Raw genomic sequence first — 60,948 nt, 5'->3', positions numbered from 1 at the left:
TTCACAATTATTCATTTTAAAGTCAACATCTCCTGAGGATGCTCCGGAGCGAAACTTGCGTAGAGGGTACATTGCTGAAGATCTGTTTGGTGTGGAGTATAAGGATTGAAGAAATTATAAATTACTCCATACAAATTCTCCTGCTTTTCGCGGACTATAGCAAATTAAGCTTAATTTTCATAATATACCTATCATGGATTTCCGCAAAGTAACGTGTGACTCCTGTAACTTTATTAGGTACGCGTCGCGTAGCGTAGGTACTATGCGCGTGTCGGTTTTTTCAAGTTTCAAGAGTATTTTTTATTTTTTTTTAAATATACTACGACAATACACAAATCGCCATTTAGCCCCAAAGTAAGCGTAGCTCGTGTTATGGGTACTAAGATAGCTGTTGAATTACATTACCTATTAAAAATATAAACGAATAAAGTTAATAAAAATTTAGCTTAAAAAAATAAGAGGGAAAAATAAGAAATCCTCAATATTGTATTCACTTATAGTTTTTATTAATCTTAAAATAAGGAAGTAGATATATTTTTTAACAATGGAATGCTAATAATATAAAAAAAGCAAAATCATTCGTAATTCGGAAAACAATTTTAATTCTAATGTTATATAATAACAAAAACATGAAAATCACGTTGAATTCCTTAATATCCTGCAAAATAACGCGAACTAGGACATTAAAAAATAACCTAAAAGTATTGTAATTTATTTTAATTTTATCATAGCGCTTATTATTTATGTTCATTAAGTTCATTAATATTTAATTTCTTATTTAATTTTATTATTTCTAATTTACAATAATATCGTGTAGCCGGGTTCACATTACAGTTTCGTGCGTAGCAGTGTTGCACGGTCAGTGTCGTAGAGTCATTTTCGTATAATTAATGACAAAAAGAAATGAACGTTACTTGTTTCAAAGTCATATACTTTTTTGTCTCATTCTTTTCGAAACGTACCGCTAGGAGCGCTGAATAAGTAGTAGATATTTAACGATGGCGTTTCAGTAATTTATGATAGTGATAGTATGCAAAACTCATGAATGTCACTGAAAAATCTGTCGTCAGTACTCGTCACCGAGCATGCATGCTTTCATATAAAATAATGGACCGTAAGTCGCATTACAACGTAAGAGGAAGTAATACGACATTATTCAATTAATTTGTATCCGGCTTTATTATTTTAACGAAGGACACTTTAGAAAAAAGTTGTGGGGTAATTTAAATAAACAATTGTATGCCTACATAAAAACATGGAAATGTGCATTTAGTTATTACAGGTAAATCACATGAGACCATTATTGCATTGTTGATAACCGCGAGAGTTTTTCATGCATGAATAATAACTACGAGTTTTTAATCGCGCGGATTAAATTATGAGTTAATTTCTTTTTCATGTTACAAAATCTCGGCAAAGTTATTTTGCAGAAAGAAATCACCTAAATGATTTAAACTACATAAAACAAATGGGGAGGAGATCAGTAACGAGCTATTATGTAGTATCAGGTCGGTAGCAGTTTAGCTCCTAGCTACTTACTGACCTGTAAAAGACGCAAGATAAATAAAAATTTGGAACATGTCGAAGTTCATGCGACATTAGCGTGATAACTTAATAATAAATTATGACAATGTTTAGGGACCCGAAAACAAAATCTATTATCTAGCTAATGAGCGTTTTCATTGTGTGAGCGTTGACCGAGTTGATTGACCGCTCGTGTTTGATTTCGCACTTAGCCGAGCGATGGGCTGCGTGAGCTGTATTTCCAAGTTTTTTGTTTGTTCCTGTGTGAAACTTTCATTTCCTATATCAAAATGCTCTGATGCTTTAAATAACTAGTGTAACTTTAAATTGTTACTTTGCGCGATACAACAGGTAATACTTATTCTATTACACTTATAAAACTAATCTCACTGCGGTTCATATCACATTGCAGTGCTAACCATAGTCGGTTTCCAGTTTATTCAAGTTTGTGTTTTTATAAAAGTTGATTATAAACCACTATTCGATCACTTTTGCCCTAGATGCGCGTAGAAGTAGACCCGTTCAATATCCAACAAAAAGTGTCTAGTATGTGATACTAATTATATTTAAGATACATGTAATATATTATATTAATTCTTTACTATATGTCCTCTTTACTCAAAGTTAGTTATTCCGTCACGTCTTTGTTTTCCATACATTAATCAAACTCACATTGGTTGGATAGCAAAATGAGTGAATCTTTTTCATTCCACTAAAAGTTAGTTCTTGATTGCAAAGGTCAATAGTCAATTTAAATAGGCTACCAATGTGTGAGTGAAAATTTATTTGACAACTGGCACCGATTTTATTATTAGGTATAAAGATCGAATTCAAAACCCGTCACTGGAACTTTACCGATCGATATTGATACACACTGTAATGTAAACCAACCTATAAAAATAATCACCCAGCGTTCTGTAGCACAAAATAGTAAGGCGATTGTATTTTGTTCACACCATTAGTGACAATATTGGGCGAAGGGCCATGCCATTCTAACCTATATTTGTCTAGAACTCTAGTTGCAAGGCTTGAGAGCAACTTGCCAACAATGCCAGTTGCCGGGCAAGATTGTCCGAAGGGCATGGAAGAGGAGGGATGGGCCCTGGATGCGTTTAAGGGTCCCCAGCCCTCGTTGCACCATCTTTCTGGAATGAAGGATTTGGCGCGACCCCACTCTTGCTCCACTTTGCTTGAGACGCCGTGAGCTAGGATTATGTCAACCTGGTGGAAATATGGTAAATTTAATAAATCAATATAAATATACTAAGACAAAATACACATCGCCAGCTAGCCCCAAAGTAAGCGTAGCTTGTGTTGTGGGTGCTAAGATGACTGATGAATATTTTTATGAATAATAGGTATACATAAATACTTATAATATACAAATAAACACCCAGACACTGAAAAACATTCATGTTCATCACACAAACTTTTTCCAGTGGTGGGGATCGAACCGACAGCCTTGACTCAGAAAGTAAGGTAGCTGCCCACTGCGCCAATCGGCTGTCAATAATTTTTATCATATAGGTAATAGTTATTTTATTTATGTTCTAGAAGAACTTGCTAAGGGATTTGTTTCCAGCTAGTTCTAGTCGGATTGAACTCATAATTTGCATCTAACTTGTAATTATAGATATAAAATAGAATGTAGCTGAAACAATCAAAACATTTCTTTAATAATAATGGCGATATCATAAGTGCTGCTTAAAATTTATTTATTTTTAAGTCTCTCAATTATTTCAAAGCTTTTTGCTAAAATAAAGCTATATAGAGAATTACACCCAAACCAATCATATATAAATACATCATTTGATAAACTATAAAAAGCCAAGATTTGAATTATTCATCTAACTAGGTGCCATTTTAATCAGCTCTAATCGTTAGAATTTGGATGGGCTCGTTTATCAGAACTTATGATACAATTATAAAGTTCGGAAGTAAAGATTGAAAATCAGGTTCGAAAGTTAAAGTTCGAAAAGTTCAAACTCACCCCAGCAGGAACTTCATATCCACCGACCACAAATTCCTCCTTACTCCTCCTCACAACTCCTCCTGTAGCCGGGTAGAGCCGCAGAGCCTCTCTAGCGCACGCCGAGACATAGGGTAGTTCCTGAACATCTATTCCTTCTTCCCTGGACGCTTTCGCCCACACAACTTCGTCGTGAGCTTTCTGCTGTCTTGCCGCATTCAGAGATAACTGGTAGAACATGCTGATTGCAGTCTGTGCTAGCTGGAAGAGATTTTTCATTTTACAATCTTTTAAATTTTCTACATTGTGAGAGATAAGAGCGGAGCCTGCTTCCAAGCAGCCTTGTCGTTAAAAAAATCATAAATCGAAACCACGATTTACTAAATGTGTTTTAACACATTGTTTGAACTTATGTATTGGCAAGTCCAAAACTACTGTGGGAATCGTATTATAAAAGCATATACTTGATGCCACAAAAAACTACTGCACCTTTCACAAGCGATATGCAGATGTCCCTAACTAAAGTCAATTTCGAGTAAGGCGTTTATAGTATAATGCAGCTAGACGATGCCTATTCACTTCGATTGAAGCGTTCCCAGATTATATTGAGTTCACGGGTAAATTGATTCGAAAAGGCATTCCCGAATCTTTGCGGGAAGTATACGAGCAAAGCGCTTTAGATTTGTCAGAGGGATATAAAGTAGTAACGTAACGAGTCGCGATTCAATGGTAGCAAGCGGAGGGCGATAATAAAACCAAATAGTGTCTGATCAGACTTCGCAATATATCTTGTAGAGTATTGATAGACAGGCGACGTTGTAAGGTTGCACGTCTTGCATTAACTGTAGCCTTTTTACTGATTGTAGATAGAGTAATTAAAGAGAGGAAGGAAACGTCGAAGTCATCCCATTACCGGTCGACTATAAAGCACGGGTCTCCTCCCACATTAAGAAGGTGGATGAGAACGTCGAAGTATTGAAGTGAAAAGATAGTGGAAATACTATGGTAAAGTTGATATTTTCGTTGACTTGTTATTTTTGCTACTTTTACCCTTTTTATAGTTTATATAATTTGAAGTAAGCTGAGGTGGCAATGGGTATAGCACATAGCTCGGAGAACCGATGGACGTTGAAGTTCCAAGGAGATGTCACGACGTTAAGGTCGGCCCCCAACGAGGTGGACAGACGACATCAAACGAGTCGCTGGGAGTCGATTAAAACGAGCGGCCAAGATCGTGGGTTTTAGAACTGCCTACAAAAGATATGTTCAGCAGTGGATGTCAATAGGTTGAAGTCACTGTGATTATGATTACGGAATTATTTCCGTCTTCCGGATTAATTTTATCACATCAAAATAATCCATTTGATTTTACGTGAGAGTCATGTGGGAAAATCACGTTTTTCTTAAGTAAATATAAAACAACTTACGGGATCCACTCCAGCCAGGAATACATCCGCAGCCAAAGGGAGTATCCGCCTGTCCAAGGGTCTCAGTTTGTCTAACAGAATTTGTTCTGGCCTTAACTGATCGTTGTTGAGCTCGTTCAGAGCTCGAGTCAGGAAATGGTCGGTTAAGCTGAAAGAAATTAATTTTGTGTTTATGTCTTATGTGTAGCATCCCATTACCGGCCCACTACAAAGCACGAATCTCATCTCAGAATGAGGAGGTTGTGTTTAGTTATCCACCACGCTGGCCATGTGCGGACTGGTGGACTTCGCAAGCTTTTTAATGCATAGTTTCCTACGTTATGGAGAGCCAGACATCCAGGTTTCCTCACGCAGACATGCCGACATGCAGGTTTCCTCACGATTTTTAAAACAAGCGATATTTTTAGTTAATAAAACACACATAACTCCGCAGGCGGCGCACTAACTTGCGGCACATGCCGGGAATCGAACTCGGTCTCCCCGAAATAGAGGCCAAAGCTCTAACCACTAGGCTATCACCGCTTTTAACAAAGGTAAGTGAAAAGCTCCGATGAAAAAATAATGTTTACATTATTACTAGATATATTTGAAATTCTAATTATAAATAAATAAATAAATATAAATAAATATACTACGACAATACACACATCGCCATCTAGTCCCAATTTAAGCGTAGCTTGTGTTATGGGTACTAAGATGACTGATGAATATTTTTATGAATAATGTACATAAATACTTAGAATATACATATAAACAGCCAGACACTGGAATAACATTCATGCTCATCACACAAAAAATTTCCAGTAGTGGGAATCGAGCCCACGGCCTACTCAGAAAGCAGGGTCGCTGCAAACTGCGCCAATCGGCCGTCTAATTGTTATAAATATTTCGATTAGTCGTTGGTTTTTAGTTTCTATTGCACTTAGAAGTTAGGTATACTATTAGGTCCGATCAAACAGTTTACGTTAGAGCATTGCTGATGTTTAGCTTATAGTCGATCATCACCATCACATCAACTCATTACCGGCCCACTACGGAGCACGGGTCTCCTCCCACAAAGAGAAGGGGTAAAGACCGTACCACCACGCTGGCCCAGTGAGGATTAGTGGATTCCACACACCTTTGAGAACATTATGGAAAACTCTTAGGTATATTAAAGTGTAAAATAATAGGTGACTTTTTATCATCTATAAATTCCTATTTTTATATGATAAGTATAAAAACTCACCAGAAATGCTTGTCAAAAGCTTTTAATGCATCATTGAAGGATGGCGATTCTGGTTTCAAAGTGTTTTCACTTCGAACTAGATAGCTTTCGTTGGCGATCTCCAGTGAGCACCGGACAAATTTTTCAGCCGGTGTCAACTCTTCAATGGACCGCTTTGATAATGAGCACAAATCTTGGATGTGGTCGTCCATTGAGGTTTTCTCTGGTTTCCTGTTTAAAACAGAGGTTATTATTAAATAAAGTTATATACTTCATTAAAACAAAATATGACGCCGTTAAAGAATTGTTTGAATGAAAATCAAACAAATACAGGTCCAAATATGGTAGAAATATAAGGAATATTTTTAGTATAAGTAGTATAAAGAAAAAGGACGTATTATGATGACTAGCAGTCTTGGACTAAGAGAAGTAATTATTTACCTCTAACGTTCTAAACGTTTACCATAAAATGGGGAAAACGAGAAAAGTTTGTGAGCTAGCAACATTCCGCGGGTGTGAAGTCAGACGAGCGCGGGGCGTACACACCACGTTTTTGGACACACTGCACAATGGCTCTGTATGTCCTTTAATCTATGGTACCTAATGTATGGATAAGAATTTGTAATCCCAATTTTGAAAATAGTAATTACCTTAACGGGGAACTTTAATAATTCAAGTTGTTAATGTGTCTCAAAGGCGCGTTAGTTATTAAAGTTAGTGTACCGTTAACATGAAGAGGTTATATAAGATGGAAAATGTTCACATCGTTTAATGGGTTACATAGCACGCCCTAAGGAATTCTCTATACCTTCCAGTGTTCTCAAAAGTTTAACGCATGATTAAGAAAATCGTTAAATAGTCCCTTAGAGCCAAATTGTATCACCAACCGCATAACAAGTCGTTAATCGCTAAAACCACTCAATCCTTATGTTAATAAGTTATTTATTAAATGACATTCAAGATTATTACGATATAGGAAATTATTTAATTTTCTCTATTAGACTATGCATTGGCGTACCCAGCTTCTGGTCTAGGGGGTTTAAGTGAGATTTTTGAAGGCCATACGTCCGCGGCTGTTTTTGAATTTCTTTTTAGAAGACTATAATCGATACTGAAACCAAAACTGTATTTTTTTATTTTTGTCTATCTGTCTGTATCTTGGCCGCAATACATTTACAGCTGATCTCCCCTTGCATGCCCTGCTTAATGTTGCCTTGATTATAGGCGATGATCTTCCAGTTAGCATCAGGTGATCTATAAAGATATACAAAAGGCGGCTTTATCGCTTAGTATCTCTGCCAAGGAACCTTAGGAAACACGAGTGGTATGTATACGTACACTCCAGAAAAATGGATCGTCAATACCAGCCATTTCTCTCCACCTTCTTTAGGTACAGAGAAGTGACTGGTTAAAGAAGACCGGTAAGATTCAAGTGGTAGTAAACATGATCAGGTGTTATGTTCTCACCTGTTATGTTCAGAAGGAACATGCACAGCGCCGTCCAGACAGCCAAGCCGGATGCCGAACATCATGACGCCGATTGTCTCTATCGCCCACCTGTACACCTCTGTCTCCACTTCTTCGTTGAGGGCGTTCTCTGCGTGACGGAGTTCTGCAAGCCTGAGTACATTAAACAAACACTATTTATATTATGTTTTCTGGAATAGTCCTGTATCTTGTAATTAGGTATTTGCCAGTGCCTGATTAAGCAAGCGCGGGGCACGTGGTTAATTCTTTAAAAGAGCCCTCGATCTGCTATGGGTTCTTAAGTATAAAGTGGTAAAAAAAATCCGGTGCAATTTATTCACACACGGTGGAAGTGTAACTTCTGAAAAGTAGCCTACGAGAGATTGAGGTGTATGTAGAGTATCAGAATTATTAGGATAAATGTAAGGGTTCCCACATCTCGAGAGTGGACATGATGTTTTTCAGTGTCTGGGTGTTTATCTGTAGGTATATTGTAAATATTTATGTATATCTATCTATCTATATATATATAAAAGAGAAAGTGTGTGGGTATGTTCCTCATAGGCTCCGAAACGGCTGGACTGATTTCAATGAAACTTTCAGGGAATCTCCGGATTGACCTGGCGAGTAATCCTGTAAAGTTTGGTGACGATCGGAGCACTCCTATTTTTGAACTGTCAAACTCTCAAATACAGCTTTTATTTATTATGATGATATTCTATTGTTGGGTGTACATGGGTGTAGATAATGATTTTCACCCGCTCGAGAAGAGAATAGAAGGTAATGAATACGGAGAGAAATAAATTATTTAATATATTATGAGACTTAAATTAAAAATTTAATGATATAAGTTTATTGTTTAAATAAAATAAAGCAAAATCTAGCCCGGCGAGGCGGGCTGGGTACGCTAGTTATTCATAAAAATATTCATGAGCCGTCTTAGTGCTCATAACACAAGCTACGCTTACTTTGGGGCTATATGTCAACGTGTATGTGCGTAGTATATTTATTTATTCATTTATGTAAATAACTTAATTCAAGCTCATGTTAATTGCGTACAATGTACGTACCGCAAACCGTAATTATATGACGTACGTACCTCCGTGTAACGTCAGAAGCAATATCGTCAAATGCTTGGTCGTAATTACTGAGTAGTGCGCCATCTTGGAGCAGAGTCCTCATCGCCGGCCAAATGGCCTTGATCTCATCGCTGTAACAACGTAATTGTTATTAATTACACATGCACGTGGTATGACTAGGTAGGTAGGTATAATCAAGTATAGTACAGTATTAAGCGTATCTTGATCTGGTCTGTATAATTGTGAGCAAATTATACCAATTTTTGTTAGAAATCAAGTTCCATAAAGCCGGAGTTAAGGGGTAGAAGTCGTCACGTAAGAGAAAAGCGTTATGTCCCCTGCAAGTCGTTCAGTTCCGTCCGGCGTAGTTCGAATATATCTGGCCAAAATACTTGCTTACGCCTTAGTTACAGGGGTATTCCGAACGCAATTTTTTTTTAATGGAGCTTAAATGAAGGAATGCAAACCTGCGCCAGAAAGCTTTGATAGTTTCCAAAATGGCGAGCAGGTTTCCTCACGTTATTCTCTATAACCGCTAAAGCAAGTAATAACTTCAAATTTACAGGTGCACCTTCTGTCACCTACTGTCCCTCACTGAGAGTAAGTAGTTCGATGGGACGACACTATCGATACGTCTGGAAAGAAATCAGGCGGAGGATCGGCAGCATATCGTGCTCTCAGAGGCACGGTGTGAATCACCGCCAATTTCTTAACTCGGGACTTTTTTACTTTAGAATTTCTTGATAGAAAAACTTAATACTATTTATTGATTCGACCCGGGGCTCAAACATGCTAACCATTAAACCACCGAGGTAGATATAACCTTTAGCAGCTAACGCCTCTAGCAGGCAATGAAAAGTCCAACCTATTTTGACATCAGAAGATTATATGTTGGTCTCTTACTTGTGCATTGGGCATTGCGTTCCTGCGTTTAGTCTTTGTTCAGCTAAAGGTGATCCCATCCACTGAGGAGATTCGGTAACGTTGCTGTCATACACCTGAAATAAAAAAAAAATCGGTTTAGTTCGAATTAGATTCGCACAAAAAGGGCACGAAGTTACAATAAGAAACACAACTTAAACAAAAAAAACTTACAAAAATAAAATTGGTTACAAAAAACAACAAAAAAATCTTTTTCTTGTTGTGTGGACAGTGGACTCACAATTTTTCTTGACCTATGTCCTATGTCCCTTCTCTAGGATACTATTTGTATAGCTATTTGTATTGCTCTTTGTCACTGCTTTTCGTCGAGACCCATCTTTGGTTAAACGAATGAATTAGCATTAGTTGTGCCGAACATGGGTAGCAAACAAATAAACATACCTTAGCATTCATAATATTAAAATGCGATACAGCTCATTACAGTACAATGTACGTTATAAGACAATAAGGAGTTACTAAAACAAATAACATTTGTCAATTGTTACAAGAAGCAGTACAGAATAAAGTGTGCGTGTAACCTTTATTAACCGCGCGATTGAATAAATAAATAATCGTAATTGATTATGATATTTGCCACTAGCTGGCGTATAAGTCAAGAAGCGTGGAGTAAATAATTATTATTTTTAAATAGCCGAAACTACACAGACCTATAGTAAGCGTTACTTCCGTCAGAAAAAAAAACTGACTTGTGTCTAAACGTGACAATGACCCTAAGCGAATATTAATACTTTGATATCGATTTTAATCTGGTTTCGGGTAAAACCTAACGAAAATATTTCCATGATTACTTTAAATATAAACTTAGGTAAAACATATCGAAAATAACCTTTGTTCAGTCTCCGTAGGTAACTCGGAAATTTAAATTACAAAATCATAACCTAAAATTATGTTACTTAGTTTTAATTTAGATTCGGTTGATATGATTTTGATTTGATTTAATTATATTTTTTAATTAATTTATTATTTCATTGTTTATAAATTAAAATATAATTACAAATGAAATTTAAAAAATAAAAAAACAGAATTAATTAATTCATTTTATTTGTAATTTGTTTCATTCATATATAATGTTTAATGTTTATGTTTAAGCCTGAAATAAATAATTATTTTTATTATTGTAGTAGATTGCATGCTACTGAAACTTAGAATGTAGCACGAAATAATTGTACTAAGATAATTTAAATTCAATGTTTCCAGATTTGCTTATTAGCTTTTTTAGAAAGATTTACGAGCCCACTTTGTTTCTTAAGTACTTTTACTTTCCCTACTCACTGCATTGCGTCGAACGCGTGCAAGTAAGCGGAGAAGTGAAAGGTGCATCCCGAACAAGCGAGGTGTAAAGTTTGGTTAGATAGAGATCGTATCGTTCTGGCAAAATTATTAAGTAGCGTAGAAGTACGCTGTATGGATAGATATACATTTTTATCTTCTCCCAAAGCTTTATCCAATCTCCAAGCATTGGCGCTCAAATGTAGATAATAAAAGTATAATAATAAACAGGGGTAAACTTCTCTTATTCCCCGGGGCCTCTCCTTTGTCGGGTGGACACGTTAATTGAATCCCTTGTCCCTGAAATCGGAGATATAAGTTTTGTCTCCTACATGCAGGCAATTTAAAAAAAATTACCTTTGTTACGTATGTATAATCTTCACAGCTAAACTGAATTTCGGACAACTTTGAGTAGTGATGCATCCTGCACACTACCTAAGCGTGCATCCTGGAGACGGATTTTTATCCGGGAAAAAACTTCGTTCCTGAGGGACTCTTAAAAACAGCTAAATTGCAGAAAATCGTATTAATTCCATTTGAGAGAACTAAAAAGGTTACGAGGAACGAATTTAAAAAAACAAATTATGTTGCTTTGCATCAACCGCACTGAAGCTACAATATACAGTTTTTGGCGCGAACAATGGCGCATGAATCACGGAGATAACTCCACAATCAAGAGACGAGAGATGACATTGCTTCCGATCACACCGACACGTAGCAAAATTAAACCTAAAATAGGAATTGGTCATTGCTACGACCACATATAAAAAAATTCTTTATTTATTTATAACTCAAAGATATGATAAAAAAACAATATATATTTTGAAAATCAGAGTGTGTAAATTATTTATTATACATGCTTGACTATTGAACTACACTTATAATCTAATAAAAATGTGTAATGTGTAAAAACGCTTTAAATTTAAAATGTAGATGTTACATATATTTATTAATTATACAGAGTTTGGGTTAAGTTACAGATTTAAACGCAAGAGAGTTATTATTTAAATGAGCTAAACAAATATATTAAAATATCCTCTTTTTACATAAATAATGTATAACATTTAATTATCTAGCTGCACTTTACTGGTTTGTCAGAAAATAGAACTAAGATTAAAATAAATAGAATTCTTAACTTCTATCTTAGAATTACCTTTCCTAAGATATAATTCCAAGCGATTAGCGTTCCGGTAAAATGTTGCGTGAAATTATAATTAAGAATTTTATCCTATTCTCTTAACTCATTAACGCGCTTCTTAAACTGCATTCTAACTTAATTAACATTTTTTTTTAAACTTGCGGGCATATTACTTGTGAAAATGATGATACATCTAAAATTGTTAAATTTTATAGAAGATAATTTTTTAATTTCAATTAAAAATAATTTTGAAATGAAAAGAATAGAGCATTTACGAGAAAAGCCCACATTGCAGCTAATAGTAGATTTATTTCAATACGAATTGCTTTTTTAGCAAAGTCATCCTTGTCGCAACTGGGCGTGTTAGCCTACAATATGTTGCCAAATAAAAAAAAATGTTATACCACATAATATGATAGATGCAGAGATGCTAACTTCGATTTCGAGTACTTGAAATGAAAATATCCGTAAAAATTAAATGTAATGAAATATTTTTATTTATTTTATTTGGAATAGAAAACACTATCAGTTCAACCGGTGGTGATCTGTCATCTCCATACTTTACGATGATAATATAACTGTCAAATGTCAAATTATATTTTTATACGAGGGCAAACGGTTGGCAACTTGTTGGAAATGTTCCTGAATCTGGCTTGGAATCTGGATTTAAGACGTTATGGACTACTAGCTTTCGCCCACGGCTTAGCTCACGTTAAGTTCAAACCACAAAAAGTACATAGAAAAAAAAAGTATTTTAACTACAAAGGTTTGAATAAATGTCTTTCTGCAAATAGAAAAATATGAACGTAAATTACTTAGGAAATCAAAAACATTCAAATACAATTTTATTCCCCTATTTGATGCCTTTGGAGCTGGAATTTTGAAATTAGTGAAACACGTGTTTCTTTATTTTTAATCGAAAACCTTAAATCAAAGTTTCATGGATGTAACTTGAAAAATACATTGATAAATGAAGGATTTTCTACAAACTTTCATCCCCCATTTAACTCTCTTAGGGTTGGAGTTTTCAAAAATCCTTTCTTAACGGATGCCTACTTTGTAATAACTAACTGTGTGCAAAATTTTAGCCCTATCCCCCCCCCCCAGTTGATAGATCAGTCAATCAGTCAGTCACCTTTGCTTTGATCGCACTCAAGTGCTCAGTTAAAACTCTAATTAGTCTAGTCGATACGCAACGGTGTGAGCGGAAGATTGTAGAGTCAACCAACTTTGTCGGCAAAATGCGAGTACGAATTAAAATGTAAATAATAAACAAAACAATTAGTATCTGTTCGCGATGCGTATGTAACTACTTCTTGTATTCCACCATTATGTAAACTTTGATGTTTTAATTAGCATTTTGCGTATTTCAAGGTGAATTTAATTCGCGAGATGGTACTTTGTAAAAATTAATATTTTTACTACATTAACTAGTAAAGTGAGTTTATGCTACTTTTGCTAAACCTATAAAGTCCGCTTTTAAACAGACTTATTTTTATTTATATTATATATAAGTTTTCAGATAAATTACTATAAAGTGTCATAGTGTTTTACAAACGATACACAAATTAGATGAAATTTATAGAAGTCTTAATACGACAAAACCACGGTATCTTATACTAATTTAAACTACCGTTTTAGAGATTCATTGACACATCTAGGTCGATTTCTTTATCTCTCTCTGAGCCATTTTCCGCACGTAAGGAGCTTCTCTTGCTTTACGTGGAAAATTGTCCCCGCTGGAATACAAGTTCGTTTAGGAAACCTAATTCTGATTGCTGGGAACTTTGGGAGTGATGTTAAAGATCGCAACTAAGTTCTGCATTTATTTGCTACATACACCCCAGCAACACGAGCATTTGCTACATACACCCCAGTAGCACGAGCATTTGCTACATACACCCCAGCAACACGAGCATTTGCTACATACACCCCAGCAACACGAGCATTTGCCACATACACCCCAGCAACACGAGCATTTGCTACATACACCCCAGAAACACGAGCATTTGCCACATACACCCCAGCAACACGAGCATTTGCTACATACACCCAGCAGCACGAGCATTGCTGCTCTGTTTCCATACCCGCTCTGCGTATAGGTAAGCGATATTACGAGTAAGTTCATTATTAACAACTACAGGGCACGAATCTCTCAGTGGAGTGGTGACAACTGTATTAAAATCTACCGCCACCACACAACACCAAAGGCCTTTTCCGTATACGCATAATTTGGGGAAACGAGAAAAGATAGTGCTTCGTCAGATTGACCGGAGAACATATGAGGGCGATCCGTGTCTAAACTAATTCACACGTGAGTACACAATGAAAAGCACGTGATAAAATAATGCATATCATATCGAAATCACCCAGACATTATTTATTTACTTACCAGAAAAAGATAATTCTAAGTAGATAAAATACAAATATAAAAAAAGAATGTCAAGTGCGAGTAGTTTTCGATGCGTGGAGTCCGTATCGTAATGGCAACTATAAAGGAATCGAATAGTCCATAATTTGCGGTTATATTTAAGTTTCCATTCAAAAATTAAAATACTCATATTATTCAGTCAGAACATACATACATACGTATTAGTTTATATTTTCTGCGTTTCCATGTACACAGTCCGCTATAGCATAAAGCGGCCTGTGTACATATATTTTCGTAGCTAGTCTTGCGCGATTTGTCACGAGCATGTCGAAGTCATCGGTGACGCGAACCCGTAGGTTTTTCTCCTACCAAAAATCACTCAACGCGGATAAAGAAGTTATCGTTTTAAAATATGAATTGAAATACTTTAGACTTTAAACATCACTGAGTAGGCGTGACTTTATGTATGAAAATAAATTGTGCTTTGTATTACTACGTTTTTACTTTTAGCCTTAAAACATAATTGTAATTTTTAATTTTCAGTTTGATACAATACAGACGGACCGCCAAGTGAGTGATCTTACAAAGCTTCGTGTTTCATAACAAAGTCGCTACGTAACCCTAAATTTATTTCCTAGTACAAAAATATCACGAATAAGGTCAACAATATTATAATGCAAATGATAAGAACGTATCGCAGATCATTTATTGCATTCGTGAATATTTATCTTGGTGTTGTCAAACAAACGCGACAAGTGGAATATCGAGCGATAAGTTTTACGACTTTTAATCGCTGATTTCGTAAACACGCCCTCTCGCTACGTCAATGCATGAGAGATTGCAAAATATCTCAGTTAGGGCTGATTTAAGTACGGCAGCAATGGCAAGAGACGATAATTTTTTACCCCAATTATATCCACTGACAAGGAATACAATTTAATAATTTTCTTTAAAGATACCCGACCTGTGGGATTTCTACTAACTAAAACCTTCTCGGTGGCCAACTTCATTTGGCTAGATAGATAAGATATCCCATCTTAAGAACGCATTGGTTCCTCCCATGTAGAGCTCGTTCCGGGAGAAAATAATCCCCCGACCTTATGTGCCTCGCTTTGGGCTACGGCAAGCTGCTGCCTTCCCCGGGTCGTATAAATTGATGGTAGACGCGCCAAAAGCTTCAACCAACATCTTAAGAAGGTCGGATATAGATGGCTTTGTACGGCGTGTATTGCGAGGTTTTTTTTTTATACATTTTTAATAGTGTTTAATTTTTCTTTTATAATTTCACTGTCGAAAATTAAAAAAAAAAGTATATAAATAAATGATAGAATATAATATATACTACATCCACATATTTATTTATTTATTCTATTATCATAGTTACATAATTTTAGGAAAGAAGATAAAATGCAAGACTATGTCTTCTCCTCATCAAGACCTGCGCTCGCCTGTTCTTAGACTATACGAATTGAGTACATTATGTGTTTATTAACTTATCTCCAATTTGTACCGTTGGCCAAATGCGACCTCCATATCGCGAATTATAAGTAAATAAGTATTTCAGTAAGCTTTCTATTCTCGCACATTTTGTAGTTTTTTATTTATTCAGATATGGTTTTACTGGGATTCCGTGTTTCTCACACCAGTGGGTGCAAGGGGAATTCTTATTTACCCCTACACCCACTGCGTAAGCGCAGGAATTATATGTAAGAAAATACATCGTTTATTTACATCGCTGCCAAATTGTATACTTTGTTTTGTTATGCTTTTCCTTTTGTTCTATGTACTTTTTGTGGTGTGCAGTAAAAGTATATTGTTCATTGTATCGATAAATAAATAGTAAATAGTACAATTTACATTAATTACATTTAAAAAGATTTTAAGTATATTACTTGATATTCATGCCGACTTATCCAGTTACTATTGTGCTTAGTAGAAAATATTTCAGTTAAGACAAGTTGTCTTCAAAAGATTCAAAAATTCTAAATTCATTTATTTCAAGTAAGCCTAATATAAGCACTTTTGAAACGTTAAGTCTGGCTGTGTGTAGTGACTCTACCACCGGTACAACAAAGGTTTGGTAAATAAGTGTAAACATAGGACAAAAGGTATAGAACGGGGTTTTTTATTCCACTTCAAAACGCAAAATTGCTTAGCAACACGTCTACAACTTTTCCAAGTTATGTGCGTTTAAAGTAATTAAAATATCACTTGCTTTACCGGTGAAGGAAAACATCGTGAGGAAACCTGTATGCCTGAGAGCTCTACATAATGTTCTCAAAGTGGTGTGGAGTCCACCAATCCGCACTGGGCCAGCGTGGTGGACTACGGTCTTAACCCCTTTTCATTGTGGGAGGAGACCCTTGCCGTGGGCCGGTATTCGGTTGATATGATGATGATGATGATTACGTCAATGTCGGTAACTAGCTACGGCCGAAGCGACCTGCTCGGTTTTTTGAGAAACCCAAATATAAGCGCGGACGTAGTCGCGGGCAACAGCTATTAATAATGAGATAATTGTAGTAGGCTTAATACCAACCGACTTATAATCTTGTTTGTAAACAATAGTGTGTATTGCTAAAATGACGTAGGTACATAATATGATAACAAAACATAACAGTAATAACAAAGGTTATCGACACAATGTCATATCAACATTCCATATTCACACCAAGAAGCACAGATATATAATATCTTTATTCAAATAACCAAAAGGCGCAAGTAGGTTTATCTCTCTGGTAGAGATTTAGGTAAATTATTTGTCCCGTTTATCTTGGATATCTAATCTGGGGCCAAGAAGGGTTCACCACCAGCATGGCTACCTTAGGCAGGAGATGAAAGAAATTATCCCCCGATTACATGATCTGGCAAGGGATATAAATTATGACGGTGCATAATGAACATATATATGAAAATTTAATTTATGTATATAAAAATATAACAAATTTTAAAAAGAAAGTGGACCGTAACAACATAAATATTAGAAGTAAAAATAAACGTGTAGTGCAGCTTACTAGGCTGCATGAAATTCGTAATTAATTTAAGGGTAATTGTATATCTTTTTATAACAACTGATGAAATTCCTTGAGATGTCTCTCAATAAGTTCAAAGTTTATATAAAACGTAAGCTTTTAGAAAAATTGTATTATAATATTAAGGATTACATGTATGATAAAATAGCTTGGGTATGAATTGCTCTTACTTTATAGCTCAACATTAACTAGACTGTGAGATGGTGATAACAAAAAAAAACCTTACTAAGTTTGTTGTGGGTTTGTTTTATAACAAAATTGGGCAAGGTCTGTAGGGCTAGCTGCGTTACCCGAGATACGTATTTATACCCATCATACCGTCTTTTTTCACATAAATAGGACGAGAAAATTGTAGACATAATTTTCCAACATTACAAATTAATACTCCTAGAAACAATACAAATAAATACTTATTCATTTTTGAGTCAACATTTTTTAGTGAGTTTCAAATCTGGTCTCATAAGAAATTAATTTAAGAAAGTCAAATGGCAAGAAGTTCTGATCTCTATGAGAAACTATCTTATAATGAGGGATTATGTTATATGTTCAGATTAATGAATGGTAAAAGTGTGCTGGCTATTTATATTAAATCTTGTGTAAATAGGTACATCTAGACACAATGAAAAATTAACTGTATCATTAATGTGTAGAGTGCATTTTTCTTCATATCTACATATGTATATTCGTAGATTTTACTTAATAAATAAATAGTTAAGAGTCTTACACATTAACGAATTATTTCTATATTTCGTTTCGTATCTGAGATGTAATCTGTTTTCAGAGGACTTGCTAGAAGGTGAAGTTTAAATTCAACATAAAAAAAAATAATGATATTCCAAATAAGTAGGTACATAAGACATTTTGAGTTCCAGTAAACAAAGAAACAAATTCTACAGCTTAATATATTAGTATTTAAGAGAAGATAACACTCCACTTGAAGCAACTTGTTACTAATCTCTCTCTCTTGTTAGAGAGAAGTCCTGTGCGTAGAAGTCATACTGATGATACAATAAAATTATAGTCTCTGCTCTTGCTGTACCGCATGCTGTGGTGTGACGGTGGATCAGGATGGGTGGAAGAGGAGGGGTGGTGACCACTGTGGTCGACGAAATGCGGTGACCTTTGGGAGTCGCCGTAGACAGTCATATGTTACTAGCTTTTGCCCGCGGCTTCGCTCACGTTAAGTTCAATTTTTGATTTGGTAAATTTTAACTACAAAGGTTAAGAAAAAGTCTTGCTGTCAATAGAAAAATATAATCGTAAATTACTTAAAAAGTCAGAAACATTCTTATAAATTTTCATCCCTTATTTGATGCCTATGGAGTTGGAATTTTAAAAATTTGTAAAAAACGTATTTCTTTATTTTAAATCGAAAACCTAAAATCAAAGTTTCTTGGATGTAGCTTGAAAAATAAATTGATAAATGAAGGATTTTATACAAACTTTCATCCCCCATTTAACCCTCTTAGGGTTGAAATTTTCACAAATCCTTTCTAAGCGGATGCCTACGTTGTAATAACTATCTGTTTGCAAAATTCAGCCCGATCCGACAAGTTGTTAGAGCTGTGCTTCGATTGATCAGTCAGTCAGTCACCTTTGCCTTTAATATATAGATAGATTAATGATGATCTGCTCTTACCTCTCTCATGAGATCAGGGTCGAAGACATACAGCGCTGGCCGTGACCTGGAGGCTTTGGCGAGACGCACCAGGTCGCCGTACCGGTCGCGCAGACCTTCCAGGAGTCCCAGCCCGACTGTGTGGTGGAAGCAACCTGAGGAATAAAAAGAATGAGTTAAAATACGAGTACGGATTTTTACAATCCCGTGGGAAACGTTAACTTTCCTGGCATGAAAAGTAGTTTATGTTACTCTCCGTCCTTTCGACTAACTCTATGCCAAAAGTCAAGTTGGTTGTTTGCGTAGTTAGGGCTTAGTGGAAGGACAAACAAACAAAAAATAACAAAAAATTTCGTATTTATATTATTTAAAAAAAAAAACAAGAAATTAACAAGTTAGAGATAGGGTACAATTCGGCGGCCTGATACAGTATTACAGTAGTAGTAGTAGTATTTATATATAGTAGTAGTAGAGCTTTTTGTGAAAGAGCTCGTCCGGGGAAGTATTACCGCCATGTTTATTTCTGTCGCTAAGAAGCATTGTTGCAATGCTGTGTTCCGGTCTGAAGAGCGTGGTTGCCGATGTAATTACAGGCGCGTGAGGTTTATCACCTACGCCTCAAATCGACGGACACAGGGCGGCATGTTGCGGGACGTGCTCCTGGCATGCCCTGTACAGTGTTACCCTGTTTATTGGCAATGGTCTCCACTTACTATCAGGTGGGCCATCTTCTTCGAAATTTGTTAATTTAAAAAATGCAAAGCGATCTCTTCAAGCCAACCAAAATTATTAAATAAATAAAATAAATTAATTTTAATTTTTTTATAAATATACTTTTATAATGTTTTTTTTTCATATAACAACGACAATACACACATCGCCATCTAGCCCCAAAGTAAGCATAGCTTGTGTTATGGGTACTAAGATGACTGATGAATATTTTTATGAATTATATACATAAATACTTAGAAAATACATATAAACACCCAGACACTGAAAAACATTCATGCTCATCACACAAATATTTTCCAGTAGTGGGAATCGAACCCACGGCCTTGGCTTGGTTGGAAGAGATCGCTTTCAATAGGTTTTAATGATTTCAAGAGAAGAGTTCTATATATGAAATATTCAGCACTAAATATACTATACCCAAAGTAAGCGTAGCTTCTGTTATGGGTACTGTCCATGTGACTTCGCCTCTTTTATTATAAAAGTTTACTGGAGATGTTAATTAGGACGATGGCGATAATTCAGTTATAATTCCGACATCTTTATGTGCATACAAACACCAGTGGGCCTCTGCAAATTGTGTTCGCAAACAGATAACTTTTAATAGCATGAAATATTATGGCCGAAAATATCTCACCCGATTTAAATGAACATTAAACGTTTTAAGTGCAATTTGCACTCGCAAATAATAATCTCAAAGGTTCGATGTTTGTTTGTACATCTGTATTTAAACAACCACTTACAATTTAAATTAAAAGCGTTTCAAGCTTCTATCGCTTGGGTATCGTGCAGGTGAGAACTGAGAAGGTATTATTAATATATTAAATCGTCAATTTGTGTAACAATAAAGGTAAGACGGGTCAAATGCCAGAGCCCCCGGCTGGCGAACACGTGCCACTAAGCGAATTAGCGTTCCGCTACGATCCGCCTTTATAATACTCAAAATTGGGTTATCGATATAATATAACTACACCCATTAAAGCGGCGATAGCCAAGTGGTGGCCCAGGAGCTCGACTTCACTTTCGGGGTGCCGAGTTCGAATCCCAGCACTCACCTCAAACTTTCCTAAGTTATGTGCGTTATTAAAATAACACTTGCTTCAAGTGTGAAGGAAAACATCGTGAGGAAACCTGCATGCCTGAGTGTGTGGAGTCCAATCCGAACTGGGCCAGCGTGGTGGACTATGGCCTTAACCCCTTATCGTTGTGGGAGGAGACCCGTGCCCTGTTGTGGGCCGGTAATGGGTTGATATGATGACGATGATGACCCATTACATCAGAATTTATTTATTTCAAGTAGGCCTAATTCAAACCCTTTGAACGTCAGGTACGTCTGTAGTGACTCTGTCAAAGGTTCGGAAGGCACCGAGAAGAAGCCGTCAAGAAACTCAGCAGTTCCTCTTTTCCAACATCAATTTATTTTATCAAAATCTTGGCACGGTCAACGTCATGCGGGAAAGATGCCCAATCTCCACTCAAAGATGCGCAAACAATTTGTATCAAAATCCGCCTAGCCAGTTAGATAGATTTTACTGACAAATACTGGTGTAGAAAAGAAAAATAGGACTGCGATCTTGGGCGTCACTAGTAAAGATAAGATAAAGATCTTTCTTGTCTTTGTACATAATATATGTGTACAAAGACAAGACAGATATATATTGACAATTTTTTTTGAAACTCCCTACGCTACATACGAACTACAAGTTGTTTCAATTTAATAATTTTTTTTTAAGTTTATTCAAAGAGTGGCCTTATTAGGTATGCAAATTAAATACGCAATGAGTACTTAATTGCGAATATTAAAAAGTTATTATTTAGAGCAACTGGCACTTGGCTGTCACGTGAACAGGAGATGAGGTCCCAGGCGGTCGCCTCGTGATGAATAGGCGTCTTACACACTGACCGCTTGGTGAAGTTTACGAGCTATTTACAATATTGTTATTTAGTTTATTCATGGGATTTACATTAGTGTTATTTTTTATTATACATGTATATTCAATCCATCCCAATATACAGGGTTAAATAAAAAATACCAAAAAGTTCTCAGCCTTTAGTTCCTTTCATTAAATCTAACATATTTTGATCTACGACTTTTCAAAATTCAGTATTAAAAATTCATACAAAAATATTAATAAATCAAGTTATTTCTGTGTGTGACATTACACTGTGGAACCAAATACATGTCCCTGTTGCCAAACCGCTGCAGCACGCTCAATAATCGTGATCATCGCTGTTGCCGATGTTACATTACCTACAGAGTAGTAACGAGTAGAGTATCTATGTAAAATATTGAATATTGAATATTTCACAAACTATAGAGTTAAAAAAAAGTCGTAGAGCTAAAATTGTTAGTTTTAATGTAAACTGCTACAGACCGAGAGCTTTTTGGTATTTTTTATTTAACTCTGTATAAACTCGAAAGTGTGTCTGCCTGTTTGTTACTTATGCACCAATCTATATATTTATATAAGAGAAAGTGTGTGGGTATGTTTCATATAGGCTCCGAAACGGCTAGATCGATTTCAATGAAAATTTCAGGGAATCTCCGGATTGGCCTGGCGATCGGAGCACTCCTATTTTTGAACTGTCAAACTGTCAAATACAGCTTTTATTAAAAAATTAATGATGTAAGTTTATTGTTTACATAAAATAAAGCAAAATCTAGCCCGGCGAAGCAGGATGGGTACGCTAGTATTAATATAATATTGCATATATATAGATTGTATCCAACATAGGAAATGGACACAAGACACCTTTTAGATTACATTATTTATCCCGCGTATTTATTGTAACATATTGTCCGCTACCAGTGGCATGCAAAAGGGGATTGAATAGGGTATGCAGATGAAATAAAATGAGTTATATAAATCCAGGACGAGTTATAAAAACGTAAGGGTATGGTTTTTTTAACTGTTACAAAGCCTATCCTTAAGTTTTTTATAACTGGTCTTGAGATTTTTATAATTTTATATAATCTGCATAACCTGTGCGTAACCTCTATGCACGCCACTGCCCAGCTAGCCAATGCTAGCAATTTTTTTTATTGAGATAGACAAAATGCATTTTTAAAACAGCCCTAAAATATTCTTTGCCGAAAAATCGTACGGATTTTTAAAAACCGAAGAAAATGCACAACAATTAATTAATACCTATGTACCTATATTTTACTTGGGAAAATAATTCATGTCTCCTATCAGAATAATGATAAAGTGGAGGAGTCAGGTCATCAGGTAGCATCATACATGAGCTGAGAGCCCCCGCTTGATTTGACACTCATGCCGAAATATTACTTAGTACCGGGTCCCGGGACTTTTTATTTTTAAATAACTTTAACTGTTACGATTTGCACACATCGGAATCTACCTTAGCAAGAGTTCAAGTTTGCATTTCTGCTGAAGTTAGATATATCTTAATAGAGGTGTATCAGTCGTTATTACAATTTCGAGTTTCTTTTGTTTTTACGTAACTTTAACTATTACGTTTTGCACACATCGGAAGCTACCTTAGTAAGAGTTTATGTTGGCATTTCTGCTGAAGTTAGATATATCTAAATAGAGGTGTATCAGTCGTTATTCTAATTTCCATTATCTTATCCATTCTTTTTCTTATCGAAACACGGCTGGCGGCTACTGTATTGCATGTTTATTGATAAGACATCATTGACATGTAAGGCTTAGTATAAAAAGTGCAATTTCAACCACTATCAGAAGAGATAAATAGCAATAAACGTTTCGATATAAAATACGATAAGTGCAGTATAATGGTATATATTTGGCTTTTGACTAAGTGGGAGGTTTTTGATACTATTCCAGAGAGGGGCAACTTGGAAAATTATAATTTCTGAATTTTCTATATCTGCAATTGGGTGCCCCGGTTCGATGCCGGCTAGTCACTGATAAGGGCAATAGGATTAATATAAACATATTGCGTTTTTTCGCCTCGCGCGTAAGCAGCCTTACATAGCTAAACATTAATATGCCAAATTGGGTGATATATAAATTCACTGGTTTGTTGTGAGTTATGACGCGTTACTCGTGTTGCATAACTTCTGATAACATGCTAATTTTGTTAAATTGAAATTGCTTAAGATAGCACTAATAACCACTGTTTATGTGGCTTCTGAATATCTACGAAATAATAATAAATAATAGGTATTATTATTACGAAGCGGCGATAGCCCAGTGGGTAGGACTTCGACTTCACTTTCGGGGGGCCGAGTTCGAATCCACCACGCAGCTCTAACTTTTCTAAGTTAAGTGCGTTTTAAGTAATTCAAATATCACTTGTTTCAACGGTGAAGGAAAACATCGTGATGAAGCCTGCGTGCCTGAGAGTTTTCCAGAATGTTCTGAAAGGTGTTTGTCCATTAATCTGCACTTGGCCATCTTGTTGTACTATTTTCGAAATTTGAAAAAAAAAATTCAAATTCTGAGAGGCGATCCGTGCTCTGCGAAGTGCAGAAAGTGAAGTCGAAGGCCTACACACTGGACTACCACCGCTTTATTTGGTAATAATTGATGATCTCATGAGAGAGTCTGATGGTCGCGTCTTTGGTATTTTTACTAAAGGTAGTCATCACAGAAATTTAAGTGTATTTTACAACACACAAAATCTATTTAATCAAGGTAGAGGACAACGAGATATTTCTTAAAATACAAGCTACATTATTTACTTCAAAAATCCTAGAGATTTATAATTTAACTAGCGGACCCCAGCGCCATCTGTCGGGCTAATTTGTTAATCTAAACCATCCAGCGTGCCATCCAAACGTATACCAAAAAATTCATTCAAATCGGTCCAGCCGTCTAGGAGGAGTTCAGTGACATACACACGCACACAAGAAATATATATATAAAGATATTATGATGTATATATTTGAAGCACTTTTTGAAATAAATGAATTTTGAATATTTTAAGTTTTAAGTGTAACCCACCCACCCAGCTAACGATATTATACTTTTCTAGAAAGCCCGTGGCTTAAATCTCCATAGATGAAGTATTTACCGTCCGAGTTAAATCCGAATGCTACTATAGGAGGCAAGCAGCGTGATAAATTATCTCTCATTTTTATCATACATCCATTTAACAAATGCACTTTTATCTTAAGCCATTCGGAAATAAGCATTTGATAAATATAATACCTATTTACTATCTATATTATAGTTGGAAGTCTCCTTTCGGGTTATAATATTATATCGAAAGATTATTTATGGGATTTTAAAAAGCTGTGAAAGCCCAGTGGATGACACTTCGGCTTTCTTTTCGGGAGTACAGAGTTCGATTTCGGCACGCACCTTAAACTTTTCGGAGTAACGTTCGCTTTAAGCAATTAAATATAATTTGTTTTCAGGGTTATGGAAAACATCCAGAGTTTTCCATAGTGGTGGTTTACGGCTTAAACCATTTTCATTGTGGGAGGAGACCCGTGCCCTGTAGTGGGACGGCTATGGGTTTATATGATGAGGATGATCATAAAAAAAACCGACTGCACCCACCCACTCTGCTACATATACGTTGATGACCTCCCTGGCGCAAAGGTGAGCGCTTTGGTTTTAATTTGGAGGTCCGGGGTTAAATTCCCGGCAGGGTCAATTTCGGCATTTATTATTTCTGTACTTTCTCTATTCTGGTCTTGTCGGCCTGGGACTTGAACCACCATACAGACAAAGACGTACCACTAAGCGATTTAGCGTTCCGGTACAATGTCGCGTAAAAACCGATTAGGGTTACTAGTTTAATATAACCGCCATACTCCCTAACAGGTTAGCTACCATATACGACGACATCCTTCCACCAGGTGAGATTGCAGTCAAGGGATAACTGGTAGTGGAAAAGAAAAACCTACTGACCACGCTACTATAGACCAATACGACTCTATGTTATCATTCCAGTTACATATGTGGTAAGGCTAAATTGCATTTCTCGTAGACAACAAATCCTGTTTATCGGCAGTAAACGCTCCCATCCGCTCACAGCGAACATTATATTAGGTGGGTACATTGAACAACAGTTGTATGGAAGATTAACTATATTTGTAGGTATACTAGCTCTTCACCCACTTAACTTATGCCCGTTTTCACTAAACCTAGGAAACGCTTAAATAATAAATAAAAATATAATAAAATCATTTTATTTCAGGTCGGGGACACATATACAAAATTTAGAGGTTAACACAAAATAAGTATAAAAGACAGATTTTAAAAATAAATAAACAAAGAAAAAAAAAAAACAGTATTTAATTAAAATCTAGAATTAAAAATTAGAATAAATTAAATTTCAATTAAAATTAAAATCCAACATAATATTTAATATTTAAATCGGGTGCCTAATGTTCTGGGTGATGCGTGGAGAAAAAGGTTTCACCAACTCTTAGATTATGACTAACGACGTTAGGCGCCATCTAAAGTTACTACACAGATTCGGAAGTGCGTAATGTTTAGTGAGCTCGTTAACTGACACTTGAGGGATGAAAAAAACATGAATTAGTTTTTTTTTTTCTTGTAAATGACATTTAAGATGTTAAATATTCATACAATAAATATATATTTGCGCACTCGCCATTCTCACCATAAACGCAAAGTTTCTAAGAGGATGGCTAATGTTATTTGAGAATGTTTGTTACAATTTAGTTTGAACAATGCAATAAAAAAAATTTAACTAAACTTGAATCTTTACGACAAATGAAAAATATGATAATACAAACACGAAATGCCACTCTTTGCGGCAAGAACCATAAACAAGTTAGGTTATACAAATGCATGCCTAGGAATCTTATTTGATTTGGGTTACTTATATAGGCAATACTTTATTCGAAGTTAGTGAATAAATATTGGCTGGGCGGTTACCTTACTCGATACCTTTTAAATCATTAGCCTGGCCGCAAAGCGATTCAGAGTTCCGCTAAGACGCAGCAAGACGCCGATTGGGGTGCAAAACCTCAATCAGGTTAGTCCGGTACGCTAAGCGCTAACTTGTGGAATTAAAAAAAAGTCTTAAGTGAGTCTTAGTCTTTTCACTTTATAAAAAGTATCTATGTTCCTCGCAAAATAAGAATTTAGTGAGTTCTCTAAACATTCCCAGACTTACTGTAAGTGCAACTGTAAATAATTATATAAATTCTTTTTCTAATTAAACACTAGACATGTTTTTGTTCAGAACCTCTGTTGTCAGACAACAAAACCGATTTTACAGAACAGTAATATACTTAATTTATTTTGCTATGAATGCTTTTTTTTTACGGAATGTGGTAACCTGTATGGAGCTCTGGCTGTTTCTAAAGATCTATAAATACAGTTCTATCATTCGTCTCAACCAGTTTCTCCGCGATATCGTAATAATGTTTGCCGGTAGCTCTCTCACCAGACCAGACTAAAAATAAAAGTAAATAATAAATAAATAAATAAATATACTACGACAATACACACATCGCCATCCAGTCCCAAAGTAAGCGTAGCTTGTGATATGGGTACTAAGATAACTGATGAATAATTTTTATGAATAATATACATAAATACTTATTATATATAGATAAACACCCAGACACTGAAAAACATTCATGTTCATCACACAAATATTGTCCAGTTGTGGGAATCGAACCCACGGCCATGGACTCAGAAAGCAGGGTCGCTGCCCACTGCGCCAATCGGCCGTCAAAGTATCTTTATGCAAACTATGGAATAGTTTGCATAAAGATACTTTGGGAGAAATACTAAAGAAAGATAAAAAAGATACTAAAGAAAGATACATCGGGAATCGAAACCTTAGAATCTGTAGAATACTATAGTACTAATATTATAAATGTGAAAATGTTTTTTATTTGTTTGTTTATCTAACTATGCATAGCATTGAGATATTTGAAAGAACGGAGAGTAACTTACCAAAACAAAACCAAAAGGTTCCCACGGGTTATACGATTTTGCGTGTATTACGTCGGTCGGTACGGTAATACACGCGCACGAAGTATCTAAGCCGGCAGTTAGTAGATAATAAATAACAATAATTTGCAGACAAAATTTAAAATCAAGCCATTATCGCTGATTTAGCGTAAACGAGAATAAACGAATGATACGTTTTAAAGATTTATTTTTAAAAAAATTTGCATTAAATGTTGTTACTGTTGTTATGTTTGTCTAAGAACAGAAGAGAAGATCAGAATAAGAAGAAGAAAGATCGACATAGGATGTACGGGAGCCTTCTTTCTGCTAAAGGCCTACCTTGTAATATGTGGGCGTTTATACCTGATAGCCGTATGGCGATGTATAAGGCCGTAGTCTACCAAGCTGGTCCAGTGCGGATTGATAGACTTAACATGCCTTTGAGAACATTATGAAGAACTCTCAGGCATGTTGGTTTCCTCACGATGTTTTCCTTCACCGCTTAAAGCAAGTGATAAGTCAGCGGTGCGTGCCGGGGCTCGAACTCGGTCTCTACGAAAGGAAAGCCGAAGCCTTACACACTAGGCTATCACCGCTTCATGCTTGAGGCTGTATTCATCTAATATTGATAATAAACGATTAAAAAAAAAGTGACTGTGCTGTGTGGCTGAGTTTGTTGTGGGCTCTGCTTAGACCAAGGATTCCTTCTTAGATTTAGTTTTAAGTTAACGAATTTAGTTATCACTTAACATTGATGGTAACATATTATATGTATGAATGCTTCATAATTGCCTGTGATAAAATATTTTTGAATTTCTTATTACTTGTATACCTTACCGAAATTCAACAATATGTAGGAATTCATTGATATTTTTAATGGGGAACTAATCCCATAATAGATGACGTACCAATGCTATTTTGAACCGAAAATCCATCATTCATCACCGAAAATCCATCCCTGATTGGGTGAAATGCGGGATGAATTGCAAGAAGGTCCTAAACGTTATAGTCTAAAGTTTTTTTTTTTTTTTTTTTTATCTATTTTTTTAATCTATTTTTTTAAGGGACTTTTATAGGTTACCTATATGTCAGCCCCATATACACACAATATGAATCCTAAATAAACATAAATCTTAAACTACAACAATTTGAGAGAATCACCAACGAATCTATAAAGTTTCATTGCCGAAGTGCTCAACGGTTCGCTAATAATAGAATTAAAAATGCCAATGTTCATAAAGTCTAAAGTTAAAGGTATTAAAAATCTTTTTATAATGATACGTACCTATTTTTTAAACTATCATTAAATGTGTAGCCTGGGGGATGAATAGGGGATGAATTTTATTAGAGAATTTTACTAAACAAACAGAAAATGTAATGGCAGGCATTAGCTAGTATTTTAGAAAATAACGAAACCGACACTTGATAGCTTTGTCCAGGTTACGTAGGAAGACCAGATAACTAGATAGAACCAGTTGGCTATTAATAGATTTCTGTTGTCGCTGAAACTTTCTCTTACCTTATATAAAAGGCGATATACCTACGAATTATCAAGTCTATAAACAGTTTATTTTTATGTAGATACGAAGCTACCCTTTAAGATATAAGTACCTACATATCTAACTACGTGGGTAGTAGTAGGTTGTCCGCTTGCATTATTGTTACCTCTTGGTTAATAAAAGCTAACAATAGCTTCAATAAATTACATTTTGATTCAAAAGACCATTGTTGTGTTGACTTACTTTAGAATGCTGTTTTAGTTACTCGAGTATGCGTTTATCAATACGAATATTTTAAGGCTGAAGAGTGGGTGAACGCGCTAATCTAAGGAACTACGGGTTTGTCGTGCAAAAATCTTTTTGAGTTGGAGTTCATTTAACGACGAAGGCAATAAGCTATGTATCATTACGCTACAATCAATACGAGTCTAGTATCAATGGCAAAAAATATTCCTTTTGAGAGCTCCCGATGCGTGTGATAGTTAAAGATACGCCAAAACAGTGTCGCGGAATTGGTCCTCTTTAAATGTTCTAAAAAAAGTCCACGGCAGTATATGACTATGTTTAAAGGTTGCATAAGAAGTGCATTTTTGTTTTGTGTAATTTTCGTAGCACAAATGTAGTGTCTAACCTTTATTTTCAGTGTGCGATCTGTGATCTACACTACGATCGCTAGTCGATCTAGCACACTGAAAAATAATGCTTGGGCATTTAAAAATGTATAATTGACACAAATTGTCAGCGAACATTAATTAGGTATTAGCAACGACAACAAAGATTAGTCATGCCCAGTTATTATGTCAACGTACCCACGCCATAATATGACTGATTACCTAGCTAATAATTACCTGTCTTTGTTCGATATATTTATATATTTTTAGAAATAATTTACGGATCAAACCACGGCAGATAAATCACCTGACGATTTGTGAAAAACGCCTGATACAGAGCTACATTTCGCAGGATCATGTCCTACAAAGTGACGCCCTGTGTCCATCAACTAGAGTCGTAGGTGTTAAGCCTCATCATAGCAACCCATTACCGGCCCACTACAGGGCCCGGGTCTCTATTCATAATGAGAAGGGGTTAAGGCAGTGCCTGATCAAGCAAGCGCGGGGCCCGTAGCAAATTCTTTAAACAAACAAACAATTAAACCAATTAAACCATTAATGAACCACGGTTTTAACAAATGATTGCCTACAGAAACTAAACAAATACCTACTACTACCAAAAAGTAAACAGAGCTTTGGCGTTGGTCTTGCAATAGTCTCGGAAAAAATAAAAATAAACAAGGAGATTAAGGTATGACAACTTCAATGTCAGTTTTAATATTTTCTCACTGTAAGAACCCTTGATCTGCTGTGGGTTCTTAAGTATAGAGTGGTAAACATACAATTCAATACTCAATACATATCTTAAATACAATACGTATTTGCTATCTATAGGTTACAATTTTGTGGGTAATTAATAGTGTAGTATATTACTATTGGCGATGTCTGTGCGCGTGTGCGTGTGCGTGTCTGTTAGTCAGTCAGTCAGTCAGGCAGAGATGAGTGGTATAAGGTATTAAATATGCGGGGCCCTCTTTCGCGCGGGGCCTTAGCAATTGCTACTCTTTCTACGTGGTTAATCCTGCACTGGGTTATGACCGCAGACCACCACGCTGGCCCAGTACGGATTGGTGGACTGGTTAAGCCTCATGTGCTTTTAATTATATTGGAAACCATACCTTTCCGACCGTAACACAGCGTTGCAAGAATGCTGCTTTGCGGCAGAAATAAGCACTTTCCCGGACGACTGGCTTTACTACGACTAAATATAACATAATGGAATAACGAGATGTATTGACGGCCGACTGGCGCAGTGGGCAGCGACCCTGCTTTCTGTGTCCAAGGCTGTGGGTTCGATTGCCACAACTGGAAAATGTTTGTGTTGTTGTTGAAAAAGTTTGATCAGCTATCTTAGTACCCATAACACAAGCTATGCTTAAGATGCTATTATTTTATTTGCAAAGTGTTGCTTCGTTTACAGGCGATGGTTTTTCATTATTTCCATTACAATTATTAATATAAAATTAAAATTTTATCGGAAGGGCAGTTTACGTCTATGAGTAAGGTAACCGAATATATTACGTTACGACCCTTAGTTAATGCGGGTAGCAGATAATTTTATACACTTTGTTTGTTGACTTAGTTTCTATAAAAAGCTATTCTCACCGATTCTCGGCAAAACATGTGCGTGGTGCCGCATCATTGGCAAGGCTATGGGCCCAGGGATGTCGGTGAACTTCTTGTAGCTGGTCTTGAGGGCCGGTGCTGCCACATTGTGTCTCTGAGGCGAAGTGGATGTCCTGCGGGGCGCTGAGGTAGAGATCTGCCGTCGGGAGGGACGGGAGAAGCTGAAAAAAAGGAGTTGTTGCTGGTGTCATTTGGCTTAAAAACATTAAGTATCTAACATAACTCGCATTTAATTTTAGTATGCGACGGTGCGGACGGTTTTTTAAAATGTTTGTTGCTTTTGCCCTTTTCGGGATAGGAAGTAATCTTAAGCAGTGTAGCGGTCTCCATATCACACTAATGAAGTATTCACAAAAATTGACGATATATACAACTTCCAAAGACGAATGGTCGGACCTCGGTCCCTGAGCTATTTATTTTTGATTTAATTGGATTATAACGTAAGCATAGTGATAATTTCTTAAACTTTAAAACAGTTTGTCATCTATCTGAAATATTATATTAGAACTATCTATAATATTGGTAATATAATATTATTATATTATATCTATAATATTATACATGCCACATCAAGTATTTCTGTCTGCCTGCCACTAACGTATAATATAATTCTATTTATAGCTCATGATTCAGTATGTTTACAACACGAGCTTAGGATGCCTTGAGTTCTTGCAAGGCACCACTGGAATTTAGATTAGATTTTTTCCATGCAATCAGACTGACATTTTAAACATATACTTAACTTTGCAATTCTAATATACATTTTCGAATAGAATTGTGCTCTATGCTTCAAACATTATTTATTTATTAATTTACATCTGAAAGAAACTACCAGGCAATTATAAAACTTAACAAGTAGCGTACCTTAAAGAACTACAGCAGAAATTTTTTCTGTTTATCAACGTGTTTAGCTGTTTTATAAAAATCATCAAATACAGTTATAAACACAAACTGCTTAATGTTTTAAATGAAATAGTAACCACCGATTATTTATTTTAATACCTATGTAGTTTTTAAGGGAAGCCTTGAAGTCTCTGAAATAAGTGTTTTAGGTTATTTTAAAAGCTGAGATTGCTTTTAGACCCCATGTTGTAAGTACTTACTGAACTCTCATTTAAATTTGATTAAGATTTCAAAATAGAGGTTGGATACGAATATTTTTTTACCACTCGTTAGTAGTAGGTGAAGGTATGTCGGTGTTATTCCCCAATAGCTCTAAACGAATGAGAATGATCTTTGGGAGAATAAGTTAGGTGAGATTTCAGTCATGGCTTAACTTGAGAAAAAAGAACGGATGTCGGACAGTCACTATGAAAACCCCTTTCATCTTTATTCCAAGTTGGTGCCAGTGCAGTTGATTTTATCGATAGCAATGGAGCATTTGTTAGTGCAGGTCACAACTCTATCTTTATAATACATAGTACCATAGAGAAACATGTTCGGGAATAGGTATATAGGAAACTAGGGTCTGGGAGCTAGTGGGAAATTATGCGGAAAAAGGGGCCTACTTGATAAAAGCTAAGGGTTTTGCGATAACTTAGGTAGTAAGAATATGCTTTTGGGTATCTGTTTTTATATGAGGATATAAAATATAGGAATATATACCTAATCTTTGAAACTACTAAATTCAAAATTTTCTTTATTCATGTGCCTATCACAGGCACTTATGAAGCATTAATACATATATATACGTTTATATAAAGCGGTGATAGCTTATTGGGTACGAGCTCAACTTCACTTTCCGGAGGCAGAATTCGAATCCCAGCACGCACCTTTAACTTTTCTAAGTTATGTGCGTTTTAAGTAATTAAAATATCACTTGCTTAAATGGTAAAGGAATACATCGTGAGGAAACCTGCATGCCTGAGAGATCTACATAATGGTCTCAAAGGTGTGTGGAGTCCACCAATCCACACTGGGCCAGCGTGGTGTACTACGGCCTTCACCATTTCTTATTGTGGGAAGACCCGTGCTCTTTAATGGGCCTTTATTGGGTTGATGTGATGATGGTGATGAATAAATTTGTGATGAGATGATAATAACTACGTTCGCCAACTTAAACCTAAAAGCTAAAACTAACTCGACCCTTGTAGTTCCCTATTTCCGAGTAAATAAATCGCAAGTATATAATAACGTTTATTTTTCTTACTTTAACATGGGATGCGACGGACGGCATCGGCCAATGTATGCTTTAGATCAACTTAATAACCTGTTTTCAAGCTCGGTATCAGTTTATTAATACAGACTTTAGTGTTTCAGTGAATGACAGGTGACGATTGCATTCACGAGCGCGCTTAAATTCATATAATATTTAGTGTAGTAAATAAAATATATGAATAAGCGATAATAATTTAGAAGATAAAAGTATTTCCATTCCGAAATGTCTGTATGATTATCATCATCATTCGCGTCTTACTTGACTGTTGGGCACAGGCCGCCTCTCTCATTCTATTAGAGATACGGTTTTAGAGCAAAGACCCGTCACGCTGCTCCAATGCGGGTTGGTGGGCTTAAGCGACTATTGTCACAAGTTAGTGATAATGACCGGGATTTACTGCGTAATGTGCTCTCCCGCTGAGTCCCGAGGCACGCGAATTTACACCAGCCAGCAATTTAGCCAGTTTCCTAATTTTGGGTCGGTACTTAAAATTCTTTAACAGAAAAATAGAATACCTTACAATTTTTGACCCGACCCGGTATTCGAACTAGGACTAACTATTCGAACGGACCTAGTGATTCGTAGTTAAACATCCTAACCAATTAACCAACGAGGCAGTCATGTATGCTTGTCACCACTATAGGTGTATAAATTAATGCGGTAAACATAATTTTACAAATTAAGCGTAGGTATTGATAAATAATAAAGAATAGGTACCAAACATCGCAAACTGGTTTACATAAGCAAAACAAGAACGACTGAGACGAAGTATTTTATTTATTTACAGCGATCCGCAGACGAACGGTGTTATTGTAATTTTTGGAACTTGTTTTACAACGGTTCATTCAGATGTCTTACAATTATTTTGCGATAGAAAATAAAACTTAATCTCCACATAACAGGCTGCCTGAGCAAACAGACTTCGATTGTAAAGGGGTAGAAGTCCCAAAAACTACTACGAAATTTCTGTCTTGTAGCATCAATAGGAATAGGATATTTACTAACGATCTTTCATCAATCCACCATAATTCAAATTCAAATTCTTTTATTTGCATAAAACATTGTAGGTAGGTAAATACATGTTTAGTCATAGACATATGACATGCAAATCTTAATTTAAACGAATGCAATTATATACCTATATGATAAATAAAACCAAATTAATCAAAATATGTCGGCTGAATATAAGAAAAATGACATTAATTTTACTGTATGGAATAATAAATTAATAATCATGGAATGTCAATTCAAAAATAACATTTAAATTAAATTAGTACCTACCTTAATAGATTATATTTTACTATCCAAATCTTGAATCAAGCCCCAAAGAAATGATGCAGGGAGGTATCTAAATGTATCATTTATTTTTTATTATTAGGTACTGTTGTTATAACGTTATTTCAAAATAACAACACACAACACTTGTTGTTATTGGTGGTACTATGTACCAAATTAAGAACAATAAACTAAACAATCTGAACAGCTAGATATAAATTCTGATTTGTAAAGGTATATGTTGTACATTCTACAAATGTATACATATAGAATGGGCATGCGCAGTTGTTTTTATTTCGGAAGCTGATCCCCCCGTGTAGTCGTGATAATTTGCAACAATTGCACCTAAATACAACGGAATAAAGTTGTTTTTTCTATAACTCGTAATTGTTAAATGGATACTGCGTAGAATGTGGCCCATAACGAATGCAGACTCGATACGGAGCCTTGATGCAACGAAGTTCAAGGACAAAAGAATAACAATTAAACGTTTTTTTAAACGGTTTTATTTCTTTAGAACATAAGTGCAATCGATAATGTCTCTTGCTCTTACACTGTTAAAGCATTATTTATTATTGTTTGCCATTTTTCTAATCAACTGAGCGTTTATCGTATTAAAACACAGTTTGAATGAACATACCTAGGTATGATAAAAAAGCCGAATTAAAATCCGCATACCTATAGTTTTTTAACCTCAACCTTCAGTACATATTAGTACGTAAATAATACTTTGGTCGGTACCAAAACACGGCAAAAGACAACAATAACAAAAATAAATAAAGTAATCAATCAATTTACAATGACTTTAATACAGTTAGCTTTTTATATCAAAACGTTACGAAATCGTTGCCAAAACAACAAACTGGACGGTCAATGAACTAACAGCGCGACCGCAAAATGACCAAAAACATTGCTAATTCATTTCCTGACATCTTTAATGCAATATACCTAGCTGAAATATTTATATGTTACTCATCATAATAATAAACCTTTTACAAACCTCTTTTTCCCACGCTTTTGCTCGACTTAAATAATAAACTAGCGACTTTGTATAAGAAAGAACCACACAAACATACATTTGATGACCCACCGCGATACATCGCCCGCCCATTACTCAACCAGGGTCATGGCGTTATTTTAAATATAATATCCTTTATCAAGAATTGAGTTATCAACTGCAAAAAAATATTCTTGAAATCCGACTGGTAGTTTCAGAGTTTAGTGTGTCCTGCATAACAAATTCTTCAGTTTTAAGTAATATTAGTTTTAACTATTTGATGTTACTGTATTATAATTTATAACTGATTAGTATATTTAAAGATATAGATATGCGAAAATGTTTTATTGGTTTCTCTTTATTTCACGTCACAACTTCGCATTTGTAACACTAGTAGGGCAGTAAAGAAATGAATGATACGTTACAAGATAAACGAATGGCATCGCATGCAAAAAAAATATCAACACAGACTAATTGTAGACAGGTCTTGTATGTATAAATGAAATAAATATGTTTAAAAAATATCAATTCGCATAAAAAAACTGGAAGTTTGTGCCGGTATCGAAGTTGAGGCTCGTTATCTAAAAACGTCTAGCCACGTACCTACTACGTAAAAAATAAAACCTACCCAATTAAAAAAACAGTTTAATAAAAAAACTATGTTTAAAAATTATGTCGTAGGTACGTACCTACGTATTAAAAACTGTTTTACGGCTATATTGTTTATTTTACATTTCCTATGACAGCATCTACCTTTAAAATATGGCAAGCAGGGCGCTTTGTGTAATTTCAATTATTCGATATCCCAGTATGTTTTAAAGTAATTAAACGCTACCAGAGCACGGTTTTTTGTCTGTGTTGATTTTAATTAAAACCTCCAATATACTTTCTAAGATAACAGCAAATTTAAAATGAACATAACAGGTGGGTAATTCACTTTCATTTAATGGTCATTAAGTTAAAAAGATTTATTTTAATATTTTTCGTTCCGACCATAGTTTTAGGTATTCTTTAATGATACAAAAGAAGGTGAAGATTGGAACAGCTTGATAAGTATATCCATTTATTTGACTTACAAAAAAAACCTTTTATTAATTGAGGAAGGCAATAATAACACAATTTTATGACCCAAACTTAGAGAGGCCTAAATCTTGTATAGAGATTATAAATTGCTGCAAAATATAAACATTAGTGAAAGGAGTGTGCGTTGTTAGAAAAAAACGACTGGTTCTAAATATTAAAATGGTAATTTATTCACGTAGAGGTTTTTTATTGCGCGTTAGAACCGTCTGTGTATGTAGGTAGGAATAACAGTGCGAATTTAAATTTTAAGGTCACCAAAAGTAGTTGCGCTTGCGTCATAGTTTAACCGGCCGGCTCTTGAACTATTAAATAAGTTAAAATCGGCATTAATTTTCATCGTTTACAATTTTAAATTTAAAACCGTAGATACGATAAAAAAAAAACAATTTATCTCGGACCTATTGTCTGAAATATAATACAGCAGCTGTATAAATAAAGCCGTTCGAATTCGGAATTTTAATTTACGCTGAAGTTAAAAGGTATAAAAAAATCACGAATCATTTGTTCGTTTTTATAATTTGTGTTCTGAATTTGAAAAGCGGACGGTACATTTAAAAAAACGCACCGTACACAGACACTCCGCCTCCTTGGAAAAAGCTTTTAAAAAGTTTTTCTTATAGCATTGTGACACGTTTAATTGTATTGCATTTTTCTAATTGATGTACCTATTCTCAATTAAACTATACTCACAGGCAATGACGGGCCAATACTGTTTTAGACATTTTCACTAATGTTTATTCCACAAACACGTAATCACACAGTTTCACAGTACACTAAGCATTTTGCTAACAGTTTTATTTATTTAATTTTTATTATAAATTTATCAGAGTTTTATTTATTTATTTGTAACGGTGACCGGTGTTCGTTGACTCGCCCGGGTAGACGATGCGTGCGCCCAATACCGCGTTTACTATAGTAGTGCTGGCAAGTTTTAAACAACTTTAACTTATCGATGTATGGGAAGGGGATGCCGTTTGTTTATTAATAGCACGTAATGTCATAGGAGTGAGTTTGCACAGAATAGGTTTTGATATTATCTGGGCTTTAATATTAAATAAGTGGTAAACCACAAAATGCATCGCTTGTAAATACTTCATAATTTAAAAGCGTGTACCGTAAATAGAGGTTGAACTTTGACCTGGACTAATTATTACAATAACATGGAGCGCACATGGATCAATTATTTTTAAGTGCGGCTTTGTTGAGAATCAGTTTAATGAAAAAATAAAGTTTATTTTATTAAACCCATTAGCCACTTCATAATTATAGACAATAACTAAAAATATGTTTTTTTCCAATGAAAGGTTAAGTTCTGAACTTATCTTGGTGTTCCTATAATTATTTTTTTTTTAATTAAAGTTAGGCAAGTACCAGGGCGACATCAAAGGTAGTTTAAAGAGCGTGTCGATATGTTAATAAAGATCTTTTTTAAGCTTGTTTAATATGAAAAAGAAATATCAAAATAAGTTCAGATTGGATGAAAACATTAATTTATGCTGGAAGTCGTTCGAGGAGACGCTGGGAAATTGTCAATTTTTACTGTTACTTGCAAATGACTGAGTCTTAGAGCACTGTAGAAAAATCATAGTCTAATGTTTAAATGTCTTAAACACTACACTCTGACCTTTCCTTGGGTTCCCTTTCGGGGGAATCTATTTCGATTCCCAGCCCAAATAACTATTCGGATAATTTTCGGAGTTATATGTGCGTTTTAAGCTTTTAAATAACAAAACATGCTCCAGCCTGCCTGAGAGTTTTCCATAATGTTATCAAAGGCGTGTCCAGACTACCAATTGCCAGCGTGGCGTGGATTTTCCCTTCCCATTTTGAAAGGAGACTCGTGCTTGTATTGGGCTAGTAATTGGTGGGTTATCATGATGATGATTGCGTTTTACAGCTTTATAGTGACCGTTTTTTACTATGGATTACAAAGTTTTAAGTGCGCATCTCAGGTCGAGCTAAATTGTTAGATAATAAGGTTACTATCAAGTCTGGAGTTAACATTTAATTTGCGATGTCCACCTCCGTGCTAGGTCTGCTTGTCGTCTGTGGTTTATCACTAGCAAAGGATAATAAACTGCCTCGTTGGCCAAGTGGTTAATATGATCAACTTTGCTATTTAAACTCTATTAGAAAACACATAGCAGCACCGTACTCCTGGGAAATAAATTTTTATCATGTAATATTTCTAACATTCTATCATTATGAAACGACGTTTAACGAAATACACGCATTATCTTCTTGTAGATGAAACATTAATTATTTTATGAAACACAGTTACGTTAATAACGTTATTTAGGAATACTGGTAAAACACAAGCATCTGGGAGAAATTAAAAAAAGAAAGTAAGAAAGTAATTAGTGATGTGAATCATCTACTGAAACCGACGATTATCACGATAAACGGCATGACGCTTTCAACTTCCATGGGTGTGTGCACGCATATGCCACAGAAAAATATATTTCATTTTATTACCAAACTTTTTTTTTGCTTAGCAATTTTATTTTCACCTTAGCAACAAATAGCGTTGCAAAATATAATAGATAAAATATATCGATGTATAAATAATAGCATCACTTGATAAGGAACTTTGGACCACAGTCTTTGTTTACAATTTAGATTTCATTGAATTGCTGTCAAGGATAATATACAGCAATAATAGTGTACCGGAAATACACATTAGGATTAATCTTTAACTAAGTAGGTACCCACCCACGTTACTCTTTGCACATTACACATATTACTTAGTGTTCGTTTGTAATTAGGTGTAATAAAATAATAAGTTAAATAATTTAAAAAAGGTGTCTCAAGAATTATTATCACAAACATTGTTATTACTTAGTTGCAATGAACGTGACTTATCGTTGTTTTTAATTAACAACCCTATTTCTGCAAAATATAAAAAATATAACAATGTCCAAATCACTAGTTTTTAATAATATGTTTTATTTGTTATTTCTGGTTGTTATTCATATTACAAAAATTAAGTTATTAAATCACATAATTCAAAAGCAATAATCGTACCTACATGTTATGCTCAGCACGGTAGGAGATACTATTCTCCTGGGGAGAGGATAAAGATGTATCTTCTCCCACCGCTTTATTAACTCACTAGTGAAAATAATATTTAAACAATAAACTTATAATGATAAACAGGGTGCAACTTCTCTTATTCCCTATTGCCGCGCTTTGGCAGTATATAATATTTTTTATTTTATTTATAATAATTAATATTAGTATATAATAATTAATATTTAGGCTATAATAATTTTATCGCTTGTGAGGGATATGATTGGGGGATATAATTTTTGTTTCCTAGCAACATTCCGCGGGTGCGCGGGGCGTTTTCACAGTTTTTGGACTCAATGCACTGCATATATTAATGGCTGAATGAGGATTCTGTATGTTCTCATTTCTGTGAACTTTTTAAGATATTCGCATAATTAGTTTGGGGTCAGGAAATGGGCATTGACCTCCGTGCTTCGATCCTGGATATTTACACTAATTACAAAATGTGTTGCAGCCCGAACTTTTATTAACGTTATATGTTCCAAAACTCTGGCTACTATGAGAGAGGAGATCTTTGCTAGTGACTAGGGAACTTTTAATCCCAACGTGTTTTACATACCAATGGGTAGAAGGTCTTAAAGTTGCAACGACAATATGCAAAGTTGAAGTCTGGTTGCCCAAAATGTCGGTCAACGACCGATCTAGCAAGGGTCTACACACGCTCAGTCACGTCGACCCGGCAGTAGTCATTTATCAATGCGCCGTGTAATCTGTTCATAGAAAGTAAAGTTAAAATATTTGAGACAGCGAACGTGACTCGCAGCACATTTCCTCTTGCAAGTATCAGATAATCATCATATCAGCTATTTGGTTTCCACTGCTGGACATAGATCATTTGTAGGAAGTACAGAATTTCTTAACCTATGGCCACTTGATTTCCACTGCTGGACATGGATCATTTATAGTAAGTACCAAAGTTACCAGCCTATGGCTAATTGATTTCCACTGCTGGACATAGATCCTTTGTGAGAAGTACCAAAGTTATTAGCCTATGACCAATTGATATCCACTGCTGGACATAAATCATTTGTAGGAAGTACTAAAATTATTAGCCTATGGCCAATTGATATCCACTGCTGGAGATAGATCATTTGTAGGAAGTACCGAAGTTATCAACCTATGGCTAATTGATCTCCTCTGCTGGACATAGATCATTTGTGAGAAGTACCAAAGTTATTAGCCTATGACCAATTGATATCCACTGCTGGACATAAATCATTTGTAGGAAGTACTGAAGTTATTAGCCTGTGGCCAATTGATATCCACTGCTGGACATAGATCATTGGTAGGAAGTAAGAATAAACTTACAGTACAATATACTAGGTTACATAAAATTCATATATATAGTATAAAGGACTTCGTAATCGATAAAAAAGCTTGGGTGTAAATTACTGCTCTAACCAGGTTGCTCTTCTAATAATTTAAAATGACATTGTGAGTTGGTGATAACAAAAAAAAACACCCGGCTAAGTTTGTTGTGGGCTTCTTCTTAGACCAGGACGCGTTTGGAACCCTCGTAGCTTTAGTTTTAAGTTTACGAATGTGGTTATCGCCATCATCTCACTACCGTGTAATTCTTATGTACGCATCAAAAGTGCCACCTATGGGCCTTATTGAATAAAGATATTTTTGACTTTGACTTTGACTTTGAAGTACCGAAGTTATCAACCTATGGCTAATTGATTTCCTCTGCTGGACATAGATCATTTGTGAGAAGTACTGAAGTTATTAGGCTATGGCCAATTTATTTCCACTGCTGGACATAAATCATTTGTAGGAAGTACCAAAGTTCTTAGCCTATGGCTACTCGATTACCACTGCTGGACACAGATCATCTGTAGGAATTACCAATGTTCACTATTTTTTTCGGAATTGACAATGTCCGATTTTTTTTGCTCCCAGCGACTCGTTTGATGTTTATCTCATTGGGGGTCGACCAACGCTACGTTTACAACATTTCAGTACCTAGGATGCATGAGATTGCGAGGTGATTTTCCGGGATAATTCATTATAATAATAATCATTTATTTGCAATGTTCAATGTTCAATTATGTTTGTGCAATATCAAGATGTTAGTTCACAATACAGTCAGTGCAGTGGGCATAACATTCTACTAAATATAGTGTGTACATTTGAAGAAGCATCGTATGTCTGTCTCCAGTATGCAAGCTATGTTAATCCCTACGCACGCAAAAACTACTTAACCGATCCTCATGAAACTTTGTACACATATTCTTGGAAGTGTAAGAAGTAATATAGGATACTTTTTATCCCGACATCAATCTCGGTTCCTTTGGAAGAGGGGATTAAAGTGTTTGACGATTTTACAACTCCGACAAATTTTAACGGTTTAAATAATTATTTTTTTTACTCCAGAGGTATATGTGTTTAATTTTGCCCAAACTGTGGTTGGAGATAGAGGACAGAACTCATCAGCGGACAGCAGCAAACCCCTCATTTAAAGCTTAGCGATACTGAATACTTGAATTTTTTTTGAACTACAACTAAATTTAATGCCACATCGAAAAACAAAATCAAACGCAGACGAAGTCGCGGGCAACACCTAGTATGTTATATTCATCAAGATTGGTGCACCGGTAATTGCTATAATTTAATCGTGAGGAAAATTGCATGCCTGAAGTTCTCCATAATGTTCTTTAAGGCTTATGAAGTATAACCAATCCGCACTTGGCCAGCGTGGTGCACTATGGCATTTACTCTTCTCATTCTGATAGGAGATCAGTATTATTCAGTATTGATATGATTTATTTATTATTACGCATTTCTGTCGTCAAAAGTCTGGGTTAAATTTTTAACTTTTATTAGTTGATTATATTAAATTTTATATATCTACGGATTAGTTTATCAAATGACCTGGAGGAGCATGGTAAGGTCTGAACCCTTTTTAATTCTAATTAACTCAACTTTCTTAATTGGCTCTAAAAGGGTCTAATAGTGTTGCTCGTCAAATGTTACAATTTGTTGCATACTATTCTTTAATAGGCACGTACGATGAAAACTTGTGCGCTGTTTAAGCGGTGCTAGCTTAGTGGTTAAGACAGTCTTCCTTTTGGAGAGACCGAATTCGAATACCGGCTCGAACCTATAACTTTTCGAAGGGAAAAATCGCCAGGAAACCTGCATGCCTGAGAGTTCTCCATAATATTCTAAAGGAAGCGAAGTCTACTAAATCGACCCAGCGTGGTCGACTACGGCTTGAATCCATATCATTGTGTGAGGAGACCCGTGCCCTGCAGTCTCCAGCAATGGGCTGAAAATGTTGATGAAAAGTTTTGGTGAGGTTTGCTACGATGACAAAATGATAACTCACATAACGTTCAATAACGTTATATATAACTAGCAATTGCCCGCGACTTCCTCTGCGTTTGATTTTGTTTTTTGATGTGGCATTCAATTTAGTTGTAGTGCTAAAAAATTTAAAATATTCAGTATCGCTAAGTCTTAAATGAGAGGTTTGCTGCTGTCCGCTGAGGAGTTCTGTCCTCTATCTCCAACCACATTCATTCATTCAGATCTACACAAAATTTGGGCAAAATTAAACACATATTATAACCTCTATAGTACAAAAATAATTATTTGAATCGGTTATTATTCGTCGGAGTTATGGTGTAAAATCGTCAAACACTTTCATCCCCTCTCCCAAAGGAACCGAGCTTATATAAATATGTGTAAAAACTTTCATGAGGATCGGTTTAGTAGTTTTTGCGTGAAAGCGTAACAAACAAACTTACATCGACATTTATAATATTAGTAGGGATAGGGATAGGGATAGGGATTTCATTGTTATAACTGTTATTTGTTTTGTGGTGACGATAGTTCAGAATAGACCACCACCTATTCCCGCGGTTGTCGTACGAGTTGACTACGGGAATATAACGGAGAGCGTGCTGCAGCGTTCTATGTCTGTCTGTCTGTGGTGATTACGGGCCGTTCGAAGAGGACGGCTTGGACTGTTAAAGCTATTGATGAACTGTTGACTGAGTATAGAGAGAGTAAACCCTTACAAGTCTCATATGATAGAGGCCGCCATTCCCTCGAATTGGAGGCACCTAAAGCTTCTTCAGTATGGCAGCTCCATCAAGATCCAACTATCCCGAGAAGTAAACAAGAATCAAGTTAACAAGAGCAAGGCCGTGAGAATGTTACTTGGAATGCGAGTGGCGCAGACGCTCGCGAGACGTGCGCCGGCGCATGCGCCCTGCGGCCTCCATCCAATCCATTAATGCTGTTGTTAAATACACGTATTAATTCATGTAGCCTTAGTACAAGAATTGCGTGCTCGCAATGGTAGAGTACCTAATAATACTGGTTTTAGATTCGCAAGGTGTTTGCTCATCATCAGCCTAAATTTAACACTACTGGACACACACCACTGCACTCATACGAGAGAAAGATCTGGAGTTTATACCCACCCCGCTGCCACAATGGTTGGCGGGCAGGTATTTACTACAAGGGCCTAAGTCTGTTATTACACTAATTGAGTCAATTTAGCGATAAATCACAAAAACAATTGAATTAAAAAAGATATATTAACAAATCCTTTCTTCTAATTTTAAAGTGTTTGTTTGATTGATTGGCCTTCCTTCACGCCCTAACTAAGTTACCAATAAATGTTATTATTCCTGGTTTTGACAACCTCCCTGGCGCAACGGTGAGCGCTGTGAATTTAAGCAGGAGGTCCCGGGTTCGTTTCCCGGCATGGGCAATTTGGGAATTTTTAATTTCTGTATTATCTCTGGTCTGGTCTGGTCTGGTGGGAAGGTTTGGCCGTGGGTATTCACCACCCTACCGACAAAGACGTGCCGTTAAGCGATTTAGTGTTCCGGTACGATGTCGCGTAGAAACCGATTAGGGGTATGACTACCATACTATGCAACAGGTTAGCCCGCTACTATTTTAGACTGCATCATCACTTACCACCAGGTGATATTGCAGTCAAGGGCTAACTTGTAGTGGAATGAACTAAAAAAAATTCATTAAAACAGATTTGTAAAAAAATCTTAATAACAAAGAACGCGGGCAACAGCGGATCATTAATACAAACTTCGTTGATACCCACATTAAGTAAGCTTTATGGCACTGGGCCTTATTCAAGTGGTTTAATTTTCGCTCGGTTACCGAAAATGATCAAACGTTTTCATTATGTTTTTCAGTAGTACTTTTTTGTCTTTGATCGGCCTGAGACACAATTGCAATAGCCGACATGGGCCCCAGATTTGATTACATTTTTGCTCGGTTACCGAAATTGATCCAAACGAGTTTTCATTATGTTTTTTCAGAAGTACTTTATTGTCTCTGATCGACCTGACACACAATTGCAATAGCTGACATGGGTCCCAGATTTGATTACTTTTTGCTCGGTTACCGAAATTGATCCAAACGAGTTTTCATTATGTTTTTACAGTAGTACATTTTTTTGTCTATGATCGACCTGAGACACAATTGCAATAGCTGACATGGGTCCCAGATTTGATTACTTTTTGCTCGGTTACCGAAATTGATCCAAACGAGTTTTCATTATGTTTTTACAGTAGTACATTTTTTTGTCTATGATCGACCTGAGACACAATTGCAATAGCCGACATTGGTCCCAGATGTAAAACGTTCCGTGAATAGGTTGCAATCGTGATACAATCGTGGCGTAGTTGGACGGGTTCTGCCTGGGCACAGATCATCGCCGGTGTTCTAAGATCTGCGTCTTAAAAAATATATTAAACGTTGCAAATAAGTGCCCTGTCCGGGAAACGTGCACGGCACACCCCAGATTCGATCCGGTACAATGTAAATCATCCTTATACTTTGAGATGCTGAGTATTCCATAATGAGGTTCACATACTATTAATTTTGAAGTCTAAGCCATTAAGTCTTAGGCAAAACAAATCTATGTATGATATTTATCATATTTCTGCATGCTGCATTAGTTATCAGCTGTATACGGATACGTAAAATTTTCTCCACATAAAATGAAGCCAAAGTTTCCTCCGAAAAAATTCTTAGTTATTTAATAAACATTTTGGGATAAGACTTATAATACTAAGTTCTATGAAGAGGACTACTAATTAATTTTGATGGCAGATTGGCGCAGTGGGCAGCGACCCTGCTTTCTGAGTCCAAGGCCGTGGGCTCAATTCCCACAACTGGACAATGTTCGTGTGACGAACATTAATGTTTTTAGTGTCTAGGTGTTTATCTATAAGTATTTATATAGGTATATTATTCATCTGTTGTCTTAGTACACATAACACAAGCTACGCTTACTTTGGGACTAGATGGCGATGTGTATATAGTCGTAGTATATTTATTTGCTTAAGTCATTTTTATGGCAAAAAAATTACAAAAAATGGAAAAAGAAAACTTCGCGAAGCAGCAAAGTCTCGTTTTAGTTTGCAGCGCTCTGAAATTGAATCCAGTCATATAACGCTCGGATCTTGAATTCTATAATCGGGGCCGCAAAACAAAGACGGCCGTTGACGCACGTAGCGCAGGCGACAAACGTGCGCCGGCGCATGTGGCACAAGAACCAATAACCTCGGTGACTCACTACTTTTTAAGGATTTATAGGCGTCTTATTGACTTTGATCAGATGAGATAGCTTTTCATTAAGTTTAATGTAGCTTAAAACTTAGTAAAACCAGCGAGTACATTACAGAATCACGTAGATACTATAAATAGGAATGATTTTTTAATTTTGTTTTAAAACGTTAAATTGTGTCAGTTCACACATATTTCGGGCGGTTGTGTTATATAATATGTTTGAACGAACCGTTCATTAAGTAGATAGTTATCTAAGTTTTAGCCTAACTAAACTTAAGATTTAGCCCTAGGGCTACCACGGGATGGAATATGTTGGGGATAAGCGGTGTCTTCTGTAAAAATATAACTTAATGCATGCAATATTTCTACTTCTTTCTAATTGTTGTTATATCGATTTTACATTAGCACTAATTTTATCATTTTTATCATGTTAGACCCCTGTCCTCACTGTCCTCAGAGGTTTGTTTATAAATTTAAGAATCAAAAACGATATGCTGTCCAATTGGTGTAAATAAACTTGAGAATTCTTATATTTATAAGGTTTATATCAAAATATGTCTTTGTTGCATTTGCTATATAATTTGAACAGGCGCATGTTCTAACCTAAAAATAATTAAATGTATAGGCGCGCATTAGAGAAATAAATATGAAATTGAAGTGCTTGTGTGTCATTTCGAAACTACAGCCTCTTTTTATTCTCAAATAATTACTCGTACGAGCGCATAACACAAACTAATGATTTATTTACACTAAAAACCAACAATAAAGCGTTATTTTGGAATCCAATCCGTAGCAGTGTAGAATAGAGACTGATTTTTTATGGGAAAAATAATCGTAGGTTTCTATTATAAACTATATGCAAAAGAAGTGGCTGCGAATCGCCATTTAATAAACCAAGTACAATCTTCACAGAACATTAATTGCATGAATCTAACAATGTCAACATAAATAGGTATTATACTTAAACTTTGTCATAAAACCAGAGATTAATGATTGTACTCATATCTCAGAAGAGCAGGCGGGAATAAGTGTATAATTTAAGGGAATCTTATATTAAAGCTACTTAAATATCTTGGTATAACATTCGCAATTTTTGGGCTACACTTTAACAAAGTTTTGTGACAAAAGAACATCAAAATTGCTGCGTGGTTCTGATTATCTTGTATTTTAGTGAAGATATCTTTTTGAAGAAGTTAGAAGAAAGTTTCAATTTCTTACGTATTTCGTATTCTTGTTTATGCGCGAATGTTACAGAAGATAATCGACAAGCTTTTATGATAAGTACTTTTGGTGTAACATTTGTAATTTGGAAAAAAAAAATTCATTTCCAAGTAAGGGTTTATCTGTGAAGAAAATATACTCGACACAGTAAAGCAATGTTAAACAATTAGTTTTGGATTTTATCGATTGCGTGATGAATGAATGAAATCATACACTTTTATTGTATACCATAGAGAAAATGCGATAGAGCATCTAGGTGGGTACAATATTTTTTTTTTCTTTCATTTCATCTTAGCCTTTTTTTGCCTGTAGGCTGGAAGGGATCGCTATATTGCGATTGTTGTGATCGCTTGTCTAGACATCAGGTGTGATCAACTTACGGTACCAAATTTAAGAACGCGTCAAAACACGGCGTAACTACTCCAACGTTACTAATAAGGAGGTAGGAGTCTGACATAACCTGGCAGGGCAGGAGACATTTTTCTCCCCGGCGAATCAATTTCCCCGGGAAATTGTATCTTCTTCCAAAGCTTCGAGTTGATAAAACTCTCCAAGAATTATTGGCGCGCGGGTGTAAATAATATCCAAATATAATCTGTATACATATATAAAAATGTTATGTTGGTTTGTGTACGCTACAAAAACTCAAAAAGTTCTGCACCGATCGAGCGCAAACTTTAGCATGATATATAATCCGCATCAAGGATTGTTTTTATCTATTTTTTGCATCAGTCACATATCCGCGAGTCTTTATATCTGTCCACGCAGACAGTGGAAAAACAAAAAATATTGTGTACCCACAAATATTGCAAAATTAAACTTATTTGTAATGTATTCTTTGTTTTGTTTCTCATTTCCCAACCATTCCATATAAATGTGCTTGCCAAAACTACTTGTCGCGTTTTTTTGATCAGAAGCACAAAATTTCTATAGCAATGGGATTAGGTCCCTAAAAAAGTTATAGACCAAAATGGTACCTACATACTCTAGTTAAATGTAAATGAACTATATTAAAAAATGTTTTAAATTTTCTTAAAAATCCGAAGAAACTTTTTCCCCAATCTAATATAAAATGTTCTCCTGCGATAAACCTCATCCCCAAATTAACTTAAAGTGACACGAGAAAGCTTTTACAAAACGCATTGGAGGAGGTACCGAATCTCAGCCGCCTGAATCGTTCAATCTTCTCATTTACGATTTCAGTACCTCCCTAACGCAGTGGTGAGTTGGATTTTATGTATGAGGTCCCGGGTTCGATTCCCGGCAGGGACAATTTGGGAATTTATAATTTCTGATTTTTGTCTGATCTGGTGGAAGGACAAATCCGTTGCTAGTTTCCAACGCCAACAAAGGCGTGCCGCTAAAAGATTTAGTGTTCCAACTTCCAATGTCGTAAAGGGATTCCTATCTATTACGGGTAAACGTCCTAAACGCACCCAGGGTCTAAGAAGAAGCCCACAACAAACTTAGCCGTATCACTGTACTATTTGCATTAAGATACTTATTTTAACAATTTATGTATATCAGGTTCCCACGTAATTTCCAAAAATACCTAATGACGTAGCATGGTCTACCCGGTGTTTATTTATCTGTTATTAAATTTTGTTAAGATGACCTTGATTGATAACAACGTAACATTATTATGTCATGGAGCTGTTCTGATGGTGGAACCAGAAGGCCATGGGGATATTTACTATTGCTATAAATGCGAAAGTGTGTTTGTTTGTTTGCCCTTCTTTTAAACCCTATAAAAGCAACCAATTTACTTTATTTTTGGCATAGTTTCTTTTTTTATCCCACTACGAATAAGCCCTTGACTGCAATCTCACCGGTAGTAAGCTGTAAGTGATGATGCAGTCTAAGATGGTAGCGGGCTAGCCTGTTAGAACTTAGGGAGTATGGTAGTCGTAGCACTAATAGTTTTCTACGCGACATCGCACCGGAACACTAATCGCTTAGCGGCACGTCTTTGTTAGTTGAAAGGGCGGAGAGTAACGTAGGCTACTTTTTATCCCAAGAAAACCAACAGTTCTCACAGGATTTTTAAAAATCGTAATTAACGCGGACGAAAAACGTGGGCAACAGCTAGTTCAGTAATAAATAAAAAGAGTTTGTATTTTCGTCGTAAAGTTTTTTTCAATATTAGTTTAATCTACTCAGACTCCACTGATATTCATCTCTCCAATTAACTTAAAGTGACGTGAGAGAGCTTTTACAATTGCATTGCAGTAATCTCAATTCTCAGTCTATCTCAAATATTCAATCTTTGTATTTAAACAGACAATGACTGAGCTTAACGTGCTCATTAAAGTCCGGAGGAATTATATAAAGGTAAAATTCTTATCACAAAAGTTGGACACTTTCAAAGTCAGATATCGTGTTTGACAATCAAAGTCAAAAGTCAAAGTCAAAAATATCTTTATTCAAGTAGGCCCCCCACAGGTGGCACTTTTGATGCGTACATAAAAATTACACGGTAGTGAGATAACCACATTCGTAAACTTAAAACTAAAGCTACGAGGGTTCCAAACGCGTCCCGGTCTAAGAAGAAGCCCACAACAAACTTAGCCGGGTGTTTTTTTTTTTTTTGTTATCGCCATCTCACAATGTCATTTTAAATTATTAGAAGAGCAACCTGGTTAGAGCAATAATTTACACCCAAGCTTTTTTATCGTTTACGTAGTCCTTTATACTATAATAGGACTTTTCTATAAGCTTACGTTTAATACAAACTTTGAACTTTTTAAGAGACATCTCCAAGATGTCAATTGGTAGTTTATTGTAGAATTGTATGCAATTTCCTTTAAACGAATTATGAATTTTATGTAACCTAGTATATTGCACTGTAAGTTTATTCTTACTTCTAATGTTTAAATTATTGCAGTCACATTTTTTCTTAAATTTAGAAATGTTTTTATGGACGTACATTAAATTTTCAAATATGTACTGACTATACACTGTCATTATTTTAAAATCTTTAAATTTATCTCTCAATGACTCTCTCGGACCCATTTTGTAGATAGAACGAACAGCCCTCTTCTGCAGCACGAAAATAGTGCTAATATCAGCAGCATTACCCCAAAGTAAAATTCCATATGACATAATGCTGTGAAAGTAACTAAAATATACCAGTCTAGCAGTTTCTACGTCGGTCATATGGCGTATCTTCTTTACCGCATAGGCAGCAAAACTAAGCCTGTTCGATAAATTATTTACATGAGGGCCCCATTGAAGTTTAGAATCTAACGTTATTCCTAGAAAAACTGTCGTATCCTCCATTTTCAGTTCCTCATTATTAAGTAGTACAGTGGTTTTCACGTGTTTAACATTAGGTAAAGTGAATTTTATACACTTGGTTTTTTTCCCGTTAAGAACCAAATTATTAGCTTCAAACCACTGTACCACTTTAGCGAGAGAGTTGTTTACGTCGTCAAAAGCTAGTTCACGTCGATTTATTTTAAAAGTCAGTGATGTATCATCGGCAAACAGAACTATCCCGTGTTTATCCTTGGCAAGGTAAGGAAGGTCATTAATGTAAATAAGGAACAGAAATGGTCCTAATATAGACCCCTGTGGGACACCTATTTTCATAACTGATCCATTAGACCGTTTTCCATTCACGTTGACTTTCTGAATTCTATCGCGTAGATAGTTACTCATTAAGTCTAGAGCTACACCCTGAATTCCATAGTGGTGTAGTTTCCTAACTAACGTTTCGTGTTGAACACAATCAAACGCCTTAGATAAGTCACAGAACACACCAAGTGCATCACGTGACTCCTCCCAGGCTTCAAATATGTTTTGTATTAGCTCAACACCTGCGTCGATTGTTGAGCGACCCCGTGTGAAACCAAATTGCTTAATATGAAGTAAATTATACTTATGAAAATGGTAAAGTAATTGATTTAAAATGAGTTTTTCAAAGATTTTACTGAAAGTGGGTAGTACGGATACTGGTAATGATAATTAAAAAGGATAAAACTACTATCTTCCTCATTTGTTTAGTGGGGAACATGTTCGAATACCTATCTCGACATCGTGAGTTCGATTATCGGGTAGAACCGAAAAATGTTGGGCATTGGAATGTTCTGTCAAATAAATTACTAATGCAAATCCGACGTTACAAAAATGTGCTCAAGTTAGTTACATATTCATTAATTTGTATTAAGTTAGATATATGTTTTACGGGTATACGTTTATATGCACCGCCTACCTATTTTCTTTATTTCTTTGTGGTCGCCTTTTTTGGGGGAAACAATCTCCATATTCATTCATATCATCACTATTCCTTACTATGTTATAAAGCCAATAGTGTACAGACTGCTTATTTGTTATCTATGTTCGGATAAAAACTGCACCAATTAAAATAGACACAAAAATAATATGCATAGCGTGTGCGGTTTCACATTTTATAAGGTACGTACTCTTTATTCACATAGATATTGTATTTTTATTTTACAAAAATAGCTTGCATCCTGGACACGGATATTTATACTTTATATCCCAGGAAATAAAATATCCTACATCTAGTAGATCCCGCATTATTTTTAAAAACCAATTAAAATTTTGAAACTGATTTGAGACACAGAGACTCTTACTTTAAAAACATTACCCTTAAAACGTCTACACTCGAAACTGTAAACATTTGCCTCGACTGTATTGTAATGAATGGAAGCTCTGGAATCTTGAAAGATTTTCTTTTGCGAATTGTCAAGCGCAAGTCTATCAAGTATAAAAAAAAAAATCTTGCCAAACGATAAGGATACAGCGGTTTGTTAAACTCTGTCATAAAAAAAGATAATTGAACCTTAACCAACTCACTCGTTAGCAAATAAGTAACGCAATATTAATAGGCTAAGGATAATTATCGAATCTGGAACTACTCTCCAAGGCGAGTATTCGCACCGCTGTACCAGAGAGGTCAATGCTATAATGTACTCTCCAGTACATTTTACGAGGGTGAGCGAGGCTGACCAGCTGATGGGCCCATTTCCGCCCTTGGCCACTGAGTTACAGATTTCCGACCGTTTTTCTTGCCATTAGCTAGCTACATTTATGTATTTTTACACCCTTTATTCATTAGCTTTTTTGACTTATAAGTTCCTTACTTAACTATAACAAGACGCTCGCCGTCTTTTTTATATTTTTGTCAGTCAGTACGTGTGCCAATGTCCATTTGTCAGAAATAAATTATAGTTCAAAGTCATATAAAACTATTAGTATACCTACTCTAGGCATTCAGATTAATCTGAATGCTCGGAAATTCCCTATGTGATAAATAAATTCAGAAATGAGGCAGTCGGTGAGTTTCTTTATTCAGAGAGTACCGGAGAGAGATATATATAATATATATATATATATTTAATAGTTAATTGATGGACCAAGCAAATTTCCCACCTGATCGTAAGTTGATAACCCATCGTCTATAAACAGAGCGAAATTCGCAGGATTTTAGAGGGAAGTGCCCTGCGAAGTGCCACCCTGTGTTCATCAATCTCAGGCGTACAGCCTTATGGGCTTTAATTGCACCGGCAACCACGTCCTTCAGACTGGAACGCAGCAATGCTGCTTGGGGAAAGAAATTCGGCTTTGCGGCAGAAGTAAGCATGGATGTAGTGCTTTCCCGGACGAGCTCTGTATATTAATTGTATAGGTATATATTGATTATCAGTATCTATATATTATATTGTAAGTTTATTATATGTCAATATTATATATCTATATATAGGTATATATGATTATGTATGTTTATTTATGTTTATTTATATTCACCAACTACCTCTCTTCTTGAGCTGTGTTTAACGCCTTTGGTTGCCTGGAAGAGATCGCTATGTGGCGATAAGGCCGCCAAATTGTATACTTATTGTTAAATTTCTATTATAATTTTAATATATGTTTATGTGGTGTACAATAAAAGTTCATTCATTCATGATTTTGATTTTGAGTTTTCTAATTATTTGTAATTCGCACAGCTGCTGGAGTCCCAGATATTCAAGTTCAAAATTAGGCCAAGTTATACAATTGTGTTGAAGATTCAAATAATTATCGTTTTGAACGTAAAATAACTTGTTATCATCTAGAGGAAATAGACGTCTGTCTCGGATCGGATAACATTCAGCTATACCCCGAGAGTCTGTTTGAACCACACAAATTTCAATGGCAAAGTGTTTATAGACGGAAAGTGAATCCATTATCATATCTAATGGGGCAAATCTACGAGATATTCACTCGACAAATTTGAGCGACAATACTGCTGTAGAATCAGAATTGTCTTTTTCAAGTTTAGCGTGAAAATGCCTGAACCTATCAGGCATTTTTAACGAATTCCTTTGTATCATATTTTTTGAATAATTATTTGAATAAATAAAAATATGGTAGAGACACACAAACACCCACACACGCACACACTCACCCACACACATGCACGCATACACACACAAAAACACACACACACGCATGCTCGCAAACACACACACTTATACACATAATAAATTGTATGGTGATAATGTAAACTTCCAAATAAGTATTCTGTTTTTTTTTTGTTTTTTCTCTAATCTCGATGCACATATAGGAAGACACTGACCCCCAAGACACGGGATATCCTAGTTTGGGGGTCCAGGTTAATTTTAGAAAAAACATTGTACTTTTAAGCAAATACAAACTTTTATTATTATTATTAATTCTTAAAATATATTTAAAACGTTATTGCAAAACATTATTTTATTATTATTGCAACAAACTGTAAAAGCTCGTTGCATTTTAAGTAATGGTGATTTTTTTAATTCCACCTTTATGGTTGACCAGAAAAATTACACATTGCAGAGGCCTTTTATATAGGGTTAATTTTCGAAGTCTCTGAGTAAATTGCCTAGGTTTTAAAAGGGTACCTGTAAAGCAGAATAGCTTAAACTGATGACGTTCGTATTACTTGTCCTAATTATCGTAGGTAATGTAAAATTTGCACCAGCATTATCTTCAGACTTCTCACTCACAGGAACCTCACCGCGCTGCTTCGATCCCGCCTTCATTACCGGACTTCGATTTATTGGATAATTCATTATTAGTCAACGTTTCTTTTCACATTAAAATGCTCGTACATTTATCGTAATTTACTGGTGCATAAAAATGATTCAAAATCAAAATATAGTTGTCACCACCCTTTCTCTTTCCGTGGGTGTATAACGAGGCGACAAAGGCAATGGACTGTTATAGATAATAAATATTAATTTTGATTATATACCTGCAAATTCCTTTTAAAATTATTCAAATTTAACCTATCGATTAGAAGTTGCGACGGGTATAGAAACGCAAAAAGCAAGAAAATTGCAGCGGGCCGCCCGGTCGTGAATAACATGGTTTGGAAATTGAACTGGACCTGGTAGGTAGCGCTGAAATTAGTTTCTAGGTTTTTAGGATTCGGTGAAAACGAAGTTGCGCGGGTTAGCTAGTAGATACCATAATGCAAATAATATTATATTTTAATCATGCGTAAGTTAATAAGAGATAAAAAATTGCCAAAAAATTTCACATTGACAATAGGCTTTCACTATGGTACAATAAGGGAGAACCAAGAAATTTTATCATTCCCAAAACACTTCTCATAAACGCCGTCGAAACAATACTAAAAAATCATTGGCGGCACATTACCGCACAAAGGATTCTAAATGAGGGTAGCTCTGCGTAATTGCATGCCGAGCACCGTGGTTTCCCACGCTTGGTTATACTTATTACTGAACAAGGCTTGTTGGATAGGGAATAATGCAAGCTATAAAATAACATTTTATAGCTTGCCTGGTATTATTGATAATTGCGTAATTTTTTGTTATAACAAAATGTAGAATCAGAATTGTCTCTTTCAAGTTATGCGTGAAAATGCCTGAATCTATCAGGCATTTTTAACGCATTCTTTGTATCATATTTTTTATTAGTCATAACTTATTTTATTTATTTATTTGGTATCTATGACCCATCACTACGCACTACAATATAATATAAATAGAATAATTAAAAACTAAACTAAATCAAATAAAACTTGCATTAAATATTAATATGCAATATAAAAAAAATATTACAAATAAAAATTTCTGCGTCCTACGTGGAGTTTATTACAAAACCGATCAGCACAATTATGAAATTGCTCTGGAAAATCCATATTCCTTATGTTAGTATGGAATAATATTATAAGCGAACTAGTTTTTTTTTCTTGGTAAATTAGGACCTTTTTTTTAATTTTAACACATATTTATGTATTTGTGTAAATAATAGTTACAAACTAAAATTAATATTTTCAATAAATATAAGCCGTCTAACTGTTCACTTATGGGCATGGTACCCAAAATGCTGGCGCTATTGCCCCTTTGAATTGCTACACTTAGGCGTTGGGCTAAATAAGCGTCAGCTAACTTAATTTTGTGCATATCTCTTTTGTTGCGCATTTGAGGAACAAATACGATACACTGTTGATATTCATTTTTTAATTATTCCTAGTACAAGTTTTAGTAATTAATTAAAAGTAATAGATTTCTTACATTCTATTTCTATTCTAATGGGTTGATATGACTATTTGATAATGTTGAAAAGACTATTGCACGGATGGAAATAATATCCAAAAAATATACGTGTTACATTAAACAGGGGTAAAATTCTCTATTTCCATGTTACCGTGCTTTGGCAGGTTGACAAGTACATTTTATACACTAGCTGACCGGCGCAACTTCGTCTGCACCAAATAGTTTTAATAAATTAAAAAAAAACCTAGAAACTTAATTGCAGCGCTACCTACCAAGTCCAGTTTTATTTCCAAACTATGTTATTCGCGACCCGTCGTCGCCGGTAAACTTCTAAGCGATAGGTTCTATTTGAATAATTTAAAAATTAATTTGCAGGTATATAATCAAGCTTAATGTTTATATTGTTTTATTTCTTTTGCATTTATAATATTAGTAGGATGGTACGCATGCATTCGATCGCTGTCCTATATGCTTTGCAACTTGCTGTTATCTGTGAAGAATTATGTCCTTTATCTCCGAAAATATTTATCAGATCTCCATTAAAATTACCACTTTCAAATAAAAAAAGAATTATTAAAATCGGTTCAAATTTAATGAAGCAAGGAAGTAAAATTGATAAAAAATTTCATCCCGTTTCCCGGAGGAAACTTATTGTTTATCGGGATAAATAGGATCCTATATGTTGACTCGGAATACCAGCTACCACTATGCCAAATTTTATTTAAATCCCTTCAGTAGTTTCACGTGATGCCCGGACAGACAGAGAGACATACAAAAATTATAGATTAATTTAATAGTATAGATTGTCAGTGTATAAAATCGGGAAATATTTTTGTTTCTTTTGCCTATGCAGATTACAAATGCCGGACAGATTCAGTCGGTTCCGAAATTTTTACATGTATTTTAAATTGTAAAACGTGGAAATGAAAACCGAAATAATACTTCAGAGGCTTTACAAGTAGGTACATTATTAACTGTTTTAACTCAGAAAGAAATCAGAGACAGACCTGACTCCATATGCATTTTATTAGGTACGCGTCGCGTAACGGAGGTACTATGCGCGTGTTGGTCTTTTATATTTAATGAGGTTGCATAAGCAAACACTGACAATGTTTTGAATTAGTTGGTATCGAAATATGCTTCTTTAGATTTAATATTTTTACAGGGTACTTTATACTTATGAGATAAACTTGTGCCCCCTTCTTCTTGTATTTAATAATTCCGTTACACTTTGTTTATACGGTGGTATGATTTATTGTATGTGGACTTTAGAAATAAGATTATTTTAAGTTAAGGAAGAAGAAAAAGTAAATCAAAGTATACTTTTCAGTGATAAAGCTGGTCAACGACTTTATCACTACAAAGTATCATAATCTCTGCGTTTATTAATGAAGACTGTTAAAAGGCCACGTATTTTTCGCATTAATTTCTAGGCGGACGGCAGCGCCAATGAAAGGTTTGGATTATCTTTTCCTCATGAGACTGAAACGTTTTTAAATGGCTAATATCATTGAATTAGGAACATACAGAATCCTCATTCAGCCATTATTGTATGCAGTGTATTGTGTCCGAAAACAGTGAAAACGCCCCTCACACGTCTCACTTTACACCCGCGGAATCTTGCTAGCTCACAAACTTTTTCCTATTTTATAAAATAAATAAATATAAATATAATACGACAATATACACATCGCCATCTAGCCCCAAAGTAAGCATAGCTTTTGTTATGGGTTCTAAGATAGCTGATGGATATCTTTATGAATATAATACACGTAAATACTTATAATATACTGATAAACACCCAGACACTAAAAAACATTCATGTTCATTACACAAACATTTACCAGTTGTGGGAATCGAACCCACGGCTTTGGACTCAGGAAGAAGGGTCGCTGCCCACTGCGCCAGTCGTGGACACACCTTTTAAGAACTTTATGTAGAACTAAAAGGCATGTAGGTTTTTTACGATGTTTTCCTTCGTGTAATTTTAAATTCCTTAAATTGAAAACGCACATAGCTCCGAAAAGTTAGAGGTGCGTGCGGGGAATTGAAATCGGTCACATCTAGGTTATCACCATGTATGTACGAAAAAGGCAAGTAGAAAAATCACATAAATCAGTCAAATCGTTTTCGAATACTCCCAAAAATATGTATACATAACTATCGCGGTGTTCTCTTTTCAACTCGCGACTGAATGAAGACATAAAATAAACAAATAAATATATTATGACAAAACACACATCGCCATCTAGCCCCAAAGTAAGTGTAGCTTGTGTTATGGGAACTAAGATTACTGATCAATATTTATGAATATTATACATAAATACTTATAATTTACAGATAAACACCCAAACGTTAAAAAGACTCATGTTCATCACACAAAAAAAAATCCAGTTGTGGGAATCGAACCCACAGCCTTGGATTCAGAAAGCAGGGTAACTGCCCAATGCGCCAAATAGTCTTTTTTATATCTCTGTAGCAATTTCCTTAAGATCAGTTCCAGAATTACAAATCAAAAGTCTTTGAAATACCCAGTGATTTCTGAACATTTAAATGTGTCTGAATACGTTTAGAAGTTACGTATCCGATGTCTTGAATACTACTAACTGGGTCATGCATTGGAAAGTAAGGTCACGTTAGCAGCAGCAGAACTGATCGGTGTTCCGGGAAGATACAAAGTTACGGAGTTAGCAATGGCATCGCCACCCGTGGGAGAGATCTTGGAGAAGTTGCTGTTTGCGCTTTCAGTCATTCTAAACCTTTGCAATCATGGTTAGGTAGATACAAATTTAAATTAGGTCAGTTTGAACCCTCTAAGACTTTTTTAGCCCTATCCTCTCACTACAATGTAAAAAAATGTGAGGCTTGTTAGACTGTATATATATATATATATATATATATATTTAGTGAGGTGACGTCTGCCATTGCCAGACGGGTGATCAGTCCTCTTTAAGGACTATTCCACCCTCTTCCCCAAATCAGACTGTATAGTGGGTTTTTTTTTGGTTTGCAACCTCCTTAGCTTGCACCAAATATTAACAGAAGTCAGCATGTTATTGTAAACCTTTAACCTACAACAAAGTATTGGTTTCTTTCAAGCGGTACAATAATTATTATATGAGTTCTTATTTTTTTGTCATAGAATACATGCACATCATAATGCTATACACAGAAACAGCACCAATACACACACAAACACATGTCAGTATTTTTTTGGCTTCTCGTGATTATTTATTTTTATAACTGTATCGCAGTTTTTTAAATACAAGACTCATATAGATTTTTTTTAAGTTCATCTTGGCGCCATTATACAGGGTATGTGGCCAAATTAAATATTTTTTTAGTAGGTAAACAACCACCATTTTCCTAAGTCCGGGCTAGTTTTCATCATAGGAATAGTCAACTAATTTTAGTCTGACATGAACAGTTCATTTCCAAAATGTTCTTAGTTCATAATAGCAAAATGAAAGATTTGTGTGTGTGAATGAAAATTTATGTTCATAAAGCAACAAGAAAGCTCTTTTATCAATTGGATTTGAGAATTTAGTTGTATTTTTATCGCTATAAAGGTCAAATACCGGCACCACGTTTTAGCCATTTTCATGCGATTTCGGTGCAAGTTGACGCATTCTTTACGATTTTTATATATTTCATTGTAGACTTATACTTCTATAAATAGCACTATGATACAGATAAATTATTTAGGAAGCCAATGCCGTTTACAGAATCATGAAAGGTGGGATGGATATTTTTTTATACGCATTTCCCCAAAAAGTTCATTTTTAAAAAAAGAACTGCTTCCAAATTTGATCTATTTGAAACTGACATTTAGATTTTTGAGGATGGATTCAGAGGGTGATGATAAATTATAACAACTTTATAGTATATGACTGGTGAACGTTTTAAAACGCGATAAAACTAAATAATTAAGATTCGAATAGAACTATTATTTTGTACGTATAATGTTATTATTTTTTTTATATAAAAAATACTGATTATTGCCAAAATATGCTTAGTCTTTGGACAAACTGTGCCAAATAATAACTAAGCAAACTCATGAAGAGAAATTGAAAACAAAATAGGTACATATATTATCTGAATATTAATACTACGAACATGTGCAATTTTTTTTTAATTCTCCGGCATGTAGGTTTCCTAAGAATTTTTTTCCTTCGACGTTAAAGTAAGATATTTTAATTAAATTTAGCTTAAAACTCACATAACCTAAAGGTTCGTGTTGGGATTCGAACACGGCCCCCGAAAGTGAAGTCAAAGTAATAACTACTCGGCAGCGCTGGGTACCGCTTCTTCAATAATATATTAAAACAAGAAGAATAGGTGGATGAACCGCTTTTGTTGTAGACGACAAATAAACAAATATTAAAAAGTAAAAAGAAAACAGTACAGTTTGTAAATCTGTTCACTTATAACTATTAGATCAAAGAGGTTTTAGGCTAACCTATCTACTGAGCGTTAAATCATTAGTTCGACAGTTGAAACCTCTTAAAGCCATGATCCATTAATCAGAGACTCGGAAGAGCATTTAGGTGACATGGGATGAAGATTAACACAAGAGCCAATGGCTTTACGAAAAGTCCAAAATCATCCTTTTTTTAATGTCTTAGTAGAACGATGGATATTCTTAGTTAATGTTTATAAAGGTTAAAGTCACTGATAAAAAAAAGAGTTATCTTTATC

The 60,948-nt window shown here is 35.3% G+C and overlaps 1 protein-coding gene across 2 annotated transcripts; it reads right to left on the bottom strand.

Annotated features, from left to right (window-relative positions):
• Positions 1-576: 576 nt before the first annotated feature.
• LOC120628667 (probable cytochrome P450 49a1) lies at positions 577-37,829 on the bottom strand. Of its 2 annotated transcripts, XR_005658971.1 has the most exons (11): positions 37,586-37,829; positions 31,362-31,543; positions 19,065-19,198; positions 9,577-9,671; positions 8,694-8,804; positions 7,595-7,747; positions 6,149-6,358; positions 4,921-5,068; positions 3,515-3,754; positions 2,371-2,745; positions 577-2,160 (listed from the first exon to the last, which is right to left on the bottom strand). XR_005658971.1 is itself a non-coding variant. In XM_039897219.1 (10 exons), the coding sequence occupies exons 1-10, from the start codon at positions 37,615-37,617 to the stop codon at positions 2,428-2,430; spliced, it is 1,623 nt and encodes a 540-aa protein (XP_039753153.1). In that variant the 5' UTR covers positions 37,618-37,829; the 3' UTR covers positions 577-2,427. The 2 variants fall into 2 exon arrangements, 1 of the variants encoding a protein (XP_039753153.1); XM_039897219.1 differs by having other exon boundaries at positions 577-2,745.
• Positions 37,830-60,948: the final 23,119 nt, after the last annotated feature.

The sequence above is a fragment of the Pararge aegeria genome, chromosome 13, assembly GCF_905163445.1.
Source record: "Pararge aegeria chromosome 13, ilParAegt1.1, whole genome shotgun sequence".
NCBI classification, from domain to species: Eukaryota; Metazoa; Arthropoda; class Insecta; order Lepidoptera; family Nymphalidae; genus Pararge; species Pararge aegeria.
This window is presented reverse-complemented; position numbering and strand designations above follow the sequence as displayed.

Bases quoted from the DNA above. Each gene is read 5' to 3' on its own strand.
- LOC120628667 (XM_039897219.1), bottom strand. From the start codon at position 37,617: ATGTCTAAAACAGTATTGGCCCGTCATTGCCT. The intron at 8,805-9,576 runs GTAAGAGACCAA...ACGTTGTTACAG, and splicing joins ACGCAATGCCCAATGCACAA to CGATGAGATCAAGGCCATTT. The intron at 2,746-3,514 runs GTGAGTTTGAAC...TATTTCCACCAG, and splicing joins GATATGAAGTTCCTGCTGGG to GTTGACATAATCCTAGCTCA.